At 43.3% G+C, this 72,089-nt stretch overlaps 1 pseudogene; it reads right to left on the bottom strand.

The window, feature by feature from the left end:
* Positions 1-14,453: 14,453 nt before the first annotated feature.
* LOC142750733 (olfactory receptor 1f45-like) lies at positions 14,454-65,996 on the bottom strand (annotated as a pseudogene).
* Between the last annotated feature and the right edge of the window lie 6,093 nt (positions 65,997-72,089).

The raw sequence follows: 72,089 nt of genomic DNA, 5'->3' as shown, positions 1-72,089 counted from the left end.
TAAGCAGGGTCTATGCATGGAGGAAGGGAAAGGAGATAAGCAGAGCCTATGCATGAAGGAAGGGAGAGGAGATAAGCAATGCCTGTACACAGAGGAAGGGAGAGGAGATAAGCAGAGCCTATGCATGGAGGAAGGAAGAGGAGATAAGCAGGGCCTATGCATTGAGGAAGGGAGAGGAGATAAGCAGAGCCTGTACACAGAGGAAGGGAAAGGAGATAAGCAGAGCCTATGCATGGAGGAAGGAAGAGGAGATAAGCAGAGCCTATGCATGGAGGAAGGGAGAGGAGATAAGCAGAGCCTATGCATGGAGGAAGGGAGAGGAGATAAGCAGGGCCTATGCATGGAGGACGGGTGAGGAGATAAGCAGAGCCTATGCATGGAGGAAGGGAGAGGAGATAAGCAGAGCCTATGCATGGAGGAAAAGAAAGGAGATAAGCAGAGCCTATGCATGGAGGAAGAGAGAGGAGATAAGCAGAGCCTATGCATGGAGGAAGGAAGAGGAGATAAGCAGAGCCTATGCATGGAGGAAGGAAGAGGAGATAAGCAGAGCCTATGCATGGTGGAAGGGAGAGGAGATAAGCAGAGCCTATGCATGGAGGAAGGGAGAGGAGGTAAGCAGAGCCTATGCATGGTGGAAGGGAGAGGAGATAAGCAGAGCCTATGCATGGAGGAAGGGAGAGGAGATAAGCAGGGTATATGCATGGAGGAAGGGAAAGGAGATAAGCAGAGCCTATGCATGGTGGAAGGGAGAGGAGATAAGCAGAGCCTATGCATGGAGGAAGGGAGAGGAGATAAGCAGGGTATATGCATGGAGGAAGGGAAAGGAGATAAGCAGAGACTATGCATGGAGGAAGAGAGAGGAGATAAGCAGAGCCTATGCATGGAGGAAGGAAGAGGAGATAAGCAGGGTCTATGCATGGAGGAAGGGAAAGGAGATAAGCAGAGCCTATGCATGGAGGAAGAGAGAGGAGATAAGCAGAACCTATGCATGGAGGAAGGAAGAGGAGATAAGCAGGGTCTATGCATGGAGGAAGGGAAAGGAGATAAGCAGAGCCTATGCATGGAGGAAGAGAGAGGATATAAGCAGAGCCTATGCATGGAGGAAGAGAGAGGAGATAAGCAGAGCCTATGCATGGAGGAAAGAAGAGGAGATAAGCAGAGCCTATGCATGGAGGAAAGAAGAGGAGATAAACAGAGCCTATGCATGGAGGAAGAGAGAGGAGATAAGCAGAGCCTATGCATGGAGGAAGGAAGAGGAGATAAGCAGAGCCTATGCATGGAGGAAGAGAGAGGAGATAAGCAGAGCCTGTACACAGAGGAAGGGAGAGGAGATAAGCAGAGCCTATGCATGGAGGAAGGGAAAGGAGATAAGCAGAGCCTATGCATGGAGGAAAAGAAAGGAGAAAAGCAGAGCCTATGCATGGAGGAAGGGAGAGGAGATAAGCAGAGCCTATGCGTGGAGGAAGGAAGAGGAGATAAGCAGAGCCTATGCATGGAGGAAAAGAAAGGAGATAAGCAGAGCCTATGCATGGTGGAAGGGAGAGGAGATAAGCAGAGCCTATGCATGGAGGAAGAGAGAGGAGATAAGCAGAGCCTATGCATGGAGGAAAAGAAAGGAGAAAAGCAGAGCCTATGCATGGAGGAAGGGAGAGGAGATAAGCAGAGCCTATGCGTGGAGGAAGGAAGAGGAGATAAGCAGAGCCTATGCATGGAGGAAAAGAAAGGAGATAAGCAGAGCCTATGCATGGTGGAAGGGAGAGGAGATAAGTAGAGCCTATGCATGGAGGAAGGGAGAGGAGATAAGCAGGGTCTATGCATGGAGGAAGGGAAAGGAGATAAGCAGAGCCTATGCATGGAGGAAGAGAGAGGAGATAAGCAGAGCCTATGCATGGAGGAAGGGAGAGGAGATAAGCAGGGTCTATGCATGGAGGAAGAAAAAGGAGATATGCAGAGCCTATGCATGGAGGAAGAGAGAGGAGATAAGCAGAGCCTGTACACAGAGGAAGGGAGAGGAGATAAGCAGAGCCTATGCATGGAGGAAGGGAGAGGAGATAAGCAGGGTCTATGCATGGAGGAAGGGAAAGGAGATAAGCAGAGCCTATGCATGGAGGAAGAGAGAGGAGATAAGCAGAGCCTGTACACAGAGGAAGGGAGAGGAGATAAGCAGAGCCTATGCATGGAGGAAAAGAAAGGAGAAAAGCAGAGCCTATGCATGGAGGAAGGGAGAGGAGATAAGCAGAGCCTATGCATGGAGGAAGGGAGAGGAGATAAGCAGAGCCTATGCGTGGAGGAAGGAAGAGGAGATAAGCAGGGCCTATGCATGGAGGAAAAGAAAGGAGATAAGCAGAGCCTATGCATGGTGGAAGGGAGAGGAGATAAGTAGAGCCTATGCATGGAGGAAGAGAGAGGAGATAAGCAGAGCCTATGCATGGAGGAAGGGAGAGGAGATAAGCAGGGTCTATGCATGGAGGAAGGGAAAGGAGATAAGCAGAGCCTATGCATGGAGGAAGGAAGAGGAGATAAGCAGGGCCTATGCATGGAGGAAAAGAAAGGAGATAAGCAGAGCCTATGCATGGTGGAAGGGAGAGGAGATAAGTAGAGCCTATGCATGGAGGAAGAGAGAGGAGATAAGCAGGGCCTATGCATGGAGGAAGAGAGAGGAGATAAGCAGAGCCTATGCATGGAGGAAGGAAGAGGAGATAAGCAGGGTCTATGCATGGAAGAAGGGAGAGGAGATAAGCAGAGCCTATGCATGGAGGAAGAGAGAGGAGATAAGCAGAGCCTGTACACAGAGGAAGGGAGAGGAGATAAGCAGAGCCTATGCATGGAGGAAAATAAAGGAGATAAGCAGAGCCTATGCATGGAGGAAGGGAGAGGAGATAAGCAGAGCCTATGCATTGAGGAAGGAAGAGGAGATAAGCAGGGTCTATGCATGGAGGAAGGGAAAGGAGATAAGCAGAGCCTATTTATGGAGGAAGAGAGAGGAGATAAGCAGAGCCTATGCATGGAGGAAGGGAGAGGAGATAAGCAGAGCCTATGCATGGAGGAAGAGAGAGGAGATAAGCAGGGCCTATGCATGGAGGAAGGGAGAGGAGATAAGCAGAGCCTATGCATGGAGGAAGAGAGAGGAGATAAGCAGAGCCTATGCATGGAGGAAGGGAGAGGAGATAAGCAGAGCCTATGCATGGAGGAAGAGAGAGGAGATAAGCAGGGCCTATGCATGGAGGAAGGGAGAGGAGATAAGCAGAGCCTATGCATGGAGGAAGAGAGAGGAGATAAGCAGGGCCTATGCATGGAGGAAGGGAGAGGAGATAAGCAGAGCCTATGCATGGAGGAAGAGAGAGGAGATAAGCAGAGCCTATGCATGGAGGAAGAGAGAGGAGATAAGCAGGGCCTATGCATGGAGGAAGGGAGAGGAGATAAGCAGAGCCTATGCATGGAGGAAGAGAGAGGAGATAAGCAGAGCCTATGCATGGAGGAAAAGAAAGGAGATAAGCAGAGCCTATGCATGGAGGAAGAGAGAGGAGATAAGCAGAGCCTATGAATGGAGGAAGGGAGAGTAGATAAGCAGAGCCTATGCATGGAGGAAGGGAGAGGAGATAAGCATAGCCTATGCATGGAGGAAGGGGGAGATAAGCAGAGCCTATGCATGGAGGAAGGGAGAGGAGATAAGCAGAGCCTGTACACAGAGGAAGGGAGAGGAGATAAGCAGAGCCTATGCATGGAGGAAGGAAGAGGAGATAAGCAGGGTATATGCATGGAGGAAGGGAAAGGAGATAAGCAGAGCCTATGCATGGAGGAAGAGAGAGGAGATAAGCAGAACCTATGCATGGAGGAAGGGAGAGGAGATAAGCAGGGTATATGCATGGAAGAAGGGAGAGGAGATAAGCAGAGCCTATGCATGGAGGAAGAGAGAGGAGATAAGCAGAGCCTATGCATGGAGGAAGGAAGAGGAGATAAGCAGGGTCTATGCATGGAGGAAGGGAAAGGAGATAAGCAGAGCCTATGCATGGAGGAAGAGAGAGGAGATAAGCAGAACCTATGCATGGAGGAAGGAAGAGGAGATAAGCAGGGTCTATGCATGGAGGAAGGGAAAGGAGATAAGCAGAGCCTATGCATGGAGGAAGAGAGAGGATATAAGCAGAGCCTATGCATGGAGGAAGAGAGAGGAGATAAGCAGAGCCTATGCATGGAGGAAAGAAGAGGAGATAAGCAGAGCCTATGCATGGAGGAAAGAAGAGGAGATAAGCAGAGCCTGTACACAGAGGAAGGGAGAGGAGATAAGCAGGGCCTATGCATGGAGGAAGGGAAAGGAGATAAGCAGAGCCTATGCATGGAGGAAAAGAAAGGAGAAAAGCAGAGCCTATGCATGGAGGAAGGGAGAGGAGATAAGCAGAGCCTATGCGTGGAGGAAGGAAGAGGAGATAAGCAGAGCCTATGCATGGAGGAAAAGAAAGGAGATAAGCAGAGCCTATGCATGGTGGAAGGGAGAGGAGATAAGCAGAGCCTATGCATGGAGGAAGAGAGAGGAGATAAGCAGAGCCTATGCATGGAGGAAAAGAAAGGAGAAAAGCAGAGCCTATGCATGGAGGAAGGGAGAGGAGATAAGCAGAGCCTATGCGTGGAGGAAGGAAGAGGAGATAAGCAGAGCCTATGCATGGAGGAAAAGAAAGGAGATAAGCAGAGCCTATGCATGGTGGAAGGGAGAGGAGATAAGTAGAGCCTATGCATGGAGGAAGGGAGAGGAGATAAGCAGGGTCTATGCATGGAGGAAGGGAAAGGAGATAAGCAGAGCCTATGCATGGAGGAAGAGAGAGGAGATAAGCAGAGCCTATGCATGGAGGAAGGGAGAGGAGATAAGCAGGGTCTATGCATGGAGGAAGGGAGAGGAGATAAGCAGAGCCTATGCATGGAGGAAGAGAGAGGAGATAAGCAGAGCCTATGCATGGAGGAAGAGAGAGGAGATAAGCAGGGCCTATGCATGGAGGAAGGGAGAGGAGATAAGCAGAGCCTATGCATGGAGGAAGAGAGAGGAGATAAGCAGAGCCTATGCATGGAGGAAAAGAAAGGAGATAAGCAGAGCCTATGCATGGAGGAAGAGAGAGGAGATAAGCAGAGCCTATGAATGGAGGAAGGGAGAGTAGATAAGCAGAGCCTATGCATGGAGGAAGGGAGAGGAGATAAGCATAGCCTATGCATGGAGGAAGGGGGAGATAAGCAGAGCCTATGCATGGAGGAAGGGAGAGGAGATAAGCAGAGCCTGTACACAGAGGAAGGGAGAGGAGATAAGCAGAGCCTATGCATGGAGGAAGGAAGAGGAGATAAGCAGGGTATATGCATGGAGGAAGGGAAAGGAGATAAGCAGAGCCTATGCATGGAGGAAGAGAGAGGAGATAAGCAGAGCCTATGCATGGAGGAAGGAAGAGGAGATAAGCAGGGTCTATGCATGGAGGAAGGGAAAGGAGATAAGCAGAGCCTATGCATGGAGGAAGAGAGAGGAGATAAGCAGAACCTATGCATGGAGGAAGGAAGAGGAGATAAGCAGGGTCTATGCATGGAGGAAGGGAAAGGAGATAAGCAGAGCCTATGCATGGAGGAAGAGAGAGGATATAAGCAGAGCCTATGCATGGAGGAAGAGAGAGGAGATAAGCAGAGCCTATGCATGGAGGAAAGAAGAGGAGATAAGCAGAGCCTATGCATGGAGGAAAGAAGAGGAGATAAGCAGAGCCTGTACACAGAGGAAGGGAGAGGAGATAAGCAGGGCCTATGCATGGAGGAAGGGAAAGGAGATAAGCAGAGCCTATGCATGGAGGAAAAGAAAGGAGAAAAGCAGAGCCTATGCATGGAGGAAGGGAGAGGAGATAAGCAGAGCCTATGCATGGAGGAAGGGAGAGGAGATAAGCAGAGCCTATGCATGGAGGAAGGGAGAGGAGATAAGCAGAGCCTATGCATGGAGGAAGGGAGAGGAGATAAGCAGAGCCTATGCATGGAGGAAGAGAGAGGAGATAAGCAGGGCCTATGCATGGAGGAAGGGAGAGGAGATAAGCAGAGCCTATGCATGGAGGAAGAGAGAGGAGATAAGCAGAGCCTATGCATGGAGGAAGAGAGAGGAGATAAGCAGGGCCTATGCATGGAGGAAGGGAGAGGAGATAAGCAGAGCCTATGCATGGAGGAAGAGAGAGGAGATAAGCAGAGCCTATGAATGGAGGAAGGGAGAGTAGATAAGCAGAGCCTATGCATGGAGGAAGGGAGAGGAGATAAGCATAGCCTATGCATGGAGGAAGGGGGAGATAAGCAGAGCCTATGCATGGAGGAAGGGAGAGGAGATAAGCAGAGCCTGTACACAGTGGAAGGGAGAGGAGATAAGCAGAGCCTATGCATGGAGGAAGGAAGAGGAGATAAGCAGAGCCTATGCATGGAGGAAAATAAAGGAGATAAGCAGAGCCTATGCATGGTGGAAGGGAGAGGAGATAAGCAGAGCCTATGCATGGAGGAAGAGAGAGGAGATAAGCAGAGCCTATGCATGGAGGAAGAGAGAGGAGATAAGCAGAGCCTGTACACAGAGGAAGGGAAAGGAGATAAGCAGAGCCTATGCATGAAGGAAGGGAGAGGAGATAAGCAATGCCTGTACACAGAGGAAGGGAGAGGAGATAAGCAGAGCCTATGCATGGAGGAAGGAAGAGGAGATAAGCAGGGCCTATGCATGGAGGAAGGGAGAGGAGATAAGCAGAGCCTGTACACAGAGGAAGGGAAAGGAGATAAGCAGAGCCTATGCATGGAGGAAGGAAGAGGAGAAAAGCAGAGCCTATGCATGGAGGAAGGGAGAGGAGATAAGCAGAGCCTATGCATGGAGGAAGGGAGAGGAGATAAGCAGGGCCTATGCATGGAGGACGGGTGAGGAGATAAGCAGAGCCTATGCATGGAGGAAGGGAGAGGAAATAAGCAGAGCCTATGCATGGAGGAAAAGAAAGGAGATAAGCAGAGCCTATGCATGGAGGAAGAGAGAGGAGATAAGCAGAGCCTATGCATGGAGGAAGGAAGAGGAGATAAGCAGAGCCTATGCATGGAGGAAAAGAAAGGAGATAAGCAGAGCCTATGCATGGTGGAAGGGAGAGGAGATAAGCAGAGCCTATGCATGGAGGAAGGGAGAGGAGGTAAGCAGAGCCTATGCATGGTGGAAGGGAGAGGAGATAAGCAGAGCCTATGCATGGAGGAAGGGAGAGGAGATAAGCAGGGTATATGCATGGAAGAAGGGAAAGGAGATAAGCAGAGCCTATGCATGGAGGAAGAGAGAGAAGATAAGCAGAGCCTATGCATGGAGGAAGGAAGAGGAGATAAGCAGGGTCTATGCATGGAGGAAGGGAAAGGAGATAAGCAGAGCCTATGCATGGAGGAAGAGAGAGGAGATAAGCAGAACCTATGCATGGAGGAAGGAAGAGGAGATAAGCAGGGTCTATGCATGGAGGAAGGGAAAGGAGATAAGCAGAGCCTATGCATGGAGGAAGAGAGAGGATATAAGCAGAGCCTATGCATGGAGGAAGAGAGAGTAGATAAGCAGGGCCTATGCATGGAGGAAGTGAGAGGAGATAAGCAGAGCCTATGCATGGAGGAAGAGAGAGGAGATAAGCAGAGCCTATGCATGGAGGAAAGAAGAGGAGATAAGCAGAGCCTATGCATGGAGGAAAGAAGAGGAGATAAACAGAGCCTATGCATGGAGGAAGGAAGAGGAGATAAGCAGAGCCTATGCATGGAGGAAGGAAGAGGAGATAAGCAGAGCCTATGCATGGAGGAAGAGAGAGGAGATAAGCAGAGCCTGTACACAGAGGAAGGGAGAGGAGATAAGCAGAGCCTATGCATGGAGGAAGGGAGAGGAGATAAGCAGGGTCTATGCATGGAGGAAGGGAAAGGAGATAAGCAGAGCCTATGCATGGAGGAAAAGAAAGGAGAAAAGCAGAGCCTATGCATGGAGGAAGGGAGAGGAGATAAGCAGAGCCTATGCGTGGAGGAAGGAAGAGGAGATAAGCAGAGCCTATGCATGGAGGAAGAGAGAGGAGATAAGCAGAGCCTATGCATGGTGGAAGGGAGAGGAGATAAGCAGAGCCTATGCATGGAGGAAGAGAGAGGAGATAAGCAGAGCCTATGCATGGAGGAAAAGAAAGGAGAAAAGCAGAGCCTATGCATGGAGGAAGGGAGAGGAGATAAGCAGAGCCTATGCGTGGAGGAAGGAAGAGGAGATAAGCAGAGCCTATGCATGGAGGAAAAGAAAGGAGATAAGCAGAGCCTATGCATGGTGGAAGGGAGAGGAGATAAGTAGAGCCTATGCATGGAGGAAGGGAGAGGAGATAAGCAGGGTCTATGCATGGAGGAAGGGAAAGGAGATAAGCAGAGCCTATGCATGGAGGAAGAGAGAGGAGATAAGCAGAGCCTATGCATGGAGGAAGGAAGAGGAGATAAGCAGGGTCTATGCATGGAGGAAGGGAAAGGAGATAAGCAGAGCCTATGCATGGAGGAAGAGAGAGGAGATAAGCAGAGCCTGTACACAGAGGAAGGGAGAGGAGATAAGCAGAGCCTGTACACAGAGGAAGGGAGAGGAGATAAGCAGAGCCTATGCATGGAGGAAGGGAGAGGAGATAAGCAGGGTCTATGCATGGAGGAAGGGAAAGGAGATAAGCAGAGCCTATGCATGAAGGAAGGGAGAGGAGATAAGCAACGCCTGTACACAGAGGAAGGGAGAGGAGATAAGCAGAGCCTATGCATGGAGGAAGGAAGAGGAGATAAGCAGGGCCTATGCATTGAGGAAGGGAGAGGAGATAAGCAGAGCCTGTACACAGAGGAAGGGAAAGGAGATAAGCAGAGCCTATGCATGGAGGAAGGAAGAGGAGATAAGCAGAGCCTATGCATGGAGGAAGGGAGAGGAGATAAGCAGAGCCTATGCATGGAGGAAGGGAGAGGAGATAAGCAGGGCCTATGCATGGAGGACGGGTGAGGAGATAAGCAGAGCCTATGCATGGAGGAAGGGAGAGGAGATAAGCAGAGCCTATGCATGGAGGAAAAGAAAGGAGATAAGCAGAGCCTATGCATGGAGGAAGAGAGAGGAGATAAGCAGAGCCTATGCATGGAGGAAGGAAGAGGAGATAAGCAGAGCCTATGCATGGAGGAAAAGAAAGGAGATAAGCAGAGCCTATGCATGGTGGAAGGGAGAGGAGATAAGCAGAGCCTATGCATGGAGGAAGGGAGAGGAGGTAAGCAGAGCCTATGCATGGTGGAAGGGAGAGGAGATAAGCAGAGCCTATGCATGGAGGAAGGGAGAGGAGATAAGCAGGGTATATGCATGGAGGAAGGGAAAGGAGATAAGCAGAGCCTATGCATGGTGGAAGGAAGAGGAGATAAGCAGAGCCTATGCATGGAGGAAGAGAGAGGAGATAAGCAGAGCCTGTACACAGAGGAAGGGAGAGGAGATAAGCAGAGCCTATGCATGGAGGAAGGGAGAGGAGATAAGCAGGGTCTATGCATGGAGGAAGGGAAAGGAGATAAGCAGAGCCTATGCATGGAGGAAAAGAAAGGAGAAAAGCAGAGCCTATGCATGGAGGAAGGGAGAGGAGATAAGCAGAGCCTATGCGTGGAGGAAGGAAGAGGAGATAAGCAGAGCCTATGCATGGAGGAAAAGAAAGGAGATAAGCAGAGCCTATGCATGGTGGAAGGGAGAGGAGATAAGCAGAGCCTATGCATGGAGGAAGAGAGAGGAGATAAGCAGAGCCTATGCATGGAGGAAAAGAAAGGAGAAAAGCAGAGCCTATGCATGGAGGAAGGGAGAGGAGATAAGCAGAGCCTATGCGTGGAGGAAGGAAGAGGAGATAAGCAGAGCCTATGCATGGAGGAAAAGAAAGGAGATAAGCAGAGCCTATGCATGGTGGAAGGGAGAGGAGATAAGTAGAGCCTATGCATGGAGGAAGGGAGAGGAGATAAGCAGGGTCTATGCATGGAGGATGAGAGAGGAGATAAGCAGAGCCTATGCATGGAGGAAGGGAGAGGAGATAAGCAGGGCCTATGCATGGAGGAAGGGAGAGGAGATAAGCAGAGCCTATGCATGGAGGAAGGAAGAGGAGATAAGCAGGGCCTATGCATTTAGGAAGGGAGAGGAGATAAGCAGAGCCTGTACACAGAGGAAGGGAAAGGAGATAAGCAGAGCCTATGCATGGAGGAAGGAAGAGGAGATAAGCAGAGCCTATGCATGGAGGAAGGGAGAGGAGATAAGCAGAGCCTATGCATGGAGGAAGGGAGAGGAGATAAGCAGGGCCTATGCATGGAGGACGGGTGAGGAGATAAGCAGAGCCTATGCATGGAGGAAGGGAGAGGAGATAAGCAGAGCCTATGCATGGAGGAAAAGAAAGGAGATAAGCAGAGCCTATGCATGGAGGAAGAGAGAGGAGATAAGCAGAGCCTATGCATGGAGGAAGGAAGAGGAGATAAGCAGAGCCTATGCATGGAGGAAAAGAAAGGAGATAAGCAGAGCCTATGCATGGTGGAAGGGAGAGGAGATAAGCAGAGCCTATGCATGGAGGAAGGGAGAGGAGGTAAGCAGAGCCTATGCATGGTGGAAGGGAGAGGAGATAAGCAGAGCCTATGCATGGAGGAAGGGAGAGGAGATAAGCAGGGTATATGCATGGAGGAAGGGAAAGGAGATAAGCAGAGCCTATGCATGGTGGAAGGGAGAGGAGATAAGCAGAGCCTATGCATGGAGGAAGGGAGAGGAGATAAGCAGGGTATATGCATGGAGGAAGGGAAAGGAGATAAGCAGAGCCTATGCATGGAGGAAGAGAGAGGAGATAAGCAGAGCCTATGCATGGAGGAAGGAAGAGGAGATAAGCAGGGTCTATGAATGGAGGAAGGGAAAGGAGATAAGCAGAGCCTATGCATGGAGGAAGAGAGAGGAGATAAGCAGAACCTATGCATGGAGGAAGGAAGAGGAGATAAGCAGGGTCTATGCATGGAGGAAGGGAAAGGAGATAAGCAGAGCCTATGCATGGAGGAAGAGAGAGGATATAAGCAGAGCCTATGCATGGAGGAAGAGAGAGGAGATAAGCAGAGCCTATGCATGGAGGAAAGAAGAGGAGATAAGCAGAGCCTATGCATGGAGGAAAGAAGAGGAGATAAACAGAGCCTATGCATGGAGGAAGAGAGAGGAGATAAGCAGAGCCTATGCATGGAGGAAGGAAGAGGAGATAAGCAGAGCCTATGCATGGAGGAAGAGAGAGGAGATAAGCAGAGCCTGTACACAGAGGAAGGGAGAGGAGATAAGCAGAGCCTATGCATGGAGGAAGGGAAAGGAGATAAGCAGAGCCTATGCATGGAGGAAAAGAAAGGAGAAAAGCAGAGCCTATGCATGGAGGAAGGGAGAGGAGATAAGCAGAGCCTATGCGTGGAGGAAGGAAGAGGAGATAAGCAGAGCCTATGCATGGAGGAAAAGAAAGGAGATAAGCAGAGCCTATGCATGGTGGAAGGGAGAGGAGATAAGCAGAGCCTATGCATGGAGGAAGAGAGAGGAGATAAGCAGAGCCTATGCATGGAGGAAAAGAAAGGAGAAAAGCAGAGCCTATGCATGGAGGAAGGGAGAGGAGATAAGCAGAGCCTATGCGTGGAGGAAGGAAGAGGAGATAAGCAGAGCCTATGCATGGAGGAAAAGAAAGGAGATAAGCAGAGCCTATGCATTGTGGAAGGGAGAGGAGATAAGTAGAGCCTATGCATGGAGGAAGGGAGAGGAGATAAGCAGGGTCTATGCATGGAGGAAGGGAAAGGAGATAAGCAGAGCCTATGCATGGAGGAAGAGAGAGGAGATAAGCAGAGCCTATGCATGGAGGAAGGGAGAGGAGATAAGCAGGGTCTATGCATGGAGGAAGGGAAAGGAGATAAGCAGAGCCTATGCATGGAGGAAGAGAGAGGAGATAAGCAGAGCCTGTACACAGAGGAAGGGAGAGGAGATAAGCAGAGCCTATGCATGGAGGAAGGGAGAGGAGATAAGCAGGGTCTATGCATGGAGGAAGGGAAAGGAGATAAGCAGAGCCTATGCATGGAGGAAGAGAGAGGAGATAAGCAGAGCCTGTACACAGAGGAAGGGAGAGGAGATAAGCAGAGCCTATGCATGGAGGAAGAGAGAGGAGAAAAGCAGAGCCTATGCATGGAGGAAGGGAGAGGAGATAAGCAGAGCCTATGCATGGAGGAAGGGAGAGGAGATAAGCAGAGCCTATGCGTGGAGGAAGGAAGAGGAGATAAGCAGAGCCTATGCATGGAGGAAGGGAGAGGAGATAAGCAGAGCCTATGCATGGAGGAAAAGAAAGGAGATAAGCAGAGCCTATGCATGGTGGAAGGGAGAGGAGATAAGTAGAGCCTATGCATGGAGGAAGAGAGAGGAGATAAGCAGAGCCTATGCATGGAGGAAGGGAGAGGAGATAAGCAGGGTCTATGCATGGAGGAAGGGAAAGGAGATAAGCAGAGCCTATGCATGGAGGAAGGAAGAGGAGATAAGCAGGGCCTATGCATGGAGGAAAAGAAAGGAGATAAGCAGAGCCTATGCATGGTGGAAGGGAGAGGAGATAAGTAGAGCCTATGCATGGAGGAAGAGAGAGGAGATAAGCAGGGCCTATGCATGGAGGAAGAGAGAGGAGATAAGCAGAGCCTATGCATGGAGGAAGGAAGAGGAGATAAGCAGGGTCTATGCATGGAGGAAGGGAAAGGAGATAAGCAGAGCCTATGCATGGAGGAAGAGAGAGGAGATAAGCAGAGCCTATGCATGGAGGAAGGAAGAGGAGATAAGCAGAGCCTATGCATGGAAGAAGGGAGAGGAGATAAGCAGAGCCTATGCATGGAGGAAGAGAGAGGAGATAAGCAGAGCCTGTACACAGAGGAAGGGAGAGGAGATAAGCAGAGCCTATGCATGGAGGAAAATAAAGGAGATAAGCAGAGCCTATGCATGGAGGAAGGGAGAGGAGATAAGCAGGGTATATGCATGGAGGAAGGGAAAGGAGATAAGCAGAGCCTATGCATTGAGGAAGGAAGAGGAGATAAGCAGGGTCTATGCATGGAGGAAGGGAAAGGAGATAAGCAGGGTATATGCATGGAGGAAGGGAGAGGAGATAAGCAGAGCCTATTTATGGAGGAAGGGAAAGGAGATAAGCAGGGTATATGCATGGAGGAAGAGAGAGGAGATAAGCAGAGCCTATGCATGGAGGAAGGGAAAGGAGATAAGCAGAGCCTATTTATGGAGGAAGAGAGAGGAGATAAGCAGAGCCTATGCATGGAGGAAGGGAGAGGAGATAAGCAGAGCCTATGCATGGAGGAAGAGAGAGGAGATAAGCAGGGCCTATGCATGGAGGAAGGGAGAGGAGATAAGCAGAGCCTATGCATGGAGGAAGGGAGAGGAGATAAGCAGAGCCTATGCATGGAGGAAGGGAGAGGAGATAAGCAGAGCCTATGCATGGAGGAAGAGAGAGGAGATAAGCAGAGCCTATGCATGGAGGAAGGGAGAGGAGATAAGCAGAGCCTATGCATGGAGGAAGAGAGAGGAGATAAGCAGGGCCTATGCATGGAGGAAGGGAGAGGAGATAAGCAGAGCCTATGCATGGAGGAAGAGAGAGGAGATAAGCAGGGCCTATGCATGGAGGAAGGGAGAGGAGATAAGCAGAGCCTATGCATGGAGGAAGAGAGAGGAGATAAGCAGAGCCTATGCATGGAGGAAGAGAGAGGAGATAAGCAGGGCCTATGCATGGAGGAAGGGAGAGGAGATAAGCAGAGCCTATGCATGGAGGAAGAGAGAGGAGATAAGCAGAGCCTATGCATGGAGGAAAAGAAAGGAGATAAGCAGAGCCTATGCATGGAGGAAGAGAGAGGAGATAAGCAGAGCCTATGAATGGAGGAAGGGAGAGGAGATAAGCAGAGCCTATGCATGGAGGAAGGGAGAGGAGATAAGCAGAGCCTACAGATGTTGCCGTCTTTATCTTGACTCTTAAGGCATTAAATACACAGTGGCAAGTAACTTTAATGTCTCGTCTGGAGACTTTTTCCAATGACTTTTTTAATGGCTTTTGTGTGATATCGCGCTGCAGCAAGTTATCAGAATCAAGATAAACTTGGCTACATCTGTATGCACGGCGTAAGGGAGAGGAGACATTCCCGATGTTAGGTACCAATATGTCAACATTAAATCCAAGTCAAATTGTTTTCTGAGTTCTGAGTTCTAGTTGTGTAAACTAATCTCACTATCAAGTGACTGTTTATGAGAAAGTTACAGTTCTATAATTTGTGACAGTGAGGTATTAATAGCTAGAGAGTGGTCTTTTTTTCAGGCGGGTTCCCTGTTTGATGGACAACCCTCTAATCACACATTTATGAGCTTCCTTGAGTGTACCAGGATCTACATCTTCTGTATCATTAAATAAAAATAAATCCGAGATAGAGCGTTAGGCATCCATTACCACAGTCTCATCTTCAAGTAAAGAGTCCTTCAGCTTCCGCTGCCACTGGAAGGGAATAGGGGACTTGAGAGCATGGTCTGAGAATGTTATCGCATCATCGGTGGAACATTGTAAAGAGGGCAAATTGTGATGTTTAATAAAAAAAGTCAAGCCTAGAATATGTATCATGTGCCATGGAATAAAATGAGAAAATCTCGTTCTACAGGATGAAGTAAACGCCAAGTATCCACCAGATGATTGCCGTGTAATAAACGTTTAATGCGGCAGATTTGGGAAAATGACATTGCTGATGAGCCAGTAGACACATCCAGGTTCGGTTCAAGTGGGACATTAAAATCCTCTCCCATAACTATAGTGTCTTCTCCAAAATCCTCCAATACCTCTAAAAAAGTAGTTGAAACCTTGCCCTACACTAGATAAATAATTTGTGGCAAAGGTATAAACCTGAGAGGCAATAGAACCATTTAGAAGCAGCATTGGACCATCCTCATCACTGCGGGAATCAAGAAATTCCCATGGAAGGGGATGAGAGATAATAGTACTAGTTCCTCTGGATTTCAGGTCCGGTGTATAACTATGGTATTCTTTAGGAGACCATGAACTTGTAAGTTTCAATGGTTTTCGTTCACACAAATGGGTTTCTTCTTGAAAAGCCACTTGTAGTTTTTTTTTTACCTTTCAATAAATTCATTAAAATCGAGCGCTTCTCAGGGCTATGGAAGCCTTTGACATTAAGTGATCCCACTACCAAATCCGTCCGTCCAGATAAAGTCATTGTGTCTCCAAGAGTAGAGAGAGTAAAAGGGAGAAGGAGAGAGAGAAAAAAAGAACAACCCACCCACAATAAAACAATAAAAGAAAGACCAAAAGCAATTTCCTCTGGAGAATACACAGGAAAAACACAAAAAGAGTTACGGAGGTGCTGAAAATCACAAAACAGAAGTCCACAGCGCTTAGCCATCTAATATACCGGCAAAGAGAACAGAGCAGATAGATAGCGACTGTAATCAGAAATAAGGACACTCAAGGGGTGTTGGGTGTTAATGGATATTCCTTAGTCATAACATACCAGATATTTGCACAGCATCTCTTCTCGGCTGAGCCACAGGAGTAGCTATTAATAATTGACAGCATACTTCAAGCTAATATATGTAGATAGAGCACATCAAAACAGAATGTAGTTATAGAAAGTGCAACCGACTCCTAACCAATAAATCCCGGGGCCAGTTACAAAATAGACATTGTTCTTCCCTTGGCCTACAGCAGAGGTGAGACGGCGCGACAATTTCCATGATTACAACAATACCAAAAAAACAAAAAACAAAACATGTATTAACTGTTTTAGGCACTCAATAAACCCTTAGTAATCCTTTAATTTTGGGACAGTCATACTTAATTCCCACAAACATCCAGCGAGTAGAGGATAAGTAGATTTACGCTTCAGGAGGAAGACGTGCTGATTGATAGCCTAGGTTGAGACAGTGGTTTTCGATCGCTGCATCTAAGGGTTTAATGGCAGGGATCTGAGCTTTTTCCGGTTCCTGCTGTTACAGCAGGGTGTCTGCTGTAACATACAGCAGACACCCACTGCTGATGACGCCAACTCAGCTTCAGAGCCGAAAGCTGAGCCAGCGCCATCTTGCCGTTGTACCGGAAGCTTTTTAGGTCCGCCTCCAAGCGGGGCATAGGAGACTTCCGTTGTGGAAGACTGGGAGGTCATTATTAGGCCTCCGGTTGCCATTGCAGCCACCGGAAACCCAGCGATCATGTTGTTGGGGTGGCGGTGGCTAAAAAGCCCTCAGATGCTGTGATCTCTATTGAACGCAGCAACTGAGGGGTTAATCGGCTGGATAGGAGGCTAGCTCCGGTTCTGGCCATTACATCAGATGTAATGGTCTATCAACATGATGTAACTGTACTGCGCATTGCGGGAAGCCCTGCCCGACAGCGCTGTATATATGCGGCGGATGTCGGGAAGGGGTTAAACCCCTTAAAGCTAAAGTTTACATAACATATTATAGAGCCAAAAATAAAATCATTCATGTCATTGGATGAACTTTAATGTTCTCTACAGGATATAATGACAGATGAGCGTTCACATTACAGCTGACGATACATTTATTTCTATCTTCCTCTATATTTACTACACGCTGCGCCCCAGAGATCCACAGGACAGTCCACAGAGATGGAAGCAACGACCTATAAAAGACAGAAGAAGCGGCAGTGTAATATATATCACAGCATCTGTCTCTACATTCACATCATCCAACTCAGGACAAGAAACTCGTAAGTACAAACCAAACGTCTTTACCTTCTTTCTTTCTTTCTTTCTTCTTTTTCCCTCTTTCTTTCTTTCTTTCTTTCTCTTTCTTTCTTTTTTTCTTTCTTCCGCTCTCTCTCTCTCTCTCTTTCGTTCTTTCTTACTTCTTTTTCCCTCTTTCTCTTTCCTTTTCTCTTTCTCTCTCTTTCTTTGTCAATTTCATTCTTTCTTTGGCTGGGTTCACACGAGCACATTAACGTCCGTAATGGACGGACGTATTTCGGCCGGAAGTTCCGGACCGAACTCAGTGTAGGGAGCCGGGCTCCTAGCATTGTATTTATGTACGACGCTAGGAGTCCCTGCCTCTCCGTGGAACTACTGTCCCGTACTGAAAACATGATTACAGTACGGGACAGTTGTCCTGCAGAGAGGCAGGGACTCCTAGCATCGTACATAACTATGATGCTAGGAGCCCGGCTCCCTGCACTGAGTTCGGTCCGGGACTTCCGGCCGAAATACGTCCGTCCATTACGGACGTTAATGTGCTCGTGTGAACCCAGCCTTACTTTCTTTCTGTCTTCCTCTCTATTTTTCTAAATATCTCAGATTTTGTGCAGAGGCACAAAAATATGAATGCAATGGAAAAAAATATGAATGATATGTTACATTAAACTCTGCTTCAGGGAGCATTGCTTCTAATAATGCGGTGCCATAAGGAGGTACCACACTTAGCACACAGATCTTCATTCTACAGTATGTATCTATAGTGTGGAGCTGCAGGTACTCTGTGTGTATCCGTATGGGCATGTGCATAGCTCCTTAGGGTATGTGCACACACACTAATTACGTCCGTAATTGATGGACGTATTTCGGCCGCAAGTTCCGGACCGAACTCAGTGCAGGGAGCCGGGCTCCTAGCATCATACTTATGTACGACGCTAGGAGTCCCTGCCTCGCTGCCGGACAACTGTCCCATACTGAAAACATGATTACAGTACGGGACAGTTGTCCGGCAGCGAGGCAGGGACTCCTAGCGTCGTACATAAGTATGATGCTAGGAGCCCGGCTCCCTGCACTGTGTTCGGTCCGGTACTTGCAGCCGAAATACGTCCGTCAATTACGGACGTAATTAGTGTGTGTGCACATACCCTAAGACTGAGTTCACACCTGTGTTTGGGGTTTCTGTTGCTCTGCTCCACCATAAAGGGAAATAATGAAGGTAGGCAGCACTCAGACGGTGGAGATAAATCACCAGTGGTTTATTCCAGTGTGAAACGTTTGGGCTTGTGTAAGCCTTTATCAAGCATACTTGCATGACACCATGAAGGCTTACACAAGCCGAAACGTTGCACTCTGGAATGAACCACTGTTGATTTATCTCCATCTTCTGAGTGCTGCCGAACTTTTCATTTCCCTGTGTAATTTTGGGATTGATTGGGACTACGCCATTGGTTTGGTGCCCACCATAGAATCCATAGGAACTACAAGGAGTGCTTTTCCCATTTCTACATTCTGCTCCATCATAAGACCAGAACAACAACAAAAAAATTGAAGTGCCAGATCCATACATGACGGACTCCATTACCACCTAGTAGAACCCGTTATCTTCATGAGTTCCGTCATGTTTCCATCATATGTGATGTCAATTATGCTGCGCTACTATTTCTGGCATTTTGGGCCAAATACCTGACAGGGGCTCCCAATGGTGGCACAAACGCAGAAGTGAACACAGCCTAAGTTTTTATTTTTTTATTTCTGTTTTACAAATATCTGTTTTTACAGGACATGGAAAAAAACAACATAACTTCTCTCCTTCTTCTCGGATTTCCAGGTCTCAGTAGCTGCAGAACTTTGTTCTTTTTTCTACTGCTTTTGATTTACCTCACCACTATCTGTGGGAACCTCTTGGTCATCACCCTGGTGTCTTTCAGCAAGAACCTCCACTGTCCCATGTACTTCTTCCTGACACAACTCACCACATCGGACATCATGCTGACCTCAGATATTGTCCCGAACATGCTTCTTGTGGTTCTGCACAACGGCTTCTTCATAAGTCTTCCCGCATGTATCACACAGTTGTTTTTCTTTGCTTTTTCTGAAGCTTCGGAATGTTTTCTATTGACAGTGATGTCCTACGACAGATATCTGGCCATATGTCACCCTCTGCATTACGACTCCATAATGAGCTCTATAGTTTGCCTGAAATTCATCATTTTATCCTGGATCTTAGGTTTTTCTGTAGCATTAACTCAATCAGTCAATATATCTCAGCTTCACTTCTGTAGGTCCAATGTCATTGATCATTTCTTTTGTGAAATCGATCCTATATTAGATCTTTCATGTTCAAGTGTATTCAAGATCAAGGTGCTGGCATTAGTCCTGTGCTTCCCTGTAATGGTGTGCCCTTTCCTAATAGTCGTCATCTCGTATGTTTATATCGTCTTCACAATCCTGAGTCTCCAATCCATCACCCAAAGGCAGAAGGCTTTCACCACCTGCGGCTCTCACCTCTCCGTGGTGTCCATATTTTATGGGGCTCTGTTTTCTATTTATTTGATCCCAGAAACTAGAGAGTCTACTGCTATACGTAAAGTCTTTTCTATCATATACACTGTGGTGACGCCGTTAGTTAACCCTTTAATTTACAGTTTGAGAAATAAAGACATCAAGGAAGCCATTAGAAAACTTATTTTATTATACAATTGATTTAAGTCCAACCACTTGTGTGGTTCTCCCTTTGCACTTCTCGACGTCAATGCTCTGACCCTGAGGCGTAATGCAAAATCTGTAGGGTACTGGTCTCCTATGTGGCCTTTCACTCCCTCAGGCAACCCCATAGCTACCCGTCTACCACAATGTTGTCTTCTGACACGTCTCTAGGAGATGAAAATTGTTATTAAGTTAAAATTAAATCCTTCCCCCTTCTAATAAAAGCTCTTTTTTTTACGTTTGGCTCATATCTTTATTTTATTTCTTTTTATAGGCACAGTTTTTTTCCTAATACATTTCTTATTTTAATAGGAAACGGAAAACTACAATGTAAGGCATCATTTGCACGACTTTTTCCCGTTTTGTGGACAGGAAAACATAGATCCTAGTGGCTTCCGTGTGCTGTCCTATGTTTTTGAGGACCCATACACTAGAATAAGTGAGATGGATCGTAAGCATGGACAAGAATAGGACTTGCTCTATAATTTGCAGGAACGTACACTCGGATCTGCAAAAAAAAATAAAAAAATTATGTGTGCATGGCCCTATAGCAATGAATGGTTTAGTATGCTATTCCCAAAACCATACGAATAGGATGATGTAGAAAACAACGGTTGTGTGCATGAGCCCTAACTACAACCCAACTGTTAGGATTCCCAGCTCGCTGCAGTTTTAGAACATTGCTATTTTTTATGCCTTTTATGATTTACTTTGTTACTTTATGTGGAAACCTCTTCATCATTATAGTGTCCACTGCCCCATGTGACCACTGCACGGTGTCCTCTGCCCTATGTGTCCTTTGTCCCATGTGTCCCCTAAATGACACTAATCAGAGAAAATATCGCCTGTGAGTCACTAGATATAAATGTGCTGTAATTACTTATATTGTCTGCAGAACTCCTGTGTATAATTGGCATCTACCACTATATGGTCACTATATGCTGGTAATACTGGTCTTTGTATAGTGGTTTGTATTCAGTAACAGTATGGGGGTATTATTCAGTATCAGTATGGGGGTATTATTCAGTCACTATTTGGTTATGGTGTGGTGGTATTATTCAGTAATAGTATGGGTGTATTATTCAGTCACTATGAGGTTATGGTGTGGAGGTATTATTCAGTAACAGTATGGGGGTATTATTCAGTCTCTATGTATATGGTGTGGCGGTATTATTCAGTATCAGTATGGGGGTATTATTCAGTCACTATGTGGTTATGGTGTGGGGGTATTATTCAGTAACAGTATGGAGTATTATTCAGTCACTATGTGGTTATGGTGTGGAGGTATTATTCAGTAACAGTATGGGGGTATTATTCAGTCACTATGTGGTTATGGTGTGGTGGTATTATTCAGTAAAAGTACGGGGGTATTATTCAGTCACTATGTGGTTATGGTGTGGTGGTATTATTCAGTAACAGTATGGGGGTATTATTCAGTCACTATGTGGTTATGGTGTGGAGGTATTATTCAGTAATAGTATGGGGGTATTATTCAGCAACTATGTGGTTATGGTGTGGTGGTATTATTCAGTAACAGTATGGGGTATTATTCAGTCACTATGTGGTTATGGTGTGGTGGTATTATTCAGTAACAGTATGGGGGTATTATTCAGTCACTATGTGGTTATGGTGTGGTGGTATTATTCAGTAACAGTATGGGGGTATTATTCAGTCACTATGTGGTTATGGTGTGGAGGTATTATTCAGTAACAGTATGGGGGTATTATTCAGTCACTATGTGGTTATGGTGTGGTGGTATTATTCAGTAACAGTATGGTGGTATTTTTCAGTCTCTATGTGGTTACGATGTGGTGGTATTATTCAGTAATAGTATGGGGTTATTATTCAGTCACTATGTGGTTATGGTGTGGAGGTATTATTCAGTAACAGTATGGTTGTATTTTGCTGTCACAATGTGGTTATGGTGTGGCGGTATTATTCAGTCACTATGTGGTTATGGTGTGGAGGTATTATTCAGTAACAGTATGGGAGTATTATTCAGTCACTATGTGGTTATGGTGTGGCAGTATTATTCAGTAACAGTATGGGTGCATTATTCAGTCACTGTGGTTATGGTGTGGTGGTATTATTCAGTAACAGTATGGGGTATTATTCAGTCACTATGTGGTTATGGTGTGGTGGTATTATTCAGTAACAGTATGGGGGTATTATTCAGTCACTATGTGGTTATGGTGTGGTGGTATTATTCAGTAACAGTATGGTGGTATTTTTCAGTCTCTATGTGGTTACGATGTGGTGGTATTATTCAGTAATAGTATGGGGTTATTATTCAGTCACTATGTGGTTATGGTGTGGAGGTATTATTCAGTAACAGTATGGGGGTATTATTCAGTCACTATGTGGTTATGGTGTGGCAGTATTATTCAGTAACAGTATGGGTGCATTATTCAGTCACTGTGGTTATGGTGTGGTGGTATTATTCAGTAACAGTATGGTGGTATTATTCAGTCACTATGTGGTTATGGTGTGGCGGTATTATTCAGTAACAGTATGGGGGTATTATTCAGTCACTATGTGGTTATGATGTGGTATTATTCAGTAATAGTATGGAGGTATTATTCAGTCACTATGTGGTTATGGTGTGGAGGTATTATTCAGTAACAGTGTGGTGGTATTATTCAGTCACTATGTGGTTACGATGTGGTGGTATTATTCAGTAATAGTATGGGGTTATTATTCAGTCACTATGTGGTTATGGTGTGCTGGTATTATTCAGTAACAGTATGGAGGTATTATTCAGTCACTATGTGGTTATGGTGTGGCAGTATTATTCAGTAACAGTATGGGTGCATTATTCAGTCACTGTGGTTATGGTGTGGTGGTATTATTCAGTAACGGTATGGGGGTATTATTCAGTAACAGTATGGGGGTATTATTCAGTAACAGTATGGGGGTATTATTCAGTCACTATGTGGTTATGGTGTGGGGGTATTATTCAGTAACAGTGTGGTGGTATTAGTCAGTCACTATGTGGTTATGGTGTGGTGGTATTATTCAGTATCAGTATGGAGGTATTATTCAGTCACTATGTGGTTATGGTGTGGAGGTATTATTCAGTAACAGTATGGGGGTATTATTCAGTCACTATGTGGATACGGTGTGTTGGTATTATTCAGTATCAGTATGGGGGTATTATTCAGTCACTATGTGGTTGTGGTGTGGCGGTATTATTCAGTAATAGTATGGGGGTATTATTCAGTCACTATGTGGTTATGGTGTGGCGGTATTATTCAGTAACTGTATGGGGATATTATTCAATCACTATGGTGTTATGGTGTGGTGGTATTAATCAGTAACAGTATGGGGGTATTATTCAGTCACTATGCGGTTATGGTGTGGTGGTATTATTCAGTAACTGTATGGGGATATTATTCAATCACTATGGTGTTATTGTGTGGCGGTATTATTCAGTAACAGTATGGGGGTATTATTCAGTCACTATGTGGTTGTGGTGTGGCGGTATTATTCAGTAATAGTATGGGGGTATTATTCAGTCACTATGTGGTTATGATGTGGAGGTATTATTCAGTAACAGTATGGGGTATTATTCAGTCACTATGTGGTTATGGTGCGGCGGTATTATTCAGTAATAGTATGGGGGTATTATTCAGTCACTATGTGGTTATGGTGTGGCGGTATTATTCAGTAACAGTATGGGGGTATTATTCAGTCACTATGTGGTTATGGTGTGGAGATATTATTCAGTAACTGTATGGGGATATTATTCAGTCACTATGTGGTTATAATGTGGTGGTATTATTCAGTAACAGTATGGGGGTATTATTCAGTCACTATGAGGTTATGGTGTGGCGGTATTATTCAGTAACAGTATGGGAGTATTATTCAGTCACTATGTGGTTATGGTGTGGCGGTATTATTCAGTAACAGTATGGGGGTATTATTCAGTGACTATGTGGTTATGGTGGGGAGGTATTATTCAGTAACAGTATGAGTGTATTATTCAGTCACTATGTGGTTATGGTGTGGTGGTATTATTCAGTAACAGTATGGTGGTATTATTCAGTCACTATGTGGTTATGATGTGGCTATATTATTCAGTAACAGTATGGGGGTATTATTCAGTCACTATGTGGTTATGGTGTGGTGGTATTATTCAGTATCAGTATTGAGGTATTATTCAGTCACTATGTGGTTATGGTGTGGCGGTATTATTCAGTAACAGTATGGTGGTATTATTCAGTCACTATGTGGTTATGGTGTGGCGGTATTATTCAGTAACAGTATGGAGGTATTATTCAGTCACTATGTGGTTATGATGTGGTGGTATTATTCAGTAACAGTATGGGGGTATTATTCAGTGACTATGTGGTTATGGTGGGGAGGTATTATTCAGTAACAGTATGAGTGTATTATTCAGTCACTATGTGGTTATGGTGTGGAGATATTATTCAGAAACAGTATGGGGGTATTATTCAGTCACTATGTTGTTATGTTGAGGCAGTATTATTCAGTAACAGTATGGAGGTATTATTCAGTCAGTATGTGGTTATGGTGTGGCAGTATTATTTAGTAACAGTATGGGGGTATTATTCGGTCACTATGTGGTTATGGTGTGGTGGTATTATTCAGTAACAGTATGTGGGTATTATTCAGTCACAATGTGGTTATACTGTGGAGGTATTATTCAGTAACAGTATGGGTGCATTATTCAGTCACTGTGATTATGGTGTGGAGGTATTATTCAGTAACAGTATGGGGGTATTATTCAGTCACTATGTGGTAATGGTGTGGTGGTATTATTCAGTATCAGTATGGAGGTATTATTCAGTCACTATGTGGTTATGGTGCGGAGGTATTATTCAGTAACAGTATGGGGGTATTATTTAGTCACTATGTGGTAATGGTGTGGTGGTATTATTCAGTAACAGTATGGGGGTATTATTCAGTCACTATGTGGTTATGGTGTATTGGTATTATTCAGTAACAGTACGGGGGCATTTTTCAGTCTCTATGTGGTTATGATGTGGTAGTATTATTCAGTAACAGTACGGGGGTATTATTCAGTCTCTATGTGGTTATGATGTTGTAGTATTATTCAGTAACAGTATGGGGGTATTATTCAGTCACTATGTGGTTATGGTGTGGAGGTATTATTCAGTAACAGTACGGGGGCATTTTTCAGTCTCTATGTAGTTATGATGTGGTAGTATTATTCAGTAACAGTATGGGGGTATTATTCGGTCACTATGTGGTTATGGTGTGGTGGTATTATTCAGTAACAGTATGTGGGTATTATTCAGTCACTATGTGGTTATACTGTGGAGGTATTATTCAGTAACAGTATGGGTGCATTATTCAGTTACTGTGATTATGGTGTGGAGGTATTATTCAGTAACAGTATGGGGGTAATATTCAGTCACTATGTGGTTATGGTGTGGCGGTATCATTCAGTAACAGTATGGGGGTATTATTCAGTCACTATGTGGTTATGGTGTGGCGGTATTATTCAGTAACTGTATGGGGGTATTATTCAGTCACTATGTGGTAATGGTGTGGTGGTATTATTCAGTATCAGTATGGAGGTATTATTCAGTCACTATGTGGTTATGGTGCGGAGGTATTATTCAGTAACAGTATGGGGGTATTATTTAGTCACTATGTGGTAATGGTGTGGTGGTATTATTCAGTAACAGTATGGGGGTATTATTCAGTCACTATGTGGTTATGGTGTATTGGTATTATTCAGTAACAGTACGGGGGCATTTTTCAGTCTCTATGTGGTTATGATGTGGTAGTATTATTCAGTAACAGTACGGGGGTATTATTCAGTCTCTATGTGGTTATGATGTTGTAGTATTATTCAGTAACAGTATGGGGGTATTATTCAGTCACTATGTGGTTATGGTGTGGAGGTATTATTCAGTAACAGTATGGGGGTATTATTCAGTCACTATGTGGTTATGGTGTGGGGGTATTATTCAGTAACAGTATGGGGGTATTATTCAGTCACTATGTTGTTATGGTGTGGCGGTATTATTCAGTAACTGTATGGGGGTATTATTCAGTCACTATGTGGTTATGGTGTGGTGGTATTATTCAGTAACAGTATGGGGGTATTAGTCAGTCACTATGTGGTTATGGTGTGGGGGTATTATTCAGTAACAGTACGGGGGCATTTTTCAGTCTCTATATAGTTATGATGTGGTAGTATTATTCAGTAACAGTATGGGGGTACTGCATTTTGTCATTGTTTTATTTTTAGATGACAGAAACAAATTGTCCGCTGGATTTGGCAACAATAGAACTTTTCCATTCTTGCGCTCGAATCCGAACAGCCAATCAGGAATGTGGCTTCAATATATAGTGATTCTACAATGCTATGTGTTTCCATAATCTACTAGTAATCTGTAATTATTAGACAGTGTACACTTAGACCATGCAGTCAGAAGATGCGCCAAATTTTACCACTCTGGTGCCCGCTGTATTAAAAATTTGGCTAGGTAGACATGTTTAACACTTTTTCCTGCCTTATAACACCTCTTGGTTGGCTTATTTTGCGTTAGTATTTTGTGCCGTAATTTAGCAAAATGTTGACACACGGTGCATTTTAAACCAGGTCCCTTTACTCTAAGCCAAGTCCCCCTTTTGAAAATGGTCTAGTAAGGTGCAACGTAGGTTAGAAATCGGGCACATTAATAATAGTAGATCTGCCGCATTATTGTTGTGGTCTCCGCGGTGGGACAGATTTAAACAAAGATAGAAAGGTTATATATTTAATAAATGTCTTGCCTGCCTAAGTTTATAATAAATTAAAGGTAGTCGATTCTTAACCCCTTCATGAGGGCGGATACGCCATTAAGTAGCCTTATTCTGCAGTGCCATCTATTTATGGTGCTGAAGAATAGGTCCTGTACCGGTGTCCCATGCAGTCCTGGATCCGGTGCGCAGCTGTCTAATGACTACGTCGCTCCTGCTGTAATTGTGAATTGAGAAATCTCCAATCCCAAAAATTTAACTTTTTTATTACCTTAGCCAATAGTAACCACAACAGTTAGAAATGGGTCTGCCCCTTTAACCAGGTCACCAGGTATTTCAGTACTGGCTGCATATAGTACATATCGTTAGTCCAGGGAACCTACAAAGATCCCAGGGCTGTCCTTATATATGGCCTGTTGTTAGGGCACATCAGCCTGAGTCATAATGACACAGAGCATAATATATTATCATACAAACCCGCATGGTGAGAAGGATGTGATGGAATGTGAAAAGACAAGAAAAGTCCCAAACATCTCCCATGATTGAATCATGCCAGTCATCACATGGACAGGACATGCATCAGGTGTATTTCACCTGTCACTTTATTCCTGCGCTTTGTACCCCAGGATATTTGGCTCTTGAATCTTTATCCCATTCCAGCGTACTTCCTAGAGGAACCACCAGTTTGCAGTGCCTGCACCTCCCCCGTGATATGTCGGAGCCATGATGTCACTATGCTTGTTAGTTTCTGGTTCATGTCCAATTCAATTATCTCCTGGACCTTTCCTTCATACATTGCTTGCAAGATTGAAAACATGATCACATTTCTTGCTTCATATTTGGCTTCTCTGCCCTTTCCCAAGACTCTGTCTGGCAGCTGGAGGTACAGCTATGTCCACTCTTAGTTTTGCTTGAATTTGATTAAAGACTCTAATTTCTCATGAACTATTTCCATATAATATTGTGACATGCCAGCAAAACCCTTGATAGGCTTCAGTCCACACCACAATAACTGGGTTACACACATAGACACATATAGCAAAGACATCTCGTGACAGAGTATCACAAAATCATGTTTTTTGTATTTTTTTTTTAAAGCTGGTCATCTTACACCACACATCTCACTATATGTTGAGATAGGAAGAAAAGTAACGAAGAACACATCTGTATTTCAAATTTTTTTACTGTATTTTGGATCAAAGCAAGAATAAGTCTTAGAATTTTAAGTTTAAATCTATGCGTTAGACTCTTTCTTGTAAGAAATGTAAGTGACAAATAGGTCGCCTCATCAAAAGATCTGAGCAAGTGAGAGGAAGCACTGATAACAATGTCTGAGCTCCAGAATCACGTTCCTTGGTTTACTGCTACGCTGCATTAGATAGTCTTTCGATGTTCTTACAACAACACATGGACACTTCTACTCCCTGACCACATTTTCCTTTTGGCACCCTGAGAGCCTGTGGACGCTTCAAGAAGAGATTACATTCTTTACACCATTCAGGAATTTCCCTGATCTCGCCCTTATGTGCTGGCCAATACCACCTGACTCCTTGCCCTCCACCTCCGACTGTGCCACCTCTTCCTCATCTACTCCTGGTTTCCAGGTTCTGTTCTGCCCTTTATTATTCTCTTCTATGTCACTACTGCCACCCATCACATAGTCAGATAAAGCATAAACTACAACCATTTATTTACCCGTTGACGTTGAATAAGTGAGATGGCTGCCACTTTCTCCAGTATTATGTTCAAGTGTGAGTCCTCCTCAGCAACTCTAACATCAACTCCTTCTCTACCAACTCCTGATTGACTGTCAGCATGGGAGGTGGTACTGACGCCCTAGACCTAGAGGATCTGCCTGGCTGAGCATGTTGGCTGCTACTAGTCATTGTCAGGACATACCTCTTCTTATCATGCCAATTAATATAAGATCTTTAAGGAACATAATAGTAGAATTGTGGGTTAAGCTGTTAGTGAAGGTTCGATAGTATATAATGTATTGTACTTTCTGTTTAAAAAATAAACCTTTATTTTGAGAATAACAATATACTCACCTTTATTTTTAGGTTTAATAGCCAAATTACTTTATGCTATTTGTTGTAGTTATTTAATCACAGTGAGATACAAATAGTCTTACAGACCTACAACTAGATTTGTAAAGTCTGACAGACCCACAGCTAGATATGTAAAGTCCTACAGACCTATAACTAGATAAATAAAGTTCTACAGACCTACAACTAGATATATAAAGTCCTACAGATCTACAACTAGATATATAAAGTCCTACAGACCTACAACTAGATATATAAAGTCCTATCAACCTACAACTAGATACACATAGTCCTACAGACCTACAACTAGATATACATAGTCCTACAAACATAAAATGAGATATATAAAGTCCTACAGACCTACAACTAGATAAATAAAGTCCTACAGACCTACAGCTAGATATATAAAGTCCTACAGACCTACAACTAGATATATAAAGTCCTACAGACGTACAACTAGATATATAAACCTACAACTAGATACACTTAGTCCTATCAACCTACAACTAGAAACACATAGTCCTACAGACCTACAACTAGATAAACATAGTCCTACAGACCTACAACTAGATAAACATAGTCCTACAGACCTACAACTAGATAAACATAGTCCTACAGACCTACAACTAGATACACATAGACCGACAGACCCACAACTAGATACATCAAGTCTTACAGACCTACAACTAGATATATAAAGTCCTATCAACCTACAACTAGATACACATAGCCCTACAGACCTACAACTAGATACACTTAGTCCTACAGACCTACAACTACATACACATAGTCCTACAGACCTACAACTACATATACGTATAAAGTCCTACAGATCTACAACTAGATATATATAAAGTCCTGTAGACCTAGAACTAGATAAATAAAGTCCTACAGACCCACAACTAGTTATATAATACCCTACAGACCTGCAACTAGATATGTAAAGTCCTACCAACCTACAACTAGATATATAATGTCCTACCGACCTACAACTAGATACACATAGTACTATAGACCTATATTGAGACACACATAGTCCTATAGACCTACAACTAGATACTCATAGTCCTACAGACCTACAACTAAATAAACAGTACTACAGACCTACAACTAGATACACATAGTTCTGCAGACCTAGGACTAGAATCACATTGTCCTACAGACCTACAGCTAGATAAACATAGTCCTACAGACCCATAACTAGATACATATAGTCCTACAGACCCACACCTAGATACACACAGTCCTACAGACCTACAGCTAGATACACATAGTCCTACAACTAGATGCACATAGTCCTACAGACCTACAACTAGATACACATAGTCCTACAGACCTACAACTAGATAGATAAAGTCCTACAGACCTACAACTACATATATATAATCTTACAGGCAACTAGATACACATAGTCCTACAGACCCTAACTAGATATATATAATCTTACAGATTTACAATTAGATACAAATAGTCATACAGCCCTATGACTAGATATACAGTATATAATCTTACAGACCTACGACTAGAGACATATAGTACTACGGACCAATAACTAGATAAACATAGTCCTATAGACCTACAACTAGATACACATAGTGCTATAGACCTACAACTGGATAAACATAGTCCTACAGACCTATAGCTAGATACACATAGTCCTACAGACCTACAGCTAGATACACATAGTCCTACAGACCTACAGCTTAATACACATAGTCCTACAGACCTACAACTACATAGTCCTACAGACATATATCTAGATACACATAGTCCTACAGACCTACAGCTATATATATATATATACACACATAGTCCTATAGACCTACAGCTAGACACACCTAGTCCTACAGACCTACAACTAGATACACATAGTCCTACATCCCTACAACTAAATACACATAGTCCTACAGACCTACAACTAAATACACATAGTCCTACAGACCTACAACTAGATACACATAGTCCTACAGACCTACAACTAGATATATTTAGTCTTATAGACCTACAACTAGATAAAGTTTACTACCACATTCTTCGGTGCCTCCTATAGATTCACATGTGAGCAATGTATATTATGTTAGGTTTAATATTTATTGGTTATTTCATTTACAGCTTTCCTAATATCTTTATTTCTCAAACTATAAATTATGGGGTTAATCAAAGGGGTAAATACAGTGTACAACAGTGATATGATTTTACTAATGGTCGATGATTGTCCTTTTGTTGGGACAACATAAACACTGAACAGAGTACAGTAAAATATGGAGACCACAATGAGGTGGGAACTACAGGTGGAGAAGGCTTTATGTCTTCCGGTATTAAATGGAATCCTTAAGATATTAAGAACAATGTTAACATAAGAATAAATAATTATTAGAGTTGGTATGAGAATGGCTGGTATACTTATTAGAAAGGTTTCAATTTGTATTATGAAGGTGTCGGAACATGTAATCTTTATTAAAGGGAGAATATCACAGAAAAAATGGTCAATGATATTTAGTCCACAAAATGTCAGCGTTGATGTTGTAATGGTGTTGAGCAAAGCAATGGAAAAACCAATCAACCAAGAGACGGCAGATAATTTCACACATGTGACATTTGTCATTATGGATGCATATCGGAGGGGGTTACAGATGGCCACATATCTGTCATAGGACATCACTGTGAGGAGAAGACATTCAAATGCTTCTGTGACACAGAAAATGTAAAGTTGTGTGATACATCCAGCAAAAGTAATGGCGCCCCCATTATTCAGTTGAATAGTAAGCATGTTGGGAACAATATCTGTGGTCAAGATAATGTCATTGATGGACAGTTGAGAGATGAAGAAGTACATTGGAGTGTGGAGGTTCTTGCTGATGGACACCAGGATGATGATCAGAAGGTTTCCACATAGTGTGCCCCAGTAAACAGCAAAGATCAGACAGGACAATATTATTCTGAAAATCTGGCTGACTTGAAATCCTAAGAAGTAAAACTCATTGACGGAAGTCTGATTTTTGTCCTACATTTAGAGCAAGAAAATAAAGCAAAAAATTGTTTAATCCAGACGTTCCCAATCACCAAATCACCCAAAATCCTATCTGATGATTATTAGCTTACAGTTGGCATCAATGAAGGTTAATGTAATAAATCACAATAGTGGTTAACGGGTTAGGGTTAGAGTCACCCTCTAAATCAGAGGTCTCAAACTCGGCAGGGTAAGTGGGCCACATATAGAAAAAATTTGAAGTTGACGGGCCGCATTACTTTCAAATTTGATACATTACAAAATTATTGTTAATTAATTCGTTATTTGAACTACTATAACAATACTACATTACTATAACAATACTACAATACTATAATACTACATTACTATAACAATACTACATTACTATAACAATACTACAATACTATAATAATACTACATTACTATAACAATACTACATTACTATAACAATACTACATTACTATAACAATACTACAATACTATAACAATACTACATTACTATAATAATACTACATTACTATAACAATACTACATTACTATAACAATACTACATTACCATAATAATACTACATTACTATAACAATACTACATTACTATAACAATACTACAATACTATAATAATACTACATTACTATAATAATACTACATTACTATAACAATACTACAATACTATAACAATACTACATTACTATAATAATACTACATTACTATAACAATACTACATTACTATAACAATACTACATTACCATAATAATACTACATTACTATAACAATACTACATTACTATAACAATACTACAATACTATAATAATACTACATTACTATAACAATACTACATTACTATAACAATACTACATTACTATAATAATACTACATTACCATAATAATACTACATTACTATAACAATACTACATTACTATAACAATACTACAATACTATAATAATACTACATTACTATAATAATACTACATTACTATAATAATACCGCTAGGTTTAAACTTACCGGAAATTTGCGAGAGTTCTCCACGTGCTTATTTCAACTTATCCAGTTTTACAGTTTAAGTGTCGGTAAATGCAGTCCGGCAGCTCAGTTGGCAGCGTTTGGCAGACACACAAATGTCAAAATTAGGCAGCCCCTTTTTAGATCGTGCCACAGAGCCCTCTATAGATACTGCCACAGTGCCCTCTGTAGATAATGCCACAGTGCCCTCTGTAGATAATGCCACAGTGCCCTATGTGGATAATGCCACAATGCCCCCGGTAGATAATGCCATGGTGCCCTCTGTAGATAATGCCACAGTGCCATCTGTAGATAATGCCACAGTGTCCTCTGTAGATAATGCCACAGTGTCCTCTGTATATAATGCCACAGTATCCTCTGTAGATACTGCCACAGTGCCCTCTGTAGATAATGACACCGTGCCCTCTGTAGATGCTGCCACAGTGTCCTCTGTAGATGCTGCTACAGTGCCCTCTGTAGATGCTGCCACAGGGCCCTCTGTAGATGCTGCCACAGTGCCCTCTGTAGATGCTGCCACAGTGCCCTCTGTAGATGCTGCCACAGTGCCCTCTGTAGATGCTGCCACACACACCCCTTGTAGATAATGCCACAGACACCCCCAGTAGATAGCTCCATTGGGGCTCCCTCTAGGAGTGGAATCCCCAGCCAGAGCATTGCCGACGCTTTGGCCAGGGATTCCTCTGCTGCAGGAGCCCCTGATGTCACTGTTCATACACAGTGACGTCAGGGGATCCTCCTGGACTGGAATGTGGTGTCAGGGGCAACCCCAGAGCCGGTGTCCCAGAGCGGAGCACTAGTATAGGCTCAGCTCCGGAACTCTGGGGAAGCAACTGACATCAGTGTTCATATATGGACAGTGATGTCAGGGGCTTGCCCAGAGCTGGCATCTCGGAGAAGAGCCGCTTCTAGCACCCTGCCTGGGAGTCCAGATCTGCTCCTGACATCACTGTTCATATATGGACAGAGATGTCAGAGGCAACCCCAGAGCTGGGAGTCCTGGGCAGAGCGCCACTAGCACTCCTACTGTGACTCCAGCTGTGCTCCTGACATCACTGTCCAGCTCTGGGGAAGCCCTAGACATCGCTGTCCATATGTGGACAGCGATGTCAGGGGATTCCAGAGTCCCGGAGCAGAGCCTATGCTAGCGCACTGCCCGAGATTTCGCTTTGGGGAAGACCCTGACAAAACTGTCCATATATGGACAGCGATGTCAGGGAATTCCACAGAGTCCCAGAGCAGAAAATATACTAGCGCTCTGCCCGGGATTCAGGCTCTGGGGAAGCCCCAGACATCGTGTATCTATTCATGGACAGCGATGTCAGGGGATTCCACAGGGTCCCGGAGCAGAGCCTATGCTAGCGCTCTGTACAGGACTCCGCCCTGGGGAAGACCCTGACATCGCGTGTCCATTCATGGACATCGATATCAGGGATTCCACAGAGTCCCGGAGCAGAGCCTATGCTAGAGCTCTGCCCGGGACTCAGGCTCTGGGGAATACCCTGACAAAAACTGTCCATGTATGGACAGCGATGTCAGGAAATTCCACAGAGTCCGGGAGCAGAGCCTATACTAGCGCTGTGCCCAGGACTCCACTCTGGGGAAGACCCTGACAAAACTGTCCATATATGGACAGCGATGTCAGGGATTTCCACAGAATCCAGGAGGAGAACCTATGTTAGCGCTCTGCTTGGGACTCCGCTCTGGGGAAGACCGTGACATCGTGTGTCAATTCATGGACAGCGATGTCAGGGATTTCACAGAGTACCGGAGCAGAGCCGATACTAGCGGCTCTGTGTCCCGCGGGCCGCAGATGACAGTCTCAGGGGCCACATGCGGCGCGCGGGCCGCGTTCTTGAGACCTCTGCTTTAAATGATCTAGTACGATGAAAATATTGGAACATCCCAAATGTTATCGAAGACTTCTTTCACATGGCCATAATACGGCACATTTTTAGCATCCGTCTTACACCGTCAACATCTGGACCTCCGACAGTTAATTTGAAAAGAACTTAGATCATCATGGGCTTCTATGGTGATAAAGTGTGGTTCATGTGAACTGCAAGAGGTATGGATGTAAAAAGGACGCAAAAGTGGTCCCATATTTTGGCAAAATGACATTAGCCTTAAACTGAACATATACAGATTCAATATAAATGTACAATAGAAAAAATAGGAGGAAGCCTCCAGCTCACCAAATCCTGCGTCTCGACCAGACACTTCGCACGGATCCCCGCGACGGGCCACGGTGAAATAGCATGAAAGAGGAAAAGGATGATCCAGCGCCGTGTCAGGGTAAAAAGGATACGTAGATCCCACTTTTATTATTGTGAAGAAAATATATATAAAAATTTAGAAAGACACGCAGACTGCGTCTCTTTCTCAATTTTCATATATATTTTCTTCACAATAATAAAAGTGGGATCTACGTATAAATGTACAATAATCAAATGTTTGAAATAATACAAACATGTAATATCTATTATAATTATCTACTACCTTAATGGGTAAATCATTTTATTAGATGTTGATTTTCTTTGCAGTGTATGTCACGTGAGCCGCTTACTGTGTATGTTTGAGAAAGTGAGCGATTCCCCGAAACCTTGCATCGGACTGTGCATGTTCCACTCCGGTAGCTTTTCTTAGTGAGTCCTATATGAAAAACATTTAACCTTTTCCCACAAAAGTACTTAAATGTTTATCTTAGAGGGAGGGGAGAAGAATGGAACAGGCTCAGGGCTGAGCCCGCTCCTTACACAGCGGGTGTAAGCTGTATGTTAAAGCTTACCAGTGTCAGACTGGGCCCACCCTCCATCTATATAGAACATGTACATGTCCACTTTTCATTTCATCATAGTCCTTGTTGTTATCATTGTACACACAGGATATATCATCAATAAGGTCTAATAAATAATTTGTGAATCATCCCGTAAGATATAGACCCTAGGGGCAAGTGATTGGCTCCAAGGAGCTTCAAATTGGGTTGTCTTCTGCTGGACCTTTAAAGAGTCCCTCCAATTATACAGACATTATTTTGAAAATTAATAATGATCTCTGCATGAGGAGATAGAGCATCCTGCTTGTCTGCATGGCTCTCGTATTCAGAATGGCCTCCAGCGCCGTACAATGTAATGTGATCCTACAGTGCTGGAGGCCGTTCTGGAAACGAGACCTTAGGAGACAGAGCAGTATGCTCTCTCTGTCTCTCTCTCTCTAACTGCCGAGTTAAGAGAAGCCGACTGCACAGACTGTACACAGCTGGAGATAGGACTACTGAATAAATGTATATTCTCTCATCCTCTGGGAATTTTTGCTCATATACGAGCTTCTGCTCAGGCAGGTACCATAGACTTAATGAAAGACATGCTTATTGCACTGAAGAGCCCCACACAATAAAACTCGACCAAGATGGTCCAATATTTCTCTTCCCTTAATGAGTTGGGAGATAGAGTGAACCATATTGAAGAGAAGATGGAGGCCATTAACCTCTACCCGACATCCGCCGTATATATACAGCGTACACCGGGTAGGGGAATATGCAGCGGGCTCACGGGCTGAGCCCGCTCCATAGAGCGAGTGTGTCGACTGTGTGTTACAGCCGACAATTCCAGGTAATGAGCGGAGTCCTGTTCGAGTGCGATCCCGCTTGTTTAAGCAGTTAAATGCCGCTTTCAATAGTGATCGCGCCATTTAAATTACTAAAAACAGGGGGACCCCCTGTAACGTCCCAACGGCCCCCCGCGGCGAGATCGGGGGGAGCGGTTGGTTTGCACGGCTGCCTGGGGCCCTGACGAAGTCCGCCAGGTCCGCTATCTCTGTACTCCTATGAAGCTCTGCCTCCGGCAGGGCTTCATAGGGGTCTGTCAGAAACGCGATATACTGCAATACATTAGTATTGCAGTATATCGTGCAAGCGAGCTAACGATCGCTGGTTAAATTCCCCTAGGGGGACAAGTAAAAAAAAGTAAAAAAATAGTAAAATAAAGTTTTTTTAACAAATAAAAAAAATGTAAAAGCTCAAAAAAAAACCTTTTCCCATTTTCCCTCAAGCACAATGTAAAAAAAAATAAAAAGCTAACATAACTGGTATTGACGCATCCATAAAAGTCTGAACTATTACAATATATAATTATTTAGTCCGCACGGTGAACGCCGTAAAAAATTAAAAATTAAAAACATCAGAATTGCTGTTTTTTGGTCCCTTCTTCTCCCACAAAAAATGAAATAAAAAGTGATCAAAAAGTCTCACATACCCCAAAATGGTACCAATATAAACTACAGCTTGCCTTGCAAAAAATAAGCCCTCACATGGCTAAATCGACAGAAAAATAAAAACATTATGGCTCTCAGAATGTGGCAACAAAACTCAAATTTTATTCTTAACAATCATTTTTTTTTTTTAAAGTAGTAAAACATAAAGAAAACTATATAAATTTAGTATCACTGTAATCGTATTGACCCGCAGAATAATATCGGCATGCCTTTTTTACCGTACGGTGAACGCCGTAAAAACAAAACCACCCAAAAGGTTGAGGAATCGCTCTTTTTTTCCTATTCCACCCCACACATATATTTCGCTGTTTTTTTTCTATTCCAACCCAGACATATCTTTTTTTCTCATTTACCACTACATTATATGGTACCAAAAACAGTGCTGTGAAAATATACAACTCGTCCCGCAAAAAACAAGCCCTCATATGGCAATATTTATGGAAAAATGAAAGAGTTATGGCTTTTGGAAGGTGGGGAGGAAACAACAAAACTGAAAATCTGAAAAATGGCTGCGGCGGGAATGGGTTAAACTGCCCACAACTACTTAGTGGAAGCCCACAATAACCTTGATGATGACATGGCTGCCATTAGACTAAACTTAAATGACAATGCAATAACGTCAATTTCCGAGGAATATCACAGAAAGTTTCCTCCTCAGAGCTAACCCCCCCTACTGCACTAGATCTCACTATTGTCGGAGCTCACCAAGCTTAACACACTACCAGACAATAAGCCTTGAGATGTCTTGCCAAGACTTTTCCATTAATTCTCCCAAACTACAGATTCAAATGACAGAATCTACATCCAATACCTTCCTTGCTCAGTGAAAACAAAATTCTACTTATTGAGTTAAAAACTGCTTCCATCTTCTCTTCGGAGTACCCAACCTGCTCCTGCTAGATTGCAGGAGCATTAACTTTAAAGCAAAAGACGTCGCTGAAGACTATGGACCTACCTGGCCTGCCATTAAAAAAAACAGTTGGAGGTCATTAAAGGGTTAAGGCACTATCCCCTAAGCCCTTTGCCTGAGATCTAGCACATGACATGCTTTTAAAAAAAATTCCCAGTAGGGTCCTCTATCACTGTTGATTTTACTTTTATTCTTAGAGCCATTAGCTGAAGCCATTAGAACTCACACATTGATACATGGCATACCAGTAGACGACATTGCCCGCACAATGAGACTTTCTCTGATGACATTATGATGGAAAATCCATTAGAATGTTTACCAGCTGCGTACAACACAATGAAATTATCTAGTTCTTTATACTATTACAAAATTATTGCATCCAAGTCCCAACTTCTTGTCCTAATATTACCAGTTACAAGAAATGTCATCCAAAAATTCTTCCCCTTCCTATACATCAATATCGTACTTAGGAATTGAACTCACCTACCCTTCTAAATTGCTGGTAGATCATAATTTAAAACCATTAATCTCTCAAATCCAAAAAGTTAAATTTTAGACCACCTGGTGTGGGAAATTTTCGCTTAACATGATGCCAATTTTGCCCAGAATTCTTTACCGCTTGCACAAACTACCGATCAATATCCTAACTTATATCCCCACCATCAGACATCAATTCTGGGTCAAGGAAAATACTGGTGGATCCCATCTTATAAACGATGAGTGAAAATTGAATGAAAAGCCTCCTTAGTTTTAAATCTAAAGTCTCTCCTCTTAGCCACCTCTCTGGGATACTCACCGACTCTTGTTTCCTTCCCCACAGTCCAATCCACATTAGACACATGGAAGGAATTCCTTCATTTTAAAAATGAAGATCTCCCCTTTAAGTTTTGAAATGATCACAACTAACCTGTCTTTCTCCTCCTGGGCTGAGGCAGGTATAGCACATGTTATAGATATGTACCATGAGATCACTCTACATAGCTCCCAAGACGTATCCGCTTCACAAATCTGGTTTCTACAAATTCTCTCAGTTATTAACCGACTTAACACCCCTGTATTGACCCTTCTCATTATGGTATAAGCCTTTCTTAAGGATAAATCAAATCCCTAAAAGGAATCTGCACATTCGGTAGTATCCCTATCTCAGCAAACATCAACCCTATATTATAAAATGGGAAAGAAAGACCTTCATAAGACCATTACTACCTAACAATGGACTAATGCATATAAAACCTCTCCAAGTACAGTCCTGGCCAAGTGTTTTGAGACTGACATAAGTTTTGTTTTTCACAAAGTTTGCTGCTTCAGTTTTTATAGTGGCAAATTACCTGCTACCTCACTTCAATGATTTTCTCGTTAGCTCAGTAGAAAGTGTTAACGAGGACATGGCAGCTAATATCACTCTGGCATGCTGATTGAATTATAAGAGCAGATTGCTTTTAAAGGAGGATGGTGCTTGAAATCATTGTCGTCTTCTTCTGTTAACTTTGGTTTCCTCCAAGGAAACACGTGCAAGTCATCATTGCTTTATATCAAAAGGGCTTTACAGGCAAGGACATTGCTGTTTGTAAGATTGCCCCTAAATCAACCATATATCGGATCATCAAGGACTGTAGTTCTTCATGTGCTGATCATAGTGCTTCATGTGCTAAACTTTTGTTCCGATGGTACAACAAGCCTTATAAATTGGCTAAGGTTCACTGGAACCAGAGAGACATGCTGAAGAGGCTGAGGACAGGTGGATACACTCCTGCATATAATGTAGGAGTGCCCACTCTTATCCACTTTACGGCAATCCATTAAGTCACTTTTTACGCATTTATTCTATCATAAATTTCTTCTTACAACCAAAATGGATCTATAACTATTAGAAATAGAGCCTCCCCCAGATCTGCATAGAGTTCTTATTTGCCATGCAGTATCTTAATAATAACTACCACTTATATTTCACATTGCTGGAAATCAGCTGATTACCGATCCCTAACAGAAGTTATTTAGAAAGTTAATTAAGAGTTAGATATTAAGGTGAAAATGAAACACTGCATATTATTATTATTATCATCACTATTATTATTATTATTATTATTATTGTTATTGTTGTTGTTGTTATTATTATCACTATTATTATGATGATTATTATTATTATCTATTATTATTATATTATTTGTATTATATTTTATTTTCTATTATTATTTCCATCATTATTATTATTATTATCTATTATTATTATTCTCTATTACTTATTATTGTTTTTTATGCAATTACTTGGGGAAAATAGAGTATAATAACAAGGACACTTTATTGTATTTTCAACTGTAGAAGATTTCTTGCACAAATTTCTATGGCTGAAAATCTGTTCCATACATGTGAATGTGGTTGTTTCTGCCGCAAGTGCATGGATTTCTCCAACACCTATTTAGATGAATTTTTTTAACAAAACTTCCATATATGAATAAACCCTTAATGTGAATTCTCCAACATGAACCTGTAAAGTACTTACATTGGGTGATGTCATGCTCCTCCAGAAACCTGGAAATACAAGCAAAAATGAATTTGCTCTTTATTTCTTGCTGGGAATTCCTCTCTGTCCTGGTCTTTGAGAGATTCCTGGAGGTCTCTGACGTCTATAACTGACAGCAATTCTAAATTCCGGTTGTGTGGATGATGTCTGGTCTCTGGCATATGAAAATGTCATTACATAAACCATAAGATGACTGCCTGTATATATACACAGCATGAAGGCAGGGGACTGTGGGAAATAACTGGGATCTTTCTCCTCCGTTACCTCATGTGTCTCCTGTGTACTAATCCACTGTGTAATACAAAAATACTGATAAATAATCATCTGCCTCCCAAAGACTATGTATATTTATATATAGACAACCCTCAAAGGAATCGGCAGCCCTCCATACGATTTAAGTGAATGAGTGATACTTTTTTAACCAATATTCGTGCAACATTTTAGCCCCCATCTTGGGCCTTTCTCAAGCGACGTCGTATTAATATGGGTGAATAAAGTATCAATAGTTCACTAAATCGTAAGTGCTGACTATTCCTTTGAGGTTGTCTATTAAAAACTGCTGAAGGTCGAGGTACTGAGGTGTGCAGCCATCCGTCTATATATATTGTATATACACACACTGCTCATAAAAAGAACATAAAATAAGGGGAACACTTAATTCACACATCGAATCTAGAAGAACGAAAAATTCAAGTTGAAAAGTTTTACTGATAAAACTTGTGGAAATCTTTGAGAACAAAATGACGTATCAACGGTCAATGGAATCCAAAATTTTAAACCAACTAAATCCTGGATTTCGAATCACCCAGAAAATCCAAGTAAAAAATTAAAATCACAGGCGGATGCAACTTAATGTGACTCAATAGTGTGTATTGCCCCCACGTGATTGTATGCACTCCCGACAATGTCTGGGCATGCTCCTGATGAGAAAGCGGATGTTGTACTGGGGGATAGACTCCCTGACCAGGATCAGGCCAACAGTGAGCTCCTGGACAGTCTGTGCCGCTACTTGACAGCGCCGGATACACTGATTCATAATGCCCCAGAGAATCTCAATTAGATTTATGTTTGAGAAACATTAGAGCCAGTCAATAGCATCAATGTCTTTGTCATCCATGGACTGCCTACACACTTGGGCCACATCAAGCTGGGAATTGTCCTACACAAGCCTATGGTCTGACAAAAGTTTTGAGGATTTCTTACCGATACCTAACAACATTCAGGGTACCGTTGGCTATTGGCTATTGGCTATTGGAGGTTTGTGTGATCTTTCATGGATATGCCTTCCTAGACCATCACTGACTTACCGTCATATCGGCCATGCTGGATGATGTTGCAGGCAGCATAATGTTCATCGCGGCTTCTCCGACTTTTTCACATATTTCACATGTACTCAGTTTGAACGTGTTCTCCTCTGTTAAGGGAACGGGACGCCAATGGTGGACCTGCCAAATCTGATATTCTCTAACAACTGCCAATTGATCTGCACGGTGCTGGGCTGTGAGCACAGGTCCCACTACAGGACGTCAGGCCCGCATACCACCTTCATAATATTTGTTTATGACAGTTTTTGTTTATGACAGTTTGGTCAAAAACATGCACACCAGTAGCTCGCTGGAGGTCATTTTGTAGGGCTCTGACAATACTCTTCCTGTTCCTCCTTGCACAAAGGAGCAGATACCGGTCCTGTTGATGGGTTGATGCTCTTCTACGGTCCTTCCATGCTCTTAAGATTGTGCTGAGAGACACAGCAAACCTTCATGTGATGGCACGTGTGGAAGTGCCATCCTGTAAGAGTTGAACTACCTGTGCATCCTGAATGAGCTGCCGGTACGGCCTCATACGACCAGAAGTAACATGGACACAAGCAAAAACCAAACCTAGAGAAGAATCAGTCAGGAAGGATAAGGAGAGAGAAATTGTCTGTGGCCACCACCTACAAAACCATTCCCTTTTTGGGGGTTGTCCTGCTGATTACTTTCCAGTGCACCTGTGGTCACCAAAGCAGGTAAAATAGATTCACAAACGCTTATGCTTCCTAACTGGACAGATTGATATCATTGTAGTTTGATTGACTTGGGGCTAAACTGTGATGCTTAAGTGTTAGTTTAATTTTTTTAAATAATTGTTTATTTTTGCCTTCAAAAGGGTTTTTCACAACCTTAATTTTTCTGAGTAGTATATATATAGTGCTATGCAAAAGTTTGAAACAGTTGTGGAAAAATGCTGCAAAGTAAAAATGCTTTCAAAAATGGTAGTTTTGATCAATGAACAAAATTCAAAGTGAATGAAAAGAAGGAAAATCTAAATCATACTAATATTTGCCTTCAAAACAGCATCAATTATTTTAGGTACTCTTGCACACAGTTTTGAAGGAACTCGGCTGGGAGGTTGTTCCAAACATCTTGGAGAACTAAGCACAGATTTTCTGTGGCTTCCTCAAATCCTTCTGTCTCTTAACCCCTTAAGGACACAGCCTAGTTTTTGCCTTAAAGGGAGCCTGTCACCAGCATTTCACCTATTGAACTTTACTTATCCCTCACTGGCCGCTGCTATCAAAAGTTCATTGCAGTTATCCCCTCTTCTAAACCCTACTCCGACCGTAAATAAGGGTCTGCAAACATTTTAATAAGCCGGTGTCCCTTTGTGCGCACACACCAGAAGAGGACATCAATGCACAAGCGCGGGATTTTGTGTGCTGGGGGAAGGCGAGGAGCTGTCAATCAAAAGTAAGGAGGCGGAGTAAACTCGGAAAGACATGAGGAATGAAGATATGACTCTTTTCAAATGAAGATTTGACTCTTTTCTACTCATTAGCATACGGTGTGGAACACTAAAAAAACTGAATACTAAAGCCACAGAGCCGACTAACAAGACAATTATAGGTTATATAGAAATGATTTTTCACCCACTACCACCAGGTATTGCTGGTTTAGCCCCATGCATATGACCATGCTCGTAATTATGACTCGTAATTACGAGCATGGATGGGCAGGGCCGACCACGGGCAGCCGGCCGTTTTTCCGAGCTGTGCTCCCATTATAAAGTATAGTAGCACGGCCCGTAAGATAAAAAAAATAGAACTTGTTCTATCTTTTTCAACGGCACGGGCACCTTCCCGTCAGAAAACCAAAGTCTATATGCCCGTTATTTCGGGTCGTAATTATGACCCGTAATAACGGGTGTTTTTACGGTCGTGTGCATGAGGCCTTAATAGGTGAAATTCTGGTGACAGGTTCCTTTTAAGGCTCAGAGACCATTTTTCAAATCTCACATATGTAATTGTATGTTGTAATAACTTCGGAATGCTTAAACCTATCCAAGCGATTCTGAGATTGTTTTCTCGTGAGACATTGGGCTTTATGTTAGTTGTAAAATTTGGTTGAAATATTCACTGTTTATTTGTGAAAAATAGCCAAATTTAGAGAAAATTTGAAAACAATAGCATTTTTCTGGATTTAAATGCATCTGCTTCTAAGACAGAGGGTTATAACATCCAAAATAGTTACTAGTTCACATTTCCCATATGTCTACTTTATGTTGGCATCATTTTTTGAACATTCTTTTTTTTTTCTAGAACGTTACAAGGCTTAGATTATAAACAGCAATTTCTCATATTTTGAATAAAGTGTCAAAAGCCTCTTTTTTTGGGTACCAGTTCAGTTCTGAAGTTGCTTTGAGGGGCCCATATATTAGAAACCCCCATTAAACACCCCATTTTAGAAACTAGACCTCTCAAAGTATTCAAAACAGCATTTAGAATGTTTATTAACCCTTCAGGTGTAGAGGTGAAATTACCAAAATTATTTTTTTTTGTCAGAAAATCCTTTTTCTTCCATTTTTTTCTGTAAAACAGAAGGCTTTACTAGAGAAATGCAAATTAATATTTATTGCCCAGGTTCTGCAGTTTTGAGAAATATCCCACATGTGGCCCTAGTGCGGTAATGGACTGAAGCACCGGCCTCCGAAGCAAAGGAGCACATAGAGGATTTTGGGGCCTCTTTTTTATTAGGCACCATGTCCGGTTTGAAAAGGTCTATTGGTGCCAAAACAGTTGAAACCCCCCAAAAGTGACCCTATTTGGCAAACAACACCCCTCAAGGAACTTATCAAGGGGTATAGTGGGCATTTAGATCCCACAGGGTTTTTTGCTGCAATTTGTGGAATTAGGCTGTGCAATTGAAAATCAAATTTTTCCGATAAAAAATATGAATTTTTAATTTTGACAAGGAATAAAGGTGAAAAAGCATCGCAACATTTGTAAAGCAATTTCTCCCTATTACGTCAATACCCCATATGTGGTCATAAACTGCTGGGTGGGCAAACGGCAGGGCTCAGAAAGGCAGGAGCGCTATTTGGTCAGTAGATTTTGCTGGTTTGGTTTCTGGGCGTCATGTCGCACTTGCTGAGCTTCTAAGGTACCAGTACAGGGGAAACACCTTAAAAGTGACCCCACTGTGGAATCTAGACCCCTTGAGGAATTCATTGTATTTTTCATGGGGTGCATGCAAGTTTTTGATCAGTTTTTATTCTATTTTTTTTACAGAGTTCACCGTGCGCTATAAATGACATATTCGCTTTATTCTGCGGGGCGATACGATTACGACGATACCAGATGTTTATAGTTTTTTATGTCTTATGGCGTTTGCACAATAAAATACGTTTTGTAAACAATCATTCACTTTTTGTGTTACCTTATTCTAAGCGCCATAACGTTTTTATTTTTCAATCAATAAAGCCGTGCGAGGACTTATTTTTTGCGTAACGAACTGTAGTTTCGATAAACAAATTGTGATTGTGGTTCGGTTTATTATTATTTTCGTTTATGGCGTTCACCGCGTGGGATAAATAACAACATAATTTTGTAGTTCAGCACATTACGGATGCGGCGATACCAATTATGTATAGTTTATTTGTTTATTTATTTATTTTTATTAATAATAAAGGACTGATAAGGGAAAAAGGGGGATTTTTACGCTTTTAAAACTTTTTTTTATTTTTACACAACTTTATTTTTACTTTTTTACATTGTCCCACTAGGGGACTTGAGGGCAAGAGGCCCTGATCGTAATTCTAATACACTGCACTACATTCACTACATTGTCAGGACCCATTAGGCTTCCGTAGATGGCATAGCCGGAGGCCATTCTTAGGCCCCACGTTGCCATAGCAGCCATCACTGCCCGCTATCATGTAGTGGGCCATCAATGATGGTTTAACCCCTAAGAAGCCGCGATCGCTATTGAACGTTCAGATGTGTCTGAAATTTTCTGCTCTTGTATTTGCAGTACATTTGAGACAATTACGCAAGGAATTTGCTGCAAGATTTGCATATGTGAGGTTTCATCCAGATGTGGAGGATTTCCCAGCATACTTGCCCACAGGTTTCAGCCTCTGCATTGCAAAGTGAAAATCCACTGCCTCTCCGCACCAGACTGCGCATACTGCATAATGTCAATTCCACAACGCAAGTTACTTTCCACACCGTTGTTTTCTGAAACATCTGCGCTAAGTACACTAAAAATATATAGAAACTAAGGAAAGAAAAGTCTGCTGCGGATTTGCACTGCTAATCCACCATGTCTGAACATGCACTTAAGGTCCTGGAGAACCCATTTAATCAGACAATTTGCCTTTTTATGGCACAATATCGCAGCATGGATCATAAATGTCTTGGATATGCCATAAATGTCTTAAGAGGAGAGCCAGACTTGTGTAAATGTTCTTGTCCCTACTATGTCAGTCTTCTTTCATCAGAGATGTAATGGGAGCCTCAATCCCACGTAAGAACTGTATTTTCAAGGGTGGTACGAGCTCACTTGGTGCCCAAGACAGGGGCATTAGAAGAAGCTCCACCACCCTCGGTCTCTGAAGTTCAGCATAGTGTTCAGGTTAACATTGATTCATTTAATTGCCCGCTGCCCCCAATCCACAGTGTTCTTATTTATAATACATACTCCCCCTTTCTTCCACCTCCATACCTTTATTACATCTGTATGGAGCTGCTGTCTCCAACCTGAGGATGTCTAATTGTTGTAAAACTACACATCCCAGCATGCCTGGCAGGGGTGTAGCTGGGGGTCATATTGGGCTGGCGGGATAGAGGTCCCTGGGTGACAGAGGGGATGCCAACAAGCCACTCTGCCATGACTATGGTATCTAGATACAGGGCTAGAGTATCAAACTGAATCTTTGCCCCTGTTACTTCTATGATGGAGCAGAACAACTGTAGAACGCAGATGTGAATATCGTCTCATTCTTGCACTTACCTCAGGGGAGCGTAAATAATATCACATTGAAGTAGAATCTCACATCACATTTTATTGTATCATCAGTGCTAGCCTTATAATAACCTGCCGGTAGCTACTTTGTTTTGGTTCAACCATATCTTATACTCAAGTCACATCCAAAGTTCTGGTACATTTTCTTTTGGGTAACGCGTTGCTACTTCACTGCTCATATGATCTAACAGCTTAGCTCCGCTGACTGAGCTCCTACAATGCAATACACTGGATTTCAGCAATTAGCTTTAGATGTTAATGGAAAACAGAAGTGCAACAAAAATACAAGAAAAATGACAAAGTTATCCATTAATTTAAACTTATGTAATTTTATGAAAAAGTAAAATTTTATATATTCCCATTTTTCTTTCTTAAGATAGTTCCATTATATTATGCAGCGCTGCATACAGCAAGCACTCACCTCAGTCCCTGTTGCCAATGGAGCATACAATCTAATCTTTCCGTTTTAGCAGCACTTAAAGGGGTTATGTGGGGACCAAAAAGTTATTATCAGTGTAGTCACTGCAGTTTGTGAGTACACTCACTTATATACATTTATAGCACTACCGTGGGACTGGAAGTCTAGTTGCACAGTCTACTGTGACAACTCTTCATCGTGTGACTGGCCCTGCATTACTCTATGTACAAGCAGTAGCAGTAGTGCAGCGAGTATATAAAGAAATGTGGGTCCGGTCACATAACAAAGAGTCATATTGTCATCAAAGAAGGCTGAGTAACTAGATTGCCAATACCCGGCAGCGCTATAAAAATCTATTCAATTCTCAGAATCAATGTGGGACCGAAATGTATATTGGCGAGTGTACTCACATACTGAAGTGACTACACTGCTAATAATTAGATGCTTCTCGAAGCTTAATCTCAGTTGGTTGGAAATCCCCTAATATCACCAAAAATGATGGAAGTCAGAGATAAAGTGAGTATATACCTGAGATATGAGTATGGGATTGGGATTGAAAACAAAACTAAAAAGGAAACCTTCCACCAGAGGTTAGGCACATGGGTGACAGACCCAAATCCACTTAAGGGACATGCTCCATGGTAGTCCATGAGATGGGCTGAGAGGAGGTTATTGAGGGGCGTAAGAGGGAGGAGTGTTTATTCTTCATTTTTTCTTTTTCTCCAAATTTTTTTCTCTAGTGTTGTATAGGCATGAAACACACCGGTGAATGGTGGATCCCTGTGTGGGTGGTTACCACAAATATGTTGATATCCTTGGGTATTTACTTTTTTGGAGGGTATGTTTTATAAACTTAATAAATCGTTAAAAAAAATTAATAATAAATAACCCCTTTAACCAGCACTGCAGTCACTACGTTCTCAGGATCATAGAGGGTCGCAGCAGTTGGACCCCCACCGATTTGAAACTGATGGAATATCCTAGCGATATGTTATCACTTTATGCGATGGGAATAAACCTTTAACATGTTCTTAGTGAGTTATAAGCCATTGTTTCTCTAGTAAAAATAACTCAAATTACAGAGGCAGCAGATCTATGTGTCACATGACACGATTTGTGATGATGTCATGACGTGAAATATGTAGTAGAAAAGAACAGTTATGGATGCAGTAGATCCATATGTAGAATATGACCATTTTTGTACACTGAGTAAAAGGGGTTGTCCAATGATAACCAATTTTTTTCAATTTATGACCCGTCAAGTCGTTAACCCCTTAATGACCAAAACGATATATATATATATATATATATATATATATATATTTTTTTTTTTTTTTTTACATCAATGCGTTCCAAGAGCCATAACTTTTTTTTTTTTATTATCTTATCTGTATGAGTCCTGTGGAACGGTTGGGTTTTTCAATGGCACAATTTTGGGGGTACATATATTTTATTGATTAGTCTTTATTTTGTTTGTTTTTAAAAAGGGAATGCAAAAAAAAAAAAATTAAACAATCACGCCATTGTTTTATTTGTGGGTTTTTTTCTCTTTCTGTTTTTGCTGTTTGCCATGTGGTAAAATGACATGTAAACTTTATTCTACAGGTTGGTATGAATGCGGAAATACCAAACATGCATTGCTTTTTTTACATTTTAGTCGTTTTGCCCCATAAAACATGTTTTGTAGATAACAGACACTTTTATGTCGCTGCATTCCGAGAGCCACAACGTCTTTATTTTTTCATTGATGTAACTTAAAGGAGTCTTGTTTTTTGCATGATATTTAGTATTTCAAAGCATTATTGCATTTTTGCCTGGCAGATACCGATGGGAGACCTGGGGCCTTTGTTAGGTTCCCGGCTACCATGGTGCCCTGTGATAAAGTCATGGGGTGCCGATGAGCTGTCAGAGGGAGCCCCCTCCCTCTGTCAAACACTGTCACGCACCACGGCATCTAAGGAGTCAAATTACCATGATCGGAGTTATCTCTGATCCTGGTAGTTGCGTCAAGAGCCCGGCTGTATATAACAGAAGTGCTCCTGCTGCTGATCTCGTGGGTACAGTGGACAAGTGCACAAGTTCCTAACAACAGAAATAATCATGACTGAGTAGGAACTAGGGGTTAAAGTAAATTAGACGAGGATCCTACTGTTACTAAGGGTATGTTCTTGAGGAAAAGCATAGATATGAAAGGGACTGAGGGTGTATGTACCATAGAGTCACCCCTTGTGGCTGCTATGGGACCCCATCAGAGTCAGGCCCAACTCAAGTTTTCCCCAATGGATCAAGGAAATATCAACACTGCAATTCCTCTTCATAGGTTCTACACCATTATGAAACACAGAAGGAGAAAACCAAACCAGAGGGCTCCCACCAACCCATTTTTTTCAAAGGATTGATAGTTTGGGGGGTCTACAATCATTAGACACTCTTGAGTCCAAATGGTGAGGCATGTGATGGTATGTGCCAACATATAAAAAGGGGCTATATAAATTTTCCTATAGTGTCAGGTCTTCTTTATGTATACCTTGGGATAAGACTATAGAAAATAGCCTTATTAGCTTGGTTGGCTGCTTCAGAATCTCCTATTAATCTATATGGAGAAGGACAGCACATGCTCATTCTGTACTCAATCAAGAACAGGGATTTGGACTTCTTGGACCGGTGGTGAAAGAAGTCGGACACCTACCTAACTTATTACCTGATTTACAGATCATAAAAATAAAAAATGGGTTAGCATAAGACAACCACTTTAGTGTCTGCAGTCCACAAAAAATAACCAGAAAACATGATACACCCATCCATACAGCACAGTTCCATCATTTCTATAGCGCTGTTTATTTTATCATCCTAGTTCATAAACAGAATATTAAAACCATAGAGGAGTCTGGAACTTACATAGGACATAGGAACACCATAAGAAGAGGGGGTAACTATGGATAATAATTCAGATTTCTAATCAATTCATGGTCTATGGAAAGTTGGACTAAAGCCCTTTTAGACAGTAAAGTGGTTGCCATTGTACATATACCTACTAAGTAGAGATAGTAGATCTTTTACATTTTAAATGCATTTTGTGTTGGGTTCATTCATTAGCTTTAAGATCTTTGATTCCTCATATTACACAAACAATTTTATTGTCCCTTTGTTATTCCTAGTCTTCTGCGGATAACCCCTACAGATGTCCCATATAGAGTAGGGGTCCAAGATACTATAAAGAGTGGCTTAACCTTCTAAAAGACCTGACATGTCATTGCAAGGAATATATATATATACTCAGTGGCCAGGTCCCCCTATCAAAAATAGCTGATTATAGGGATTCTAAGTTACAGGACCCCCAAAAATCAGTTTCACAATGAGGGACTTGTCCAAAGTAAAAAACTCACTTTATAATTTAGTCTGAAATTTCTGATCATTTTTTGCAATGTTCTCTTGATTTCTTGATTCCTCAGACTGTAGATAATGGGATTCAGTAGTGGAGTCACCACAATGTACAGTAGGGAACTAAAGTTATTTAAATTGGAAGATCCTTTGTTAAAAGAGTTCAAGGATGCCATCATCAGAGTCCCATAATATGCGCAAACAGTGGCCAGGTGGGAACTGCATGTCGAAAACCCTTTACTTCTTCCATTGGTGGATGAAATGTTCTATATGGCAGCAAAAATGCATATATACGTTATAATGGTGAAAGCAAAAGGAAAAAAGATCATGAAAACTGAGACAGTGAAGTCAACCAATAACACAATGGAAGTGTCTGACGTGGCTCGTTCTACCACTGGAACAAAGTCACAAAAAAACCTCTCAACATAGCTAAGATTGCAGAACTGTAGCTGGCAAACCAAAATGATTTCAGTTAAAATAAACAACACCAAACACCAAGACCCTCTTATCATCATTATACAAACACGGGGACTCATAATCAACGTATAATGAATTGGGTTACAAACGGCCAAACATCGATCGTAGGACATTACAGCTATGAAAAAACATTGTACAAATCCAAAAATGAAGATAAAGTACATTTGAGTAATGCAGATACCAACTAACATCTTCTTTTCATTTACTAATAGTATGTCCAACATGGCCGGCACAACAGTAGTAGTAAGGAAGACGTCAGCGGTGGCCAGGTGTTTCAGGAAGATAAACATGGGGATCTTGAGATGATCCATGGTTGAGACCAAAGCTACAATGAGAAGGTTTCCAATCACAATGACTATGTAGACAAGAAGAAAAACCGTGAAGAGTAGAAATTTTATTTCATGTAGACCTTTAAATCCAAGAAGTAAGAATTCGGTGACTTCAGTCTGGTTGACTTTACACAAATCTCAATAGATTGTAGGACAAAGGAACTTCTCTGAAAGATTCAAGAGTGCGTAAGTATTTTCCTTATTAATATGCCCTCTAGATTTAATCTGGGATCTCATCAAGTACGTTGTCTTAAACAACATGAGAAGTGATTCATATTTTCAAATACAAATGCAGATTAAGAAGAATCAAACACTCGTTCAGTGGCCGACCCTTAAAGGGGTTTGTCCAGGCACGTACATCTGGTGACCTATCCACAGGAATGGTCATTAGTAAATGATCGGTGGGGGTCCGACACATGGACTCTGCACCGATCAGCTGTTCCAGCTGCCTCCGGGCGCCAGTTGTTATGACATGGAATCATTTGTGTTTATGAGCCAAATACATATTTTCAGGATGCTGTATAATAGGTTCAATGAGTTCAAGCTCTAGGGAAAATGCTATTAGCAATGTCTGAATAATGTATCTGTTTCTCTTCCAACCAAGACCAATAATTGAGATTTTCTCTTCAGTGAAGAGACATTACTATTAATCTTGATTCATATTTGAATATATCAATGTTAATGCTCAAAAGTGATTTGCTTGTGGCTGGTTAGGAGGAATAATATTTATCATCGAAAGAAGAAAGAAGTAAAGGAAAGAGTGAAAGAGAGAGGTTAAGAGAGAGATAAGGAGAGAAAAATAGTCAGAGACAAAAAGAAAGAGAGAGACAGAGAGAAAGTGAGAGGGAAGAAAGGGGAAGAGAGAGAGAGAGAGAAGAAAGGAAAGAGTGAGAAGAAGAAAAAAACAGATATAAGAGAAGAAAAGAAACAGAGAAATTCAGCAGCATTCCAATATAAGCAAAAAATAAAGTACTTTATTCAATCAAATGCAGAGATGCAACGTTTCTGTCCAGCCTTAGGACTAGAGATGAGCGAACCGGGACAACCGAACCCGGTTTCGGTCCGAACATCGGGAAAAGTTCGGTTCGCAGCGAATTCGAACTTCACCGGGATCGGCCGAACACGTTTTGACCGAACCCGGTCAAAAATATTATACAAATCGGCAGCCACTTGTCTCTATCAATCACTGATAGAGAAAAGAGGCTGCTGATTAAAAATAAAATAAAAAGCATTTCATACGTACCTGGTCGTTGTCTTGGTGACGAGTCCCTCTTCTTCCTCCAGTCCGACCTTCTTTCCTGACACGGCAGCCTGTGATTGGCTGCAGAGGCCGCTGCAGCCTGTGATTGGCTGCAGAGGCCGCGGCAGCCTGTGATTGGCTGCAGCGGTCACATGGGCTGTAACGTCATCCAGGAATGTCGGGCCGGATGTCGAGAGAGACGCGTCACCAAGGCAACGGCCAGGAGACCGGACTGGAGGAAGCAGGGAGTTCTTGGTAAGTATGAATGTATTTTTTCTTTACAGGTTACTCTATATTCTGATTGGAATTCACTGTCCAGGGTGCTGAAACAGTTACTGCCGACCAGTTAACTCTTTCAGCACCCTGGACAGTGACTATTTACTGACGTCGCCTAGCAACGCTGCCGTAATGACAAGTGCACACATGTAGCCACCCGTCATTACGGGGCCTCATGCACACGACCGTAAAAACACCCGTTATTACGGGTCATAATTACGATCCGAAATAACGGGCCCATAGACTTCTGTTAGCCACGGGTACCTTCCCGTTTTTTCACGGGAAGGTGCCCGACCATTAAAAAGATAGAACATGTTCTATTTTTTTTATTTTACGGGCCGTGCTCCTATACTTTATAATGGGAGCACGGCTCGGAAAAATGACCGGCTGCCCGTGGCCGGCCGTGCCCGGCCGTGCTCATCTCCTGAAATACTCTGTGCTGCCTTAAACTCGGTGGACTGCGCTACAGTGCTTGGGAATGAGTGACTGGGGCAGAAGAGGATGGAGGCGCAGCCTTATATAGTGGATCGAGCGGGTTCCCCAGCAGCATTTAAAAGAAACAGGATCCTGACCTGTCCACAGAGTTTAAGGCAGCACAGTATTTCAGGAGATGAGCGTGCGGATCTTGTGTGGGGTGGTGACTTGCCAATCATGTGAAGGTGTTATCGAGGACAGGAGTAGAGGAGAGGTAACAGACTGAGAGCTACGTAATGGTAAGAGCAGAGTTCACAGCAGCACTGAATCTGCACGCTCCTCTCCTGAAATATTCTGTGCTGCTGTGAACTCTGCTCTTACCATTACGTAGCTCTCAGTCTGTTACCTCTTTTTTTTATTACATTAAAATTGTATTTTCCGCGTGCCGAGCATGGTACTGTCAAGGTTGCTGAAAGAGTTAGTGCAGCCCATTAAGTCTTTCAGCACCCTGGACAGTACCATGCTCGGAGCACGGAAATTACAGGTTCGGTCAGAACTAGTTCGGTCCGAATCAAACCTTTTCGTGAAATTCGGTGAACTAGCCGAACCGAACTTTTCATAAGTTCGCTCATCTCTACTTAGGACCTTTCTCAAGCATGTCAAGGTCCTAAGGCTGGACAGAGACGATGCATCTCTGCATTTGATTGAATAAAGCACTTTATTTTTTGATCAGTGAGAAATATAGTGTTAGACAGTGTCCACAGTGTGACAATGTGTTGTCAGTGTAAAGCAGGACATGACAGGTACGAGAGAGAGAGAGAGAGAGAGAGTGAGAGAGACAGAGAAAGAGAGAGACGGTCTTTGCAGGGAACCCCTCTATTAACTCAGAATTGTGCAGTAGAATTGTAAAGGATCTGCCAGGCACTACGTCTGTGGATACTCCCAGGATTAATCAGTCGACACCTGAGGCCAAACCTCTTAGACTGACACCGACTCCCACCAATCAGGGTGGCAGGCTCAGGAGTGGGAGAGCCTATCGCGGCCTGGCCAGTCGTAGTTAGCTCCGCCCCCTGTCCATTTATACCTGCCGTTTTCTCTTCCTCATTGCTTGTGATACTTCCTGGTTTCCTGGCCCCACTGCTGCCTTGCTCCAGCCTGCTTCTGCTGTGCTTCTGCCTTGCTTAAGTTCCCGCTTATCCTGCTTCGCTCTGCCCCCGGCTTGCTTCCTGCTCCGTGCTCTGCGTTTGTATACTCCATTACATCCTGATCCTGACTGGCTCGTTCACCACTCCGTTTCCTCACTGTGTTCCGTGGTCTACTGCCCCTTCCCTTGCTTGTTCCCTGTTTGTATCCCCTTGCACTTAGTCAGCGTAGGGACCGCCGCCAAGTTGTACCCCGTCGCCTAGTGCGGGTCGTTGCAAGTAGGCAGGGACAGGGCGGTGGGTAGATTAGGGCTCACTTGTTCCCTTCACCTCCTTCCTGCCATAACATAATCACAAGCCCATACCTAGTCTACCATTTCTCCTACGCTGACGCTATCATGGACCCCCTTGAGACCCTGACCCAGCAGATGCAGGGCCTCTCCCTACAGGTCCAGGCCCTGGCTCAGAGGGTCAACCAGTCTGACGCTGCCATAGTAGTACCCCTCACCTCACCTCTAGAACCTGACCTCAAGTTACCTGACCGGTTCTCAGGGGACCGTAAGACTTTTCTCTCCTTCCGGGAGAGTTGCAGACTTTACTTCCGTCTAAAACCTCACTCCTCAGGTTCCGAGAACCAGCGGGTGGGAATCATTATATCCCGACTCCAGGAAGGGCCCCAAGAGTGGGCCTTCTCCTTGGCTCCTGACGCACCTGAACTTTCCTCCGTTGAACGTTTTTTCTCTGCCCTCGGACTCATTTACGACGAGACTGACAGGACTGCCTTAGCCGAGAGTCAGCTGGTGACCTTACGTCAGGGTAGGACACCTGTTGAGGAATACTGTTCTGATTTTAGAAAGTGGTGCGTAGCTTCTCGGTGGAACGACCCGGCCCTAAGGTGCCAGTTTAGGTTAGGATTATCTGACGCCCTGAAGGATCTGCTTGTTAGCTACCCCTCTTCTGACTCCCTAGACCAGGTTATGGCCCTAGCAGTACGACTTGACCGACGTCTCAGGGAACGTCAGCTTGAACGTTTCAATGTTTTCCCCTCTGACTTCCCTGCGATTCCCCCCGAGGTCCCGTCTCCTCGCTCTTCCACGGAAGACTCGGAGGTACCTATGCAACTCGGGGCCTCCATGTCCCCTCGACAACATAGAGAGTTCCGCAGGAAGAATGGTCTCTGCTTCTATTGTGGGGATGACAAGCATCAACTGAACACCTGTCCCAGGCGCAAGAATAAGCAGCCGGAAAACTTCCGCGCCTAAGTGATCATCGGGGAGGTCACTTGGGCACACAGGTATTTCCCGTTAATATGAAACGCAATAAAATTTTGCTTCCCTTTCAGGTCTCGTTTGCTGGCCGGTGTGCCACTGGCAGTGCCTTCATGGATTCTGGCTCATCTGCTAATATCATGTCTGTGGAATTTGATATGTCTCTAAAAATGCCTTTTATTGATTTGCCTTATCCTGTCCCGGTAGTGGGTATCGACTCCACTCCTCTTGCTAATGATTATTTTACTCAGCATACTGCTGTTTTTGAACTCCTTGTTGGCTCCATGCATTTCGAGCAGTGCTCTGTACTGGTGATGCAGGGATTATCGTCCGATCTGGTATTAGGTCTTCCCTGGTTGCAGCTGCATAATCCCACGTTTCATTGGAATACTGGGGATCTCACCAAATGGGGTAGTGAATGCCTGACGTCATGTCTTTCGGTTAACTCTACTTCTCCCCGTGAGGAGGTAAACACGCTACCTGAGTTTGTTCAGGACTTCGCTGATGTGTTTTCTAAGGAGGCCTCCGAGGTGTTGCCCCCTCATAGAGATTACGATTGTGCCATCGATTTGGTACCTGGTGCTAAGCTTCCTAAGGGTAGGATATTTAATCTTTCATGTCCTGAACGTGAAGCTATGAGGGAGTATATCCAAGAATGCCTGGCCAAGGGTTTCATTCGCCCCTCGACTTCTCCTGTAGGTGCTGGCTTCTTCTTCGTGGGGAAGAAGGATGGTGGTCTTAGGCCGTGCATTGACTATCGGAACTTGAATAAGGTCCCAGTAAGGAACCAGTATCCCCTTCCTTTGATTCCGGATCTTTTTAATCAGGTTCAGGGGGCCCAATGGTTCTCTAAGTTCGATCTACGGGGGGCATATAACCTTATCCGCATCAAAGAGGGGGATGAGTGGAAGACTGCGTTCAACACGCCCGAAGGTCATTTCGAATACCTGGTCATGCCCTTTGGGTTGTGTAATGCCCCTGCCGTCTTCCAGAATTTTATTAATGAAATTCTGAGAGATTACCTGGGAAATTTTCTTGTAGTGTACCTTGATGACATACTGGTGTTTTCCAAGGACTGGTCCTCCCACGTGGAGCATGTCTGGAAGGTCCTCCAGGTCCTCCGGGAAAATAATCTGTTTGCGAAAACCGAAAATGTGTGTTTGGGGTACAGGAGATACCATTTTTGGGTCAAATCCTCACTCCTCATGAATTCCGCAAGGACCCTGCCAAGGTTCAGGCTGTGGCGGAATGGGTCCAACCTGCCTCCCTGAAGGCGCTACAGTGTTTTTTGGGGTTCGCTAACTATTACAGGAGATTTATTGCCAACTTCTCGGTCGTCGCTAAGCCTCTTACGGACCTCACTCGCAAGGGTGCTGATGTCCTCCACTGGCCTCCTGAGGCCGTCCAGGCTTTTGAGACCCTCAAGAAGTGCTTTATCTCGGCCCCCGTGCTGGTTCAGCCCAACCAAAGGGAGCCATTTATTGTGGATGTTGACGTGTCCGAGGTGGGAGTGGGGGCCGTCTTGTCCCAGGGTACCAGCTCCCTCACCCATCTCCGCCCCTGTGCTTACTTCTCTAGGAAGTTTTCGCCCACGGAGAGTAACTATGATATTGGCAACCGCAAACTTTTAGCCATTAAATGGGCTTTTGAAGAGTGGCGTCACTTCCTGGAGGGGGCCAGACACCAGGTAACGGTCCTTACTGACCACAAGAATCTGGTTTTCCTAGAATCTGCCCGGAGGCTTAATCCTAGACAAGCTCGATGGGCGCTATTCTTTACCAGATTTAACTTCTTGGTTACCTATAGGGCTGGGTCCAAAAATATTAAGGCTGATGCACTGTCACGTAGTTTCATGGCCAATCCTCCTTCTGAGAAGGATCCTGCTTGTATTTTACCCCCTGGTATAATCGTTTCTGCCACTGATTCTGATTTAGCCTCTGACATTGCGGCTGATCAAGGTTCAGCTCCCGGGAACCTCCCTGGGGACAAGCTGTTTGTCCCCCTGCAATACCGGCTAAGGGTACTCAGGGAAAACCATGACTCCGCACTATCTGGTCATCCTGGCATCTTGGGTACCAAACACCTCATTACCAGAAACTATTGGTGGCCTGGGTTGCCTAAAGACGTTAGGGCTTACGTCACCGCTTGTGAGGTTTGTGCTAGGTCCAAGACCCCTAGGTCCCGACCTGCGGGCTTACTACATTCTTTGCCCATTCCCCAGAGACCTTGGACCCATATCTCCATGGATTTTATCACCGATTTGCCTCCATCTCAGGGCAAGTTGGTGGTGTGGGTGGTAGTAGACCGCTTCAGCAAGATGTGCCACTTTGTGCCCCTTAAGAAACTACCTAATGCCAAGACGTTAGCTTCTTTGTTTGTTAAACACATTCTGCGTCTCCATGGGGCCCCAGTCAATATCGTTTCTGACAGAGGGGTACAATTTGTTTCCTTATTTTGGAGAGCTTTTTGTAAAAAGTTGGAGATTGATCTGTCCTTCTCCTCCGCCTTCCATCCCGAAACTAATGGCCAAACGGAAAGGACTAATCAATCCCTGGAACAATATTTAAGGTGTTTCATCTCTGACTGTCAATTTGATTGGGTCTCATTCCTTCCCCTCGCCGAATTTTCCCTGAATAACCGGGTCAGTAACTCGTCAGGGGTCTCCCCGTTTTTCTGTAATTTCGGGTTTAATCCAAGGTTCTCCTCCGTTTCTCCTGGTTGTTCCAATAATCCCGAGGTAGAGGACGTTCATCGGGAACTGTGCACAGTCTGGGCCCAGGTTCAGAAGAACCTAGAGGCGTCCCAGAGCGTACAAAAGATTCAGGCTGATAGAAGACGTTCTGCTAACCCCCGGTTTGTCGTCGGGGATCTGGTGTGGTTGTCGTCTAGGAACTTGCGCCTTAAGGTCCCGTCCAGGAAGTTTGCTCCCCGATTTATTGGGCCTTATAAGGTCATTGAAGTCCTCAACCCTGTATCCTTCCGTCTGGAGCTGCCCCCATCCTTTCGCATACACGACGTCTTTCATGCCTCCCTCCTTAAACGCTGCTCCCCGTCCTGGTCCCCCTCGAGGAAACCTCCTGTTCCCGTTCTCACCCCTGAGGGGGTGGAATTCGAGGTGGCCAAGATTGTGGACAGTAGGATGATCCAGGGCTCCCTTCAGTACCTGGTCCATTGGAGAGAATACGGGCTGGAGGAGAGGACTTGGGTACCTGCTCGAGATGTTCACGCTGGGGTATTGGTCAGGAGGTTCCACCTTCTCTTCCCCACGAAACCGGGTCCTCTTAGTAAGGGTCCGGTGGCCCCTCATAAAAGGGGGAGTACTGTAAAGGATCTGCCAGGCACTACGTCTGTGTATACTCCCAGGATTAATCAGTCGACACCTGAGGCCTGACCTCTTAGACTGACACCGGCTCCCACCAATCAGGGTGGCAGGCTCAGGAGTGGGAGAGCCTATCGCGGCCTGGCCAGTCGGAGTTAGCTCCGCCCCCTGTCCATTTATACCTGCCGTTTTCTCTTCCTCATTGCTTGTGATTCTTCCTGGTTTCCTGGCCCCACTGCTGCCTTGCTCCAGCCTGCTTCTGCCGTGCTTCTGCCTTGCTTCAGTTCCCGCTTATCCTGCTTCGCTCTGCCCCCGGCTTGCTTCCTGCTCCGTGCTCTGCATTTGTATACCCCATTACATCCTGATCCTGACTGGCTCGTTCACCACTCCGTTTCCTCACTGTGTTCCGTGGGCTACTGCCCCTTCCCTTGCTTGTTCCCTGTTTGTATCCCCTTGCACTTAGTCAGCGTAGGGACCGCCGCCAAGTTGTACCCGGTCGCCTAGGGCGGGTCGTTGCAAGTAGGCAGGGACAGGGCGGTGGGTAGATTAGGGCTCACTTGTTCCCTTCACCTCCTTCTTGCCATAACAAGAATATATATATATTCATAGTTCTTAGTCCCAGTTCTGGGTGAATGTGCAGCGTAGGTTCCCACCTTATAGAGGTCGCCTTGTCATGACAGATGGGCTCACACAATTTGATCAAAATGTGCGCTAAGAGCCTCACTATTGTAAGTAGATTCAGCAGCTATGCCTATATATTTATTCATAGTTTTTAGGTGGAAGTGTTCGCAGTGTGCTGTCGCCATTTTCTAGTGTAACGTATTGTTTTCAGTCACAGGCATTCTTTCACCTGTATATAAAAAAAAAATTATTTTGTTGGAATGTGGTGATCAAACTTTCCTGTTGCTTGTGTATTTTATATACAGTATATATATATATATATATATATATATATATATATATATATATATAAACACCAGACACCCCTTTAAGACTTACACAGTAACCCCCATAGTATGATCTGGGTACTTTTACGGGTATTGGTCAGAGGAATGGATTAATGGGGCAGGTCCGGCTGGTTTGGCGGGGCAGCTGAGCAATCGGGTCCAGAGGCTGGAGGCTTTGAAAGTGTGGTGCTGTGATTTATTTTTGTTAAACAATGTGGTATGTGGTTATTTTAAGGTACTAAAGTTGACATTTACACCTCTGTATTGGTCACCATCTAAGTTTAGTGGTATAGTTTTAGTGACAGTTCAATAACACGTTCAGCTCTGCTTATCTGTATTAATTCTACATCATTCACAATAATATCCTCTTCATATACAAATGAATTACATATTAAATTTAAAGAGTAAATGGTGTCTAAATATTGATATGATTCAGTTCATGAACCAAACCCAAGGAGAATTGTCTTCATAACGACTCCACGTAAACAAACGTTGTGATGTGAAATCCCATAATGACGCGTCTATTGTAGGAAATGTCTTGGGATCATGTTAATAAAATCCTAAATTGCTTAGTTAAGGAAAGTAACGATGGCTAATTGTGGTGTTTTAATTGTGTAACTTTCTTGCATTTTAAATGAGTCTTATGAGGATTCACCTTATTGAGATGTGGAGCCATTGGGAGTTTCAGTCAAATATTGATTGCTTTGTTTCATTTCATATTGAAGTATCCTATTACATTATATGAGGGAAATCCAGAACATTTCAAAGTTCATCAATAACCTGATAGGAAAACTTTATATTACAGAACCAAATGTCCACCATGTAAGACAATGAAGGTTAGAAGATAGAGTCCTATTTCAGCCTCCATTGCCTCTAATGGTATAAATATGAGTTCTGAATCATTTCCGACTTTCAGGATATTTTGGGTCTTCAGGGCCAGACACAGTTTAGTCATTTTTTTGTATGTGTCAGTTCAACGGCTATGACTTTTGTATTTGTTGGGATATCAATGTGATTTTTGCTAAAAACATCTGGTGACTAATTAATTTTTTGTTATATCAGTTATAAAGATATTTTTTGTTGTTGTTCAATAATTTTTAGGCTTATAGTTTGAAAAGGTATTTCTCTTTTCCCAATGATAGAAACTCCTGAATAGGAATAGTATTTATAGAGTCACTTGGGGTCATAATAGAAAAGTAGTGATTCACATACAGCCGCCCATATATTATGTGGATGTAGATAATTCTGCTATAGTGATGTGATATGTTCTGATCCAGCGCTCTGCTGTTTTCTGCTATACTATGTATAAATACTGGAGTCAAACCCCTCCAAGTTATGGCCAAGTTATGAGCTATTTTATATATACGCAAATGAGCTTTGAAATGGCCTAATGGGTGTTTTTTATTTTTGTTATCTCCAACTGGGCGTGTATTCTGTTTTTAACTGGGCGTGTTTACGTGTATGACGCTGACCAATCAATGACCAGTCAGCGTCATACACTGCGATGTGCAGCCGCATACACAGAAATTAATGTTAATCGAGTGTCCTGATAATGAATACACATGAAATCCAGCCTGGACGTCATGTGTATTCAGAATCCTGACACTTCTGAATCTTTTCTGTGAGATTCCCGCAAGCCACGCATAATCTCGCGAGATTACGGAGGTAAACGAGATTTCGTTTCCCTTGCTGGAAATCTCAAAGAAAAGAGTCAGAAGTGTCAGGATTCTGAATACACATGATGTCCCGGCTGGATGGTCATGTGTATTCATTATCAGGACACTCGATTAACGTTAATCTCTGTGTATGCGGCTGCACATCGCAGTGTATGACGCTGACTGGTCATTGATTGGTCAGCGTCATACATGTAAACACGCCCAGTTAAAAACACAATACACACCCAGTTGGACATAACGAAAAAATAAACGCCTAATTGTCCATTTCAAAGCTCATTTGCATATATATAAAATAGCTCATAACTTGGCCAAAAATGAACGTTTTAAAAAAACAAAAAACGTTACTGTTATCTACATTGCAGTGCCGATCACATGCAATAGGAGATAGGGATTTGAGAATCTGGGGACAGAGCCTCTTTAAATATTCTGGAAAACCCACAGTAGAGATATAAGTGGTGGGCATGGGTAATACCAGACAAGTGTGATGACATTTGGGGCTCCACTTCTCTATATCTCCCTATTGCCAATCGATGAGTAGATTGTAAATACGAAGTCATGACATACCTAGAACAATAACTGGGTAAAGATTCTAAAACCAAAAATGTCAGAGATTCAAAAGGCACAGAACCAATTAATAAAGAAATCTGTCATTTTTGAGAGAGAGAGAGAGGCATTTTCAACTGTTGTCACCCTGATTGGCCTGGATAGCTCCGTCAGGGGTAATGTTAACTTTTTGACAAATCTGGAGTCAATAAAATTAGCAGCGGCACCCCTATATATATATTTACCCAAGCAGATATTTTGTCATAGGATAAAAGTGGAGGTACGTAGGATTAACTTAAATAAATCAAAGGGAAATATTTGAGCGTCTATTTGGTTTTCTACTAAATCACCTTGACTTTGAAGTTTTCCGACAGCGGACGAGTACGACAGGTTCGGATTAGATGTCCAAATTTGCCACAGCAGAAACAAAGATCCGGCCTTCGTCTTTTGATTCCCTGGAGACTGGGCAGGGCCAACCGGCATTGGTTATTATGTAGAATTATGGTCCATTTACACCGGCCAATTTTGGCCCTAACAACGAGCACCGATTGTGCTGCAAGTGAACAGTGCTAACCACTGAGGACGCCCTCTTTTATTTCTAGGGAGAATGTCAATAGGATTAAAAGGATGATGCTACTTCAGACACTTATATTCAAATTTGTATTTATATATATATTATTTTTTTATGGTAGGCAGTTGAATATTTGGTCAATAGAGTTCTTTCAATGTACCCTCTCCCCCTGGTGTCTGATCACTCTCAGTCATTTTTATTAGGAATGATATCCGACTTTCCTTCCTTGCCGAGCACAAAGGAGAGAAGAAACTAGCTGTTGTCCCAGTGCTCAGAGAGAGGGAGAAGTCACCGGCCATGGCACAGACGCTTATTTAGCTTCCCAAGTAAAGTTGCTGGAAGCAGAATAACAAATTGATGTGCCCTGATGTAAGCCGGGCTGGAGATGGGGAGAGGAGGGAAGAGGGAATCCAGATAGCCAGCCCAGTGACATAGTAGAGCTCCAGGCTGGCTGACGACTAGCTAAAATTGCAAAATAAATTTATATTGAAACTTATACTTTAAGAATATCACGCATATGCCCTTGTTGAGATTTCATGCAGAACTTTCTATAAGTACCTTATAAAAAAATAATATTTTACAAATCATTGATAACATTATTGTAAGATTCATTGTAGGAATGTCTCTATTAAGAATCTTCAAGTATTGACGAAGATGAAGATATATCGTTATCGTGAATCTTTTCCCCTCTGGTCAGGTCAACAGATGGGTCAAAATAGGCAACGACACAGGAAAAATAGAAAGTTTTTGTTATTTGTTACAAAAATAAATGCACATATACATTAAATATAAACTGTTACGGGTTAGGACCTGTTCACACCAGTTTTTTGGCCCATATTTAGCGTATACCCTGGGAAAAGCTCCTGACGTATGCGTTATACGTAGGCTGTGACAGATGCGTAATAGTGGCATCCGTCACCCTTAGACTATTCTGAGATCCAATTAAGGTATACATCATAAATTTATATGACCTTTTCATGACGTATAGGTTGAACGGATGCCATACTAGCCTATGGGTGATAGACGTTATGATTAGGCATCCATTACAGGCATAGGCTATTATATCATTCGATTAACGCATACATTATGAAAAGCTATTAAAAAGTTTAATGGACGACTGTGATTTATGCTATGTGATGGCATACATTCCTCATAGGCTCCCATGTAATAAAACAAAAACTATACCGCACAGTATAAGTTTATTTTGCGGGTTCCTGTTGTATGGAATAGCATAGACTACTACGCTATTTCATTGCTAAAAAAGTATACAGACATATTCCAGCCTGACAGAGGCTAAAACCACAGCCTTTTGTCCTCTGTCGGGTTATGGACTCATTTAGCATGTACGTCGAGAATCTTCCTGGCGTACACGCTAAATGTGGGGTCAAAAGTGATGTGAACCGGGGCTTATATAAACCAATTTCTCAATTCTCCAACTATTTTATCATAGCTTGTCAGGGCACACAAAGACGAAGGCCTCACATACTTGGCAGACCTGTGGGCTCGGAGCCTAGAAGGCAGCACTCAGACTCCCTAAAGTTCTGTACTATTGAGCAGTAGGCACTATATGCGCCGCCACATGGTGTCTCCATACTACACTGTATTATAGAGTTATACTCCTCTAGAAACATTGAGGTGCAAAATGGGTTCATAGACTTCTAAGGGTGACAAACTTCCATGGAACCATAATATGGCCATGTGCATGAAGTCTTAAGGTGATGTATTATTATTATTATTATTATTATTATTATTATTATTATTATTATATTATTATTATTACTAATATTACTATTATTATTATTACTATTATTATTATTATTATTACTATTATTATTACTAATATTATTACTATTATTATTATTATTATTATTATTATCACACCATTAGTAGTAGTGAAAATACTAGTAATATTCGTAAAAAAGTTTTTGAAAAGAAAATTAGTTTGAAAAACATTTTTAGGATACATTTGCTTTGATTAAAAAATGTGTATTTACAAATACAAGGATGATATTCCATAATTGTGTTCCTAGTATTACAAACTACTTGTATCTTTAAGCATTTAAAGGGGTTGGCCAGTTTACTATAAAATGGGTTTAAATTGTGTCCGAAGGAAAAATAACATATTTACTAATATAAAATATTCAGCTCTTCGGTCTTCTTCTCCGGTTCCAACAGGCCACGCCCCCTAGTGAAAACTCTGCTGTCCCCCGCCGTCACTCTTTCCCTGTCCATGGTAGCATGCACCATGGAGAGGCAGAAGATTCAGCTTGTTAATGCCGGAACTTCCGGACCCTCTTCTGTGCTTGCGTTGGTCTCCGACTTGTTCAGGAACAGAGCAAAGTGCACTGGACACTGGTCAGGCGACACCTGCACATCTTCTTAGTTTATGTTCGTTATGCTGTAGTCCAGTGGTTCCCAACCGGGGTTCCGCAAAACTCCTCTGAACAACTGTGGCCGTGCTTTCTCTCCTGCGCACAGCGCAAAGTGCATGTGAGGAGGAGATTTTTTGCAGCCAACTTGTATATAACACCCCCCGCCTCTGTAGATGGCACCCCACCATCCCCCCTTTCCTATACATTGCACCATCGTAGCTCCCTGAAGGAGCGGAATCCCCCTGTGGCCAGGGATTCTGCTCTTGGACAGAGCGCTTGTTGTCTCTGTCCATATATGGACAGTGACATCAGGGGCAAGCCCTGAAGTGGAATAGCCGTTCAAAGCGTTGCCGGCATGGTGGCCGGGGATTCGTGTCCATGAGAAGCCCCTGACATTGCTATCCATAAATGATTCGGCAACGCGGTGGACAGGAATTCCGATTCAGGGGTTGCCCCTGATGTCACTGTCCATATATGGACAGAGACATCAAACGCTCTATCCAGGAGGATTTTGCTCCTTCAGGGAGCTACAGTGGCGCTATGTATAAAAAGGAAGGGATGGGGCGCTATCTACAAGGGGGCTGTGTGGCACTACCTACAACGTGGTATGTGGCAATACCTACAAGGGGGCTGTGTGACACTACCTACAAGGGGGCTGTGTGGTACTACCTACAGGGTGCTGTGTGACACTATCTACAGGGGGCATCTGTGAGTGGTGGGCTGATGTCATTTTACTGTAAGTGGGTGCTGATGGTCTTCAAGTGTTTTCCATCTCTGAACTCCAATTGAAATTAATAGGAGGCATAAAAAACCTGCGGCACTCGTTTGGAGTGATTTGTTTTGCCTGCGTCTTATGCATTTGCTTCAATGGCTTAAAAAACACAGGCAAAAAAAACGTCAAATAACCTGAAAATTCCTGAAGGAATTTTGAAGCTGATTTTTTCTGCCTTACAAAAAGCGCTGTGTGAAGATACCCTAAGAGTGGAGAGCTTGTTTTTAGCCATTTTCTGTCTTTCTCTAAAAAATGTTTTGGTAGAGGTGCTATTCTGTCCTCATACACGTTAGCAAGGTGTGTAATCTGACATGTAGCTAAACCCCCTGTCTTCTTAAGAAAAAGGCTGTGAAATTGGGGAAATCTTTCTCTTTATTGCTGGTAGACAGGAAAGGGTGAAACTATAGGATGAAATAACAGCAGTATTCAGAATATATGAACTGTACAGTGCATAGGATACAAATAATCTGCTATACATACACAATATAACATGAGGTAATACTGCAAGCTGACAATGTCCTATCTGATACAGCAAAACATACAGTGAACCACAGGATTATAACATATAGATATTGATCTTACCGACTATGCTTAGAACAGGCTGTTGGCACTGAACTTGAGGTAGAACTGGCATGATGAGGAAAATGGCTACTACTCATACACAAACAGGAACAGGAAATAACCCACAATGCCTCAGGAGCTTTCCCATAATACATAGAGAACTACAATCTAGAAATACACAAAACCACCAGTAGATGGTGCTATAACCATACAATACAATATAGATGGGGTACAAGAATAGGCAATTGCAATATCTGTACTGGTAATCATACACAAAAAAAGAGGTATTATTACGTAAATAACTGGACTAGCTGGCGAGGACAGAACACTCCCCGCTTGACGTCAGCCAACGTCACTATTGGGTTCGTTGGATGAAATTTTTTTTTGCCTGTTCCAGATCGAGAGCCGTGTAAACATGTTTACAACGATGCCAGCCTTTACAGTCCCCTTTATCCGCTGACGAGGTTGTCTTGTACGACCGAGCCATGTGAGTCAAACAGATGATTGCACGGACAAGTGATCTCCAAGTAGAGAATATACTGAATCGGTGAGATTTCAGGTGGCTGTCCACAGTCTCCGTATGCAATGCAGATACCAGAGGGCGTATCTCAACATCTGCATGTGGGTCCACTAGTTCAAACATGGCGGTTTCTACTGTGCTGGGCATCGGTCTATACAAGAACGTAGGGCCTGTAAACCAGATTGTGTCTTTGAGACGGTTAGCTGCAACGGATCTGGTTGCTTGGTCTGCAGGGTTGAGATGCGTAGGTACGTAATGCCATTGTTCAGGAGAGGTAGATCTTCTAATCCTTAGCACTCTGTTGCTTATGTAGACATAGAAGCGTCTAGTTAAGTTACAGATATATCCTAGTACTATCTTGCTGTCAGTGTAAAACTCGGCGTCTTTAATATCCATGCTCATTTCCATAGTAATGAGTTCGGCTAACTCCACTGCTAACACAGCGGCGCAAAGTTCCAGGCGTGTTCAAGAAGTGGCGCTAGTTTTGCTCTGCTCATGACGAACCCTACGTGGCATTCTCCGCTGGTATCTATCGTCTTTAAGTAAGCTACAGCAACAATCGCTTTGACTGAATCGTCGCAGAAAACACAAAGTCTTTGTGTCTCAACCTTGGTAGTTGGTACAGAAGCATACAGGCGTGGTATGTGAAGACCAGATAAGGCTGTCAGGGAATTTCTCCAAGCCGTCCACGTGGCTCTTTCCTTCATGGGAAGAGGAGCGTCCCAGTTCGACACTTCCCTGGTGAAGTCTCTCAACATAGCTTTACCTTCGATGATTACAGGAGCTGCAAATCCCAGTGGGTCGTATAAACTGCTTATGGCCGACAGTACTCCTCTGCGAGTGAAGGGTTTTTCTTCTCTGCTGGCCTGGAAGGTGAACGTATCCGCTTTTAGGTCCCAGAGTAGGCCAAGGCTCTGATGCATGGGAGATCTAAATCCTTTAAGTCTTTTGAGTGGTCATGAGGAGGAAAGGCTTCCATCACTTTCTGGCTGTTAGAAGCGATCTTGTGTAACCTCAGGTTAGATAGAGCGAGCATCTCCTGGGCTCTCTTCAGAAGACAAATTGCGGTTTCATTTGTGGGCATTGATTTCAAACAGTCGTCCACATAGAAATCCTTTTCTACGAAGCGTCTGACATCCGTTCCGTACTTCGTTTCGACCTCTTGAGCCGCACGCCTCAGCCCATAGATGACGACTGCAGGGGAAGGACTATTACCGAAGATGTGTACCTTCATTCAATACTCTGTAACATCTTTAGAGGGATCGTTATCCTTGTACCAAAGGAATCTCAAGAAATTTCTGTGTTCTTTTTTGACGAGGAAGCAATGGAACATCTGTTGGATATCAGCTGAGAACGCAACTGCGTCTTTGCGAAAGCGTAGAAGTACTCCCAAGAGCTTGTTGTTTAGATCCGGGCCTGACATCAGGACGTCATTCAGCGAGACACCTTCATACTTGGCACTTGAGTAAAATACTACTCTGATCTGACCTGGTTTCTTCGGGTGATACACACCAAAAAGGGGCAGGTACCAGCGCTCTTCAGAGTCTGGAAGTATAGGTGCTAACACCGCATGGCCGTTCTGGAATATATTTTCCATGAAGGTAAAGAAGTGGTCTCTCATCTCTGGTTTTCTTTGCAGGCTGTGTCTGAGAGAGACTAAACGTTTGTAAACCTGTTCTCTGTTGTTAGGTAAGCGTTGTCTTTGAGGCCTAAATGGTAGAGGTGCAACCCAGCTCTTCATTTCATTCTGCACCATTCCCTGCTCCATTATGTCTAGGAACAGTCTATCTTCGAATGACATCGCCATATGATTGTCCTCCTTTGTCTGGCGGAAGACTGTGCACCCTAGGTGATCTTGGTTGCCATCCCAGATGTAGTCATCGTAGGCAGAGCCTACAAAGGTACTTGATGATGAAGTGCTGTGTGGCAGTTCCTTTATGAAGTGGTTTTCACATGGTCGGAGGAGAGATGGACGTCCATTCTCCAGTGTACTGGTAAGCATGCTGTTGACAGTTGTCGGTTTGTGTACACCTCCCAAACAGACCTCTCCTACGACGACCCATCCTAGGTCGAGTCTCTGCGCAGATGGAGAGTTGTGAGGGCCATTGATCTGTTGCCTAACCTTGTGGATTTGTATAATATCTCTCCCGAGGAGCAAGACTATCTGAGCCTCTGGATCAAGTTTCGGGATCAAGTGTTCTATACGCTTCAGATGAGATTTGGTGCGCTGCTACTTCCGGCGTAGGTATCTCAGACCTGTTATCAGGAATTTGGTTACACTCCAGTATGGTTGGTAAGGGCAGACACACTTGGCCATTTATAGACTCGACTACATAGCCGCTTGCCCTTCTTCCGGCTGACTCTACAGTTATGGCACAAGTTTTTAGAGAGTAGGGGGCGCCAGGGCCTCTGACGTTAAAGCTATCAAAGAAGGCAGACTTGGCTAACGGCTTGTTACTTTGATCGTCTAGAATAGCATATACTTTGATGGCTTTCTCCCAGTCTTCTGCTGGGTAAATTCTCACTAGGGAGATTTTTGAGCAGGACTTTCCTCCTATGAGGCCTCTACAAACCTCTGTGAATTTAGAAGTAACCGCTGGAGTGTCAGTACTTGTGTTCTTCAGCTCCCCGCTATGCTCTTGGTCTTGGGGCGAAGTCCACGATGATGCTCCAGGGTGTAGAGCTGTGTTATGTTCTGTACTGTCACGTTCGATACACTTTGCAGGAACCTCACAATCTCTGGCGAAGTGTGATGTTGAAGAACAGCATTTGAAGCAGATGTTGTTTTCCTTAAGGAAGGCCTTGCGGTCCTCTAAAGACTTTTCCCTGAAGGCTCTGCACCTAAGTAGGGAATGTGGTTTCCTGTGTAAGGGACACTGTCTGCTCGGGTCTTTTTGGTTGTCTCCTTGACGGGAGCTGAACTCTTTATGGACTGAACCTGTGGAGGAAACGTTAATTTTGTGGACCTCCACCATTGCTCTACGAGGTTTACTAACAGGGGTGGCGGCACATGACAGAGTGAAATCAAAGCTAGGATCATTTCTAATTTTAGCTTGTTCAGAGACAAAATCTACAAACACATTAAATGGAGGAAATGGTACATTGTAAGTCTGTTTATATCTAGAACCATGCATAACCCATTTCTCTTGCAGGTTGTATGGGAGCTTCTGAACTATGGGGTTCACACCTCTTGCAGTGTCAAGAAATGTCAATCCTACCAGATCCCCTTCTGCCTTTGCTACACACAACTCCATTAACAGATCACTTAACTCCCTAAGCTTTGTATAGCCTTTGTTCGCTATTTTAGGAAAGTCCTCAATTCTCTTGAATAAGGCACTTTCTATGACTTCGGCTGAGCCATAGCACTCTTCAAGTCTGTCCCAGACCTTTTTAAGACCAACATCTGGATAATTTACATTGATGTCTCTGATTCTTTTAGCTTGTTCGACGGACTCACTTCCTAGCCACTTTACGAGGAGATACAGTTCCTCACTACATGATAGATCTAAGTCTCTGGTGGCATTTTGGAAGGAAGCTCGCCAAGCTCTGTAGTTTTCAGCGCGATCGCTGAACTTTACAAGTCCCTTGGTGACCAGCTCACGTCGAACAAGGAATCTGGCAAAGTCCATTGTGGCTTGATTAACGTTAGATCCGACTAATGGTGTGTTGTCAGAGTGCATGTGTGGTGTGCGACCATGCCTGTTGGGAGTCTCTGGTTTAGTACAACCTGCATAGTACCGTTCTGAAGCGAAGGGCGTCTCTCTTAGCTTCAGCGGGGCTTTGATCTTCTGTTCTGAAGAGAAGTTGTTGTAGCCGGTTTCCCTTTGATGTGTATTCTCTTGTTCTCAGTAAGGAGACTGATAGTTAACTTTCTGGCGGTCTGAATAATCAGGGTGGCTTGGCTTGTTAATAAAACCCTTTGTGTTAAGTTGGAAGTCGGTATCGTATTCTGACTTGGAATGTTGATAGACGTATTGTAAGGTATGCTGTTCTGGATCTTGGTGTTCAAGTTCCGGCTGGAGAACGCCGCGACGATTCTCGATTTCTGGAAGTTCTACGGCTTCTAGAAATTCTGCTTCTGCTATGGCAGCTGCTGTCTCTTTCTCAACAGTGAGTTTCTCTAGAGTTGCTTCAAGGCGCGCTTTCTCCATATTTAGGGAAGCTTCTCTTAGCTTTATCTGTATTTCCCGTTCTGCGAAGCTGGCTTTCGCTTTTGCCGCTTCAGCTTTTGCGCGGGCAATGGCGGCAGCTTCTCTAATCGATATATGTCCCTCACATATATATCTCATATATATGTAGTTTTTATATAGCTCAAATATACAGTGAAGGAAATAAGTATTTGATCCCTTGCTGATTTTGTAAGTTTGCCCACTGTCAAAGACATGAACAATCTAGAAATTTTAGGCTAGGTAAATTTTTCCAGTGAGAGACAGATTATATATATATAAAAAAAGAAAATCACGTAGTCAAAATTATATATATTTATTTGCATTGTGCACAGAGAAATAAGTATTTGATCCGCTACCAACCATTAAGAGTTCAGCCTCCTCCAGACCAGTTACACGCTCCAAATCAACTTGGTGCCTGCATTAAAGACAGCTGTCTTAAATGGTCACCTGTATAAAAGACTCCTGTCCACAAACTCAATGAATCAGTCTGACTCTAACCTCTACAACATGGGCAAGACCAAAGAGCTAGGATGTCAGGGACAAGATCATAGACCTGCACAAGGCTGGAATGGGCTACAAAACCATAAGTAAGACGCTGGGTGAGAAGGAGACAACTGTTGGTGCAATAGTAAGAAAATGGAAGACATACAAAATGACTGTCAATCGACATCGATCTAGGGCACCATGCAAAATCTCACCTCGTGGGGTATCCTTGATCCTGAGGAAGGTATGAGCTCAACCGAAAACTACACGGGGGGGAACTTGTTAATGATCTCAAGGCAGCTGGGACCACAGTCACCAAGAAAACCATTAGTAACACATTACGCCGTGATGGATTAAAATCCTGCAGTGCCCGCAAGGTCCCCCTGCTCAAGAAGGCACACGTACAGGCCCATCTGAACTTTGCAAATGAACATCTGGATGATTCTGAGAGTGATTGGGAGAAGGTGCTGTGGTCAGATGAGACTAAAATTGAGCTCTTTGGCATTAACTCAACTCGCCGTGTTTGGAGGAAGAGAAATGCTGCCTATGACCCAAAGAACACCGTCCCCACTGTCAAGCATGGAGGTGGAAACATTATGTTTTGGGGGTGTTTCTCTGCTAAGGGTACAGGACTACTTCACTGCATCAATGGGAGAATGGATGGAGCCATGTACCGTCAAATCCTGAGTGACAACCTCCTTCCCTCCACCAGGACATTAAAAATGGCTCGTGGCTGGGTCTTCCAGCACGACAATGACCCGAAACATACAGCCAAGGCAACAAAGGAGTGGCTCAAAAAGAAGCACATTAAGGTCATGGAGTGGCCTAGCCAGTCTCCAGACCTTAATCCTATCGAAAACTTATGGAGGGAGCTGAAGATCCGAGTTGCCAAGCGACAGCCTCGAAATCTTAATGATTTACAGATGATCTGCAAAGAGGAGTGGGCCAAAATTCCATCTAACATGTGTGCAAACCTCATCATCAACTACAAAAA

This window comes from Rhinoderma darwinii, chromosome 3, assembly GCF_050947455.1.
Source record: "Rhinoderma darwinii isolate aRhiDar2 chromosome 3, aRhiDar2.hap1, whole genome shotgun sequence".
Classification (NCBI taxonomy): domain Eukaryota; kingdom Metazoa; phylum Chordata; class Amphibia; order Anura; family Rhinodermatidae; genus Rhinoderma; species Rhinoderma darwinii.
The sequence above is the reverse complement of the archived record's forward strand: the minus strand, read 5'-3'. Positions and strand labels throughout refer to the sequence as shown.